The 71,574-nt window shown below is 44.8% G+C and overlaps 3 protein-coding genes across 3 annotated transcripts; 2 read left to right on the plus strand and 1 right to left on the minus strand.

Annotated features, from left to right (window-relative positions):
- Nucleotides 1–19,527: 19,527 nt before the first annotated feature.
- Nucleotides 19,528–22,065, plus strand: LOC135572489 (uncharacterized). Its single transcript, XM_065020521.1, has 8 exons — nt 19,528–19,910; nt 20,254–20,324; nt 20,412–20,588; nt 20,679–20,740; nt 20,823–20,912; nt 20,999–21,040; nt 21,109–21,281; nt 21,360–22,065. Exons 1-7 carry the CDS (start codon nt 19,753–19,755, stop codon nt 21,262–21,264), a joined length of 756 nt encoding a protein of 251 aa, XP_064876593.1. The 5' UTR covers nt 19,528–19,752; the 3' UTR covers nt 21,265–21,281; nt 21,360–22,065.
- Nucleotides 22,066–24,263: 2,198 nt separating this feature from the next.
- Nucleotides 24,264–26,755, plus strand: LOC135572490 (uncharacterized). Its single transcript, XM_065020522.1, has 8 exons — nt 24,264–24,645; nt 24,938–25,008; nt 25,096–25,272; nt 25,363–25,424; nt 25,507–25,596; nt 25,684–25,725; nt 25,794–25,967; nt 26,046–26,755. The coding sequence occupies exons 1-8, from the start codon at nt 24,488–24,490 to the stop codon at nt 26,079–26,081; spliced, it is 810 nt and encodes a 269-aa protein (XP_064876594.1). The 5' UTR covers nt 24,264–24,487; the 3' UTR covers nt 26,082–26,755.
- A 12,628-nt stretch (nt 26,756–39,383) lies between these two features.
- On the minus strand, nt 39,384–59,243 carry LOC115131703 (prolyl endopeptidase-like). Its single transcript, XM_029663640.2, has 15 exons — nt 59,057–59,243; nt 56,545–56,619; nt 56,310–56,443; nt 55,676–55,806; nt 55,180–55,389; nt 47,440–47,561; nt 47,092–47,197; nt 46,203–46,394; nt 43,805–44,002; nt 43,377–43,480; nt 43,151–43,287; nt 42,113–42,207; nt 41,592–41,723; nt 40,123–40,279; nt 39,384–39,992 (listed from the first exon to the last, which is right to left on the minus strand). Exons 1-15 carry the CDS (start codon nt 59,096–59,098, stop codon nt 39,698–39,700), a joined length of 2,130 nt encoding a protein of 709 aa, XP_029519500.2. The 5' UTR covers nt 59,099–59,243; the 3' UTR covers nt 39,384–39,697.
- Nucleotides 59,244–71,574: the final 12,331 nt, after the last annotated feature.

Below are 71,574 nucleotides of genomic sequence, written 5' to 3' on the forward strand. Positions count from 1 at the left end.
ATAAGTTCACAAACAAGGTAACGTATGCTGAAGCAGCACAGAGAGTTCAAAGTACAGAACCTGTGAGGATATTGGTGCAGAGGCCTCTGATGGAAGGGGGGGGGGGGAGCACAAACTAGGGTTTCCACAAAATGGGACCATCAGTGTGCAATCACAAAGTAATCGTTGGTGGTGAACAGGGTTCATGTGTAGTGTGATGAATATGAGGTGTCGGGTTAAGAAACAGTTTGCACATATAGATGTGGTGGTACGCACGGCCAAAGATTTCATGGGAATTAGAGAAGAAAGTGGAGTAATGATGCATGATATGTTGAATCAGCTAAGTGGTTGCAACATCCTGTTAAGTATGTTTTTTGCAGTCTTTCAATGGAACGCTAGAGGACTAATAGCTAACGGGTAGGAGTTTAAGAAGTTTGTATATGACATGTAATGCCAGATGTACTGTGTGTCCAAGAGACATGGCTCAAATGTCACATCCTGACCTTAGTTCCTTTTTTATGTCTTTTTTTGGTTTGGTCAGGGCGTGAGTTGGGGTGGGCATTCTATGTTTTTCATTCTGTGTGTTCTATTTCTGTGTTTGGCCTGGTATGGTTCCCAATCAGAGGCAGCTGTCAATCGTTGTCTCTGATTGAGAACTATACTTAGGTAGCCTGTTTTCCCACCTGTGTTTGTGGGTAGTTGTTTCCTGTTTTGTGTTTTTTTCACCTTACAGGACTGTTTTGTGTCGTTCACTCTCTTTGTTGTTTTTTGTCATTCAGTGTTCATTTTAGTTAATTAAATTTACTATGAACATTTACCACGCTGCATGTTGGTCCGATGATTCCTATTCCTCATCATCAGACGTTACATCAAACCTCAACTGGAGTTTGTGAATCCAGGATTCAGTTCGGTATGGTGTGAGAGTGGAGGGGCCGGGTGGGGGTTGTGCGATGTTCGTTAAAGAGGGGATGGCGTACAGAGTATTGGCGATACAGGAATAGAAATATGTAGGAATAGAGGTAACATTGTATTCGTTAACTTCTATAACCCCTGCAAACCTTGCACAGTTAGAAGGGATTGATAGGATGTGTAGGGGTAGGAGGATAATATTGTGATCTTAATGCCCATAATGAACTCTGGGGAAGTATGCATAACGACTGGGGTGATGCCTGCTGGGTGGAAACGTGGGGCGGTGTTGCCATTTGTTAAACCAGATAACAATCCCGCTAGGCCGGGCAAATCTCAGACTTTTGCAGGGGTTATGGAAGTGCTGACATCCAACATAAATTGATGGAAAAGTTGATACTGAGTAGGATAAAGTATCTCTTGGAAGTTAGGGGTTTGATGAGCGTAGCACACAGAGTGGGTTCAGGAGAGGGTGGTCTGCCATGGATGCCCTGGTGACAGTTAGTGCAGAGAGAGCCATGGCACTGACAATAAAATAAGTGATATTTTGACATTAAGAAAGCTTAATGTTGAGGGAAGGGTTGTTGATCAAGTTTTGTATATTGGGCATTGGGGGACGTCTGTATAACTGGATTATGGACATCCTGTTCGATCGCGTCATAGGGGTGAGGGTGGGTTCAGAATTGTCAACGGGGTTTGACGTGGACAATGGTACTGCTCGGGGAAGTGGGACTAGCCTGGTGTTGTTCACCCTGATGAAAGATGGCAAATTAAAGGAGGTGGGACAGGGCGTGGGGGGTGGCAGTGCAGCAATATCTAACAAGTAATCTAACAATTCCACAGCAACTACCTAATACACACACATCTAAGCAAAGGGATGGAAGAAGAATATGTACATATAAATATATGGATGGGTCATGACCGACCGGCATAGATGAGATGCAATAGATGGTATAAAATACAGTATATACTTCTAGGATGAGTAGTGCAAGATATATAAACATCATTATTAATGTGACTAGTCATCCATTTGTTAGAGTGGCCAATGATTTCAAGTCTGTATGTAGGCAGCAGTCTCCTGGTGTTAGTAATGGCTGTTTAACAGTCTGATGGCCTTGAGATAGAAGCTATTTTTCAGTCTCTCGGTCCCAGCTTTGATGTACCTGTACTGACCTCGCCTTCTGGATGGTAGCATGATAAACAGGCAGTGGCTCGGGTGGTTGTTTTGATGATCTTTTTGGCTTACCTGTGTCATCGTGTGCTATAGGTGTCCTGGAGGGCAAGTAGTTTGCCCCCGGTGATGTGTTGTGCAGACCGCACCGCCCTCTGGAGAGCCCTGTGGTTGTGGGAGGTGCAGTTGCCGTACCAGGCGGTGATACAGCCTGACAGGACGCTCTCAATTGTGAATCTGTAGAAGTTTGTGAGGGTTTTAGGTCACAAGACAAATTTCTTCAGCCTCCTGAGGTAGAAGAGGCGCTGTTGCGCCTTCTTCACCATACTGTCTGTGAGGGTGGACCATTTCAGTTTATCCATGATGTGTACACTGAGGAACTTGAAACTTTCCACCTTCTCCACTGCTGTCCCGTCGATGTGGATAGGGGGGTGTTTCCTAAAGTAAACTATCATCTCCTATGTTTTGTTGACGTTGAGTGAGATTTTGTTTTCCTGACACTGCACTCCAAGTGCCCTCACCTCCTCCCTGTAGGCTGTCTCGTTGTTGTTTGTAATCAAGCCCACTACTATTGTGTCGTCTTCAAGCTTGATGTTTGAGTTGGAGGCTCAGCGAAGTGGAGATGTTATTTCCTACCTTCAACACCTGGAGGCGGCCCGTCAGAAAGTCCAGGGACCAATCACACAGGGCGGGGTTGAGACCCAAGGCCTCAAGTTAATGATGAGCTTGGAGGGTACTATGGTGTTGAATACTAAGCTGTAGTCAATGAACAGCATTCTTATATAGGTATTCCTCTTGTCCAGATGGGATAGGGCAGTGTGCAGTGTGATGGTGATTGCATCGTCCGTGGACCTATTGGGGCGGTATGCAAATTGCAGTGGGTCTAGGGTGACAGGTAAGGTGGAGGTGATATGATCCTTGACTAGTCTCTGAAAGCACTTCATGATGACAGAAGTGGGTGCTAAGGGGCGATAGTCATTCAGTTCAGTTACCTTTGCCTTCTTGGGTACAGGAACAATGGTGACCATCTTGAAGCATGTGGGGACAGCAGACTGGGATAGGGTGAGATTGAATATGTCCATAGACACACCAGCCTGCTGGTCTGCGCATGCTCTGAGGATGCGGCTAGGGATGCCGTCTGGGCCGGCAGCCTTGTGAGGGTTAATACGATTAAAAGTCGGTCACAATGAAGGAGAGGGGGGGTCTGCAGTCCTTGGTAGCAGGCCGCGTCGGTGGCAAAAATATCCTCAAAGCGGGCAAAGAAGGTGTTTAGTTTGTCTGGAAGCAAGACGTTGGTGTCCGTGAAGTGACTGGTTTTATTTTTGTAGTCTGTGATTGTCTATAGACCCTGTCACATATGTCTCGTGTCTGAGCCGTTGAATTGCGATTCCACTTTGTCCCTACACTGACGTTTCGCTTGTTTGATTGCCTTGCGGAGGGAAAAACTAAACTGTTTGTATTCTGCCATATTCCCGGTCATCTTTCCGTGGTTTGCACTTTCAGTTTTGTGTGAATTCCGCCAGCTATCCATGGTTTCTGGTTAGGGTAGGTTTTAATAGTCTCAGTGGAAACAACATCTCCTATGCACTTCCTTATGAACTCACTCACTGAATCAGCGTATAAATCTATGTTGTTCTCTGAGGCTACCCGGACATGTCCCAGTCCGCATGATCAAAACAGTCTTGAAGCGTGGATTCCGATTGGTCAGACCAGCGTTGAATGGTCCTAGTCACGGGTATATCCTGCTTGAGTTTCTGCCGATAGGAGGGGAGAAGCAAAATGGAGTTGTGGTCGGAATTGCCCGAACGGATGGCGGGGGAGGTCCTTGTATGCATTGCGGTAGTTAGAGTAGCAGTGATCCAGTGTTTTGCCAGCCCGGGTACTACAATCGATATGCTGATAGAATTTAGGCAGTCTTGTTTTCAAATTTTCTCTGTTAAAATCCCCAGCTACAATAAATGCAGCCTCCGGATATATGGTTTCCAGTTTGCATAGAGTCCAGTGGAGTTCCTTGAGGGACGCCGTGGTGTCAGCTTGGGGATATACACTGCAGTGACAATAACCGTGAGAATTATCTTGGGAGATAATACGGACTGCATTTGATTGTGAGGTCCGGTGAACAGAAGGACTTGAGTTCCTGCTGTTACAATAACACCATGAGTCGTTAATCATGAAACATACGCCCTTCTTCTTCCCTGCGAGATGTTTATTCCTGTCTGCGCGACGCACAGACGGTGGCTGTACCCGGTGGCTGTACTGTCCCCAGAGAGCCATGTTTCCGTTAACTTGTTGGTGACAGGGGGCAGTATTTTGACTCCCGGATGAAATGCATGCCCAAATTCAACTGCCTGCTACTCATCCCCAGAAGATAAGAAATGCATAAACAGTCTGAAGTTTCTAAAACTGTTTGAATCATGTCTGTGAGTATAACAGAACTTATGTAGCAGGCAAAACCCTGAGGACAAACCATTCAGCTAAAAACAAATTGAGGTCACTCTCTTTTCAATCAAATCAAATAAAATTAAATTTATTTATATAGCCCTTCGTACATCAGCTGATATCTCAAAGTGCTGTACAGAAACCCAGCCTAAAACCCCAAACAGCAAGCAATGCAGGTGTAGAAGCACGGTGGCTAGGAAAAACTCCCTAGAAAGACCAAAACCTAGGAAGAAACCTAGAGAGGAACCAGGCTATGTGGGGTGGTCATGCCTCTTCTGGCTGTGCCGGGTGGAGATTATAACAGAACATGGCCAAGATTTTCAAATGTTCATAAATGACCAGCATGGTCGAATAATAATAAGGCAGAACAGTTGAAACTGGAGCAGCAGCACGGCCAGGTGGACTGGGGACAGCAAGGAGTCATCATGTCAGGTAGTCCTGGGGCATGGTCCTAGGGCTCAGGTCCTCCGAGAGAGAGAAAGAAAGAGAGGAGAGAATTAGAGAATGCACACTTAGATTCACACAGGACACCGAATAGGACAGGAGAAGTACTCCAGATATAACAAACTGACCCTAGCCCCCCGACACATAAACTACTGCAGCATAAATACTGGAGGCTGAGACAGGAGGGGTCAGGAGACACTGTGGCCCCATCCGAGGATGGGTTTTCATTGGGAATTCAGATTTTTAAGGGACCTTCGTGCAGTTCCTACCGCTTCCACTGGATGACACCAGTCTTTAGAAATTGGTTGAGGTTTTTCCTTTGTGTAATGAAGAAGTAGCCCTGTTCAAAACGAGGGTCACTTCAAGTGTACTGTTACACAGACCCCAAACCGGCTGCGCGCGTGCACTGTCGTGCATTATTTTGCCCCCCCACACCAAAAGCGATCACGACACGCAGGTTAAAATATCAAAACAAACTCTGAACCAATGACATTAATTTGGGGACAGGTCGAAAATCATTGAACATGTATGGCAATTTAGCTAGTTAGCTTGCGCTTGCTAGCTAACATTAATTTGTCCTATTTAGCTAGCTTGCTGTTGCTAGCTAATTTGTCCTGGGATATAAACATTGAGTTGTTATTTTACCTGAAACGCACAAGGACCTCTACTCCGACAATTAATCCACACATAAAACGGCCAACCAAATAGTTTCTAGTTATCTCTCCTCCTTCCAGGCCTTTTCATCGTTTAACTTATATAGTGATAGCATCTAAATTGTCATTGTTTTACCACAACTACCGGCAAAACAGTTCGTCTTTCAGTCACCAACGTGGGTATAACCAATGAGGAGATGGCACGTGGGTACCTGCTTCTATAAAGCAATGAGGAGATGGGAGAGGCAGGACTTTCAGCGCAATCTGCGTCAGAAATAGGCTTGAGTTCTATTTTTTGGCCTTGGTGTCGCAGACGCTCGTTGGCGCGCGCGAGCAGTGTGGGTGAATTGAATAACATGGATTTCTAAATTTAATTTGGGACGCTCGCGCATGGGACGTGTCCGGTCTGGTCAGCATGTTAGATAGAGGCGCATAACCAGAAAGGTAGCGTCAGTTTGTTTTCTTCCTGTATTGAACACAGATCATCCCGTCTTCAATTTGATCGATTATTTACTTTAAAAAATACCTAAAGTTGTATTAGAAAAGTAGTTTGAAATGTTTTGGCAAAGTTTACAGGTAACTTTGAGATATTTTGTAGTCACGTTGAGCAAGTTGGAACCGGTGTTTATCTGGATCAAACTCGCCAAATAAATGGACATTTTGGATATATATCGATGGAATTAATCAAACAAAAGGACCATTTGTGATGTTTATGGGACATATTGGAGTGCCAACAAAAGAAGCTCGTCAAAGGCATGTTTTATATTTTTATTTCTGCGTTTTGTGTCGCGCCTGCAGGGTTGAAATATGTTTTATCTCTTTGTTTACGGAGGTGCTATCCTCAGATAATAGCATCGTTTGCTTTCGCCGAAAAGCTTTTTTGAAATCTGACATGTTGGCTGGATTCACAACAAGTGTAGCTTTAATTTGATATCTTACATGTGTGATTTCATGAAAGATTTTCATAGTAATTTATTTGAATTTGGCGCTCTGCATTTTTACTGGCTTTTGGCTAGCGTCCCACATATCCCAGAGAGGTTAAACAGAGTATGTTAGAATCCCAGATGTCTCTCTGGAAAGTGTTGTGGAAAATCTTGAGTCAAATATTTGCACAGATCCCGGAACCTGTAGATTCAAGTAAGACTTTATTACAAAGTAACAGAGCTGAACAATTCCATGAAACAGCTACATTCTCATATCACAGAGCCCTGCTTTTATTGAATTCCGTCTTTGCATAAAGTATAGAGTCCCCTCCCTCTATATGAAAATAGCTTCCCTTGACCTTTCTCCACCATTATCTTTCCATCTCAGTTCTTGCTTGTTAACTCCCACATCTGACAGCTGTTTAGGTTATAATGGTAGCGGGGCCCTGGTCCTATATGTTCCATTCCTTATATAGCCATTCTGTCTCAGCTCTTCAAAGTGGACAGTCTAGATGCTGCTAATAATGGAAGTGTTATCATAGTCATGAGTTTAGCTCCCACAAAAGCAGCCACAGCCCTCCGTCTACCTTGTTATCTAGAGACTGGACATTAGCGAATAAAATACTTGGAAGTGGTGGGTGGTGTGCACGCCTCCGAAGTCTGACCAGAAGGCCGCTCCGTCTACAGTGTGTGCCCTCTGTTCCCTCTGTCTTTTTTTCGGTTATTGTTCCCATGTCCGTTGGTGGTGTGAGTACCTACGCGGTGGTGCAGCTGTAATGCTGCGTGCTTTATATATTGTGTATTACGGGTATCGCCCCGTGTCGTTCAACAAGGTTTACCCTCGCTCTTTCGTTTGGGTACAGCCCAGTGTTTTTGTATATGTGTTTGTTTTGGGTGTATTAAAAACCACTATTGTGTATTCCTGTGCCTGTCTCTAAATCCTTTATACCAGCGTGACAATTGCACTGTGATACCAAAAACGGCATCAGTGTGCTTTAGGACCATGCCGACACCTTAGAGCGGTTGGATAGGCTGTTTAGAGGTTTCAGTTGGCAGTATTTAGAACACCTCAGAGCAGGAGGACAGGCTGTGTGAAGGCATCGCTTCTGAAAGGCTGGCTGGACCAGCCTGGGAACGTTGAACAGAGGCAGCTGCTGTCAGTCTGTTGGTGTTGCGCTCTTTCTCTGAGTTGTTAAAGCAAGCAGAGCAGAAACTGTCTGTTTCATCCCCTCGTGACTGAAGGGAATGAATTAGCTAGCTAGTAGCTTCCACAGAGCCAGTTCAGCTCTAACCTGTAGCTATCTGTCAGATGATAATAATAGTAGCCATCTCATATCGCTAACAGCTGTTGTTTGTATGGAAATGTTTTGTATCCTTTTTGTCCCGTTTCAACAGAAGTAAATTTACTCCGCCTGTTGATGTACCGTTAGAGAGAGCTGGCCAAAAGACCTGAATCAAATGATGAAACCAGCGGCCCAACGTTTCTGATGTTTTTATTAGAGTCAGTATTGCAATGTAATGTTATTGATTTGTTTCCCTAGCTAATTCCCTACTTTTCACCATCAGTACACAACACTTGGATCATCATGTCGAAGCAGGGTCAGATGGTGACAGGTGTCTCAGTAGGGTCAGACAGCCAGGCAAGTCAACGGAGCTCAGGTGAATTTATCGGTATATCAGTTAAACAATCAAGTGGATTTATAAAGCCTTTTTTACATCAGCAGATGTCACATAGTGCTTATACAGAAACCCAGCCTAAAACCCCAAACAGCAAGCAATGCAGATGTTAAACTGTATCTTAACAATATCGGTGAATTAACAATATCAGTGGATGATGCAAAGTTCCATCTTGAGTTGATGGGTAGACTTACAGTAGCTAAAGGACAGCATCTTAAGCTTAAAGCTACAGTCTGGGATCTGAGAATAATGGTCATTTCAATTGTTGAACCATTGATTCTATTCTTGGATAATATAATGTATAAATGTACACCAAGGTATTTATTCTGTCATGCCTCGTCTTAGGAGGATCAGATGGTGACTGGTCTCAGCAAAGTCAGGCAGCCAGGGAGGACCAGTCTGTGACAGAGCTGAGGTGAATTTTTGCAGATACAACACTTTATTCTCTCTATGGAGCAAACACTGGGCAAGCCAGATGCTTCAAAGATTGAAACTATTTTAAGGAAGTCTGACAAACCTCCAAAGTTGATTTCCAAACTGTAACAAGGGTTGATAGAGGCTTTCCCCGATGACACAAATCATGTAAAACAAAAAAACGTGAAGAAGACCTGGTTAGAAGCTATTGATGATGATGCCCGGCCACGTTCATATAATCTCAGACATAAATTACTGCAGTTGAAGACCATCCAGAACAAACTATATGCCAGTGAAACTGAATAACATGCACTCAGAAATGTCATTCCTCTGCTGGAGCTGTAAAACACAAAAGGGGACATATTTGCATATATTATAGTTTTCACCCCCCTTAGGAAAAATGCTATTTTGTTGCCTTGCAACCTGGAATTAAAATGTAGTTTTTGGGGGTTTGTATCATTTGATTTACCCAACATGCCTACCACTTTGAAGATGCAAAATATATTTTTTATTGTGAAACAATCAAGAAATAAGACAAAAAAAAAAACTTGAGCGTGCATAACTATTCACCCCACCAAAGTCAAAACTTTGTAGAGCCACCTTTTGCAGAAATTACAGCTGCAAGTCTTCTGGGATATGTATATAAGCTTGGCACATCTAGCAACTGAGATTTGTGCCCATTCTTCAAGGCAAAACTGCTCCAGCTCCTTCAAGTTAGATGGGCTTCTGCTGGTGTACAGCAATCTTTAAGTCATACCACAGAATCTCAATTGGATTGAGGTCTGGGCTTTGACTAGGCCATTCCAAGACATTTAAATGTTCCCCTTAAACCACTCGAGTGTTGCTTTAGCAGTAGGCTTATGGTAATTGTCCTGTTGGAAGGTGAACATCTGTCCCAGTCTCAAATCTCTGGAAGACTGAAACAAGTTTCCCTCAAGAATTTCCCTCTATTTAGCGCCATCCATCATTCCTTCAATTCTGACCAGTTTCCCAGTCCCTGCCGATGAAACACATCCCCACCACATGATGCTGCCACCACCATGCTTCCCTGTGGGGATGGTATTCTCGGGGTGATGAGAGGTGTTGTGTCTGCGCCAGACATAGCGTTTGCCTTGATGGCCAAAAAGCTCAATTTTAGTCTCATCTGACCAGAGTACCTTCTTCCATATGTGTGGGGAGTCTCCCACATGCCTTTTGGCGAACACCAAACGCGCTTGCTTATTTTTTTCTTTACGCAATGGCCACTCTTCTCTTCTGGCCACTCTTCTGTAAAGCCCAGCTCTGTGGATGGCTTAAAGTGGTCCTATGGACAGATACTCCAATCTCTGCTGTGGAGCATTGCAGCTCCTTCAGGGTTATCTTTGGTCTCTTTGTTGCCTCTCTCATTAATGCCCTCCTTGCCTGGTCCGTGAGTTCTCTTGGCAGGTGTGTTGTGGTGCCATATTCTTTCCATTTTTAATAATGGATTTAATGGTGCTCTGTGGGATGTTCAAAGTTTGGGATATTTTTTTACAACCCAACCCTGATCTTTACTTCTCAACAACTTTGTCACTGACCTGTCTGGAGAGCTCCTTGGTCTTCATGGTCCCGCTTGCTAGTGGAGCCCCTTGCTTGGTGGTGTTGCAGACTCTGGGGCATTTCAGAACAGGTGCATATATACTGTGATCATGTGACAGATCATGTGACTCTTAGATTGCACACAGGTGGACTTTATTTAATTAATTATGTGACTTCTGATGGTAATTGGTTGCACAATATCTTATTTAGGGGCTTCATAGCAAAGGGGGTGAATACATATGCACGCACCACTTTTCCATTTTCCATTTTCTTTTTTAAATTTTGAAACAAGTAATTTTTTTCACTTCACTAATTTGGACTATTTTGTGTATGTCCATTACATGAAATCCAAATAAAAGTATTTTTTAAATTGCAAGTTGTAATGCAACAAAGTAGGGAAAACGCCAAGGGGGTGAACACTTTTGCAACGCACTGTATGTCTTTTATCTCAGCATGTCTACAGATTCTCCCTTTTCCCTATTTTGTTTGCTTGTGAACGTTGATACCGGAGACTGTTATCAAATGAAACTGTTTTAACCAAACATTTAAGAAATGCATTGCCATTAATTGGAAGGTTGGTTATCCTCCCACAATGTCCCATTGGATGGCAGAAATGTCGAGTTATGTATCACTAGATTTGATTTATTACAAGATTAAGGTTATACTGGGCAACTTTCATAAGGTCTGGATCCCCACTTCTAAAACCAACGTTGCACCCCTGCACTCCAGTACAGTAGGTGATGGTTGAATGGGATCCGCCAACTCAATCCCGAAGAATAACAAGAAGAAGAAGGGAACGCCATCTCTGTGAAGTGCGTGTGTGCAGTAACTTAATTCGTCCTTGCACTCCTTCTACACAACACCATTTTTGAAACTTTGGCAAAGGGTAAAGTCTACAAAATGCAGTGCAATCTGTTTGTTAGAGATTTTAGTTTTGGAAAAAGAAATCTGTATGGAGATCAAATGCTTCATCAATGAGAATATTTGCAGAATTAAGTCCAAAATCAATCTCGCTCCATCTTTTCCCACTGCCGGCCACTGGGCTTCCTCTCATCACCATATTTGGTAGTCTGTGGAAACGCCAACCGAATGCTTCACATTTACACATCCGGTGAAATATCTGGCTCATTGTTCTATCTGTGCTATAGGCCTTACTAGGTGGTGGGCCGAAGTTGAAGTTGGTCGAACCCCGCCATGGGAGATGTTTTTTTGTATATGACAGTAAATCATTCTTATGATGACTATGAAATGTGTTGGCACCTTCAATTCTTGCACTTTTTCTCATAAAAAGTATATTTCAACACAGGAAAATTTGCCAAACTGCTAAACTTGGAACCAATCAGAACTCCAGTACATAACCAACACAATGAAGGCAGGCAATAGCCTGCTTCTATCTACGATGTAAACACCTTTTTAGCCTTTTGTGAAAACCAAGCTGCGGTCTGATGAAGAGGAACAGATACTGTAGCTAGCTCTCAAAGACTGAAATAAGATAAATATCTGTTTTTGAGTGCACTTGAAATATGCAGCATGCAATACGAATTGTCTTGATCGTATGAAGTGGTAACTTTGTTGACCATTTAGCCAATTTATCGAAAGCTAGCTAATGTTACAGTTCAACTAGCCTAGCCAGCTACTGTAAATGTGTGTTAAATTAGCTATCGCTCTGTCAGTGACTAAAATATTTTTTAGCACGATTTGGCATGATTATACACAACATGACCAAAAGTATATGAACACGTGAACGCTAAAGCTATCAGCTCCTGTATAGCTAGCAACAGATCTATTAGCCAGCTAGCTGTGTTCTAAGTTGGGAGTCCTTTTACAGCTTCGCATTGATGGCATCATGTTTCTATAACTAAATCGTTAGAATACAAAAAATAAATTGATATATATATATATATATATATACTTTACCTGATCACAGTTTTTCGGATGGAGAGCTCTCTCGAGCTGAACTGGCTGTTCTTCTTTCCTGGGTTTTATGGCAGACTACAACACAAAAATGTGCATTATCGACACCACCTGGACGGGGTTGAACAAACCAAGGCAAAAATAAAACCCATACGTGATAGGAAAAATTAATTTTAAACAATTTTAAAAAACACATTGACAAAACCAAAATCCCAAAACTCCCACTACTTCCTTCAAATGTCCATATCTCCCTTCTCAGGCCCTATGAGCTGTGACGGTGGTACGGCTTGTGAAAATACTCCATGCGACTCCTCTGCCGAGAGGTCTTTCAGTCCCAGGAACCGTGCTAACATTGTAAATCCTGCGGAAAAAAATGGGTCTGCCTATGGAAAGGCCCGTCCAACTGATTGGTTCTGGCGCCGGGTCTGCCTATGGAAATCAAAGGCCCGTCCAACTCATTGGTTCTGGCTCCGGGTCTGCCTATGGAAATCAAAGGCCCGTCCAACTGATTCGTTCTGGCGCCGGGTCTGCCAAAAAGTTTAGATCCTTTTCATTCAGCGAGGTTTTAGAAAATTTGCTAAAACAGCATTTGTATTTTTTCCCCTCATTATTGTCCATGGTGACAAAAGTTGTTCCATTTCACAACGTGAATTGGACACTTCAATTTCAGATGACCTTCATCACGACATGTCGCCTACCGCACGCGCCAGCACCATGGCGAGCGCGCGAAAATATCCACCGCAGGAGGCTCTCCATCCATCACACCCCAAGGCCACACGGAGGTAGGTTTCTGTCCATTCGATGCTCATTTTGTTTTAATGTATTTATCATTTTGAAAGAAAGCCATCTCTGCCAAAACCAACAAGGTCATCTCGCATCACCCCAATTTGCCAAACCCCACTTTGGCATACGTTACCTATCAGAACATGTAGCCCCAGGCATCATTCTCGAACAAATAAAAACATTTATACAACCTAACTGGGGTCGCATTCATATCAGCAGGTTGCACACAGTGGGGTATATGATGCCACACCTGACTGAGTTGATATTCGTGTGTTTATTGGCTCTGAGTAGTATGCCTACTGTATATAGGACGGGAAATCATTTGAAGCATCATGTGTTGTTGTGTTGGATCAGGGCTATCTATTTCAATGCAATCTTGTGAATAACATGTTTATTCTTCCGCAAACCGCCCGCTGTGCACACTCACATCATGTGTGGCAGTCTTTTCTCATAAAAGAGCTGCTGGGTTTTCCTTTTAACAGGAAAACTCTGTGGTGGTCCAAAAGGAGAAACCAACGTGTTTATTTTTAATACAATGACAGCTACCAAGAGACCTACCAAGTTGCTGTTTACTTCTTTGGTAACCAGCATGTCATTTATAGCTACATTATTAAGTAATGCTGCTGCAAACTGTGACTTGACTTGTTCCAAACCTGTAAAATGAGTGTTCTGTAGAGACTAGGTTACAAGAGCAATGACTAAACTGACTGGTGAAATGTGGGTCCTTTTTCTCCAGACATGGAGCCCAATAAAGCCATGAAGCGTATATTTCTTTCTTCTATGTCAGACTATTTAATACATTCTTTATTTTTGATCTCAGAATGGATTATTCAGTGTTACATCTTCCTCTGTAATATGCATTTGCACTGACGAGAGTAGAGCATTTTGAATAAAAACAGAAGGAAGGAGAATCCTGCAGTGCGAATGACTGGATCGTTTGAAGTCTTTCTGTTGAAGGTACAGTATATATAAAGCAGTTTTTGTCTTGTTCCGAGAGGAGTAAAAGCTCTTATGGCTTTGATTACTCAGAAGATAGGGTAAGCTGCGCTATATAGAGTCTCGGGGGACTGGAGCAAGGTGAGGAGAACCATATTAAAAGGGACTTTTTAACAACCACGAAAAAGGAGTATAGGGAGACAACTGACATGGAGTTTCTTATTACATGAGTTGTGCCACTGTCGTTGTTCATATTGGGTGGCAGGGTAGCCTAGTGGTTAGAGCGTTGGCCTAGTAACCGCAAGGTTGAAAGTTCATACTCCCGAGCTGACAAGGTACAAATCTGTCGTTCTGCCCCTGAACAGGCAGTTAACCCACTGTTCCTAGGCCGTCATTGAAAATAAAAATTAGTTCTTCACCGACTTGCCTAGTAAAATAAAATTTAAAAAAGAAAATATACATTTTTTTATTTTAGGGGTGGATCAGCTTAATATTGTGGATAGATTGTTGCTTCCATCAATGTAATTGTCTGCATCGTTTCCAATCCCCCATATGTTTTTTTGGTAAATATATATATCCATGTACATACCCATACATACCCATACATATAAACATGTATACATACACATACCTATATTGATATAAATACTTTTTGTTGTTGTTGAAAATACCTTTATTATTCCCCACAAACCATACCACCCTTCCCCCAATTGGAGTAAACTAATAAACAATAACACTTAGGCTTCTACCTTCAGTTTATACATATTATACACATTTTACAGACACAATCTATTTTAAAATAGTTCTATTTTTCTTGTTTTTAGTCCATCCAGTTTGATTTCTATTAGTATCTGTACTATTTCACAGACCTCATATGTTTTACATAGGCCAGGATATTGACTCTATACAACTATATGATGAAATTGAATGCACAAATATTTACCTAAACGAAAGATAAAACAAGTTTTGTAGAGTCAAGCCTTTAGGCCCTTTTAGTAATTTGTGGTAGCACAGTTGAATGCGCCTCAAAATTACTTTTATTTATTTATTTAATTTGTGCCTTATGAGAGTTGGCATTATGACAGTGATTTATTTCATGGAGTTAAATTGTGTTTTGTAGTTGTCTAATGTTGAGCATCAAGTGTAACCACTTGCAAGGTCACTAAAATGCCGTTAGCTTCACAGTGCCATCTTACTACTTTTTTTATTTATTCCTACACTTGTGAAGGATGGGCCTCAACTCTTCCCAAACCTGCCATTCAAATCCTTGAATGCCAATATCAACCTCCCTCAAACATGACAGGACCAACTCATTGCCCCGTGACATGTGTATGAACACTGTTTTGAGTGATTGAGACACAGTCGCTCAGCACCAGGATGGAGGAGGAGGAGTGTTCTGGCCTAGAACCAAAATGGCTGCCCTTCATCTGTCAATTGGACCACTCCCCCCCTCCAGTTTCCATAGTGCAGGAGGAAAAACAACCCAGCAGATGGTGTGAGAGATTGGGTGCTCCTGGGAGCCCAGCAGGGTTGTTTGGTCGACATGAGCCTCGGTCCAGAACCCCCGACTCAAGCTGGTTAGCCGTCTGTGGCCCTTACTGTGCCCCTCCTCTGCAGCTCACGTGACCCTCGGCCACTACAGTAAGGGGTGTGCTTAACACCGCCTGGTACGTACATTGTAAGGGTTGACATGTGAGACATCAGCTGGTCTCTGTATGTTAGTTAGAGACTGAGGAAGGGGGAGGGATCAGTGGGTTCATCTGATGACATATTTGAGATCCATGTGAGTCAAGCAACTAAACCGGATATTTCACAGCATTTTTCTATATGACCTTAATAATATATGCACTCTATGTGGTACAGTAAATTCACATCTTAAGTGGTTTAGCTGACATCATCATTATAAATCAGTGCACACTGGTCTCTATCAATATCCTTCACCTTCCACTGTTACGCATATAACCTCCCAATGTCATTGACAATGTTGTCTCACTCATCGTTTCTGTGTTCAGAGAGGGTTTATCATTGTCATGTATTAGGGACACTAACTCACATTGGGAAATGCACTGGAACAATCGGGGGCGGACTGGGACAAAAATTCAGCCCTGGCATTTTAGCCACACCTCGGGAACCGCGGTCCATATTGACCCCGTTCCACAGTCCGCCAGTTGAGTATTTCCGCAGTACACTATAGCACAGCGTTCCTCAGCTTTTACTATACCAGTGGCTGGAGAAACATAGTCCTCCTCCTTTTAAACCGGCTCATGTTTAAAAAAAAATACAACATGTAAAAACTGGAGATAGAACTCACCACTAAAAATGTGCCTTGTTGCCTCCCTGTTGTGCAGTCTGTCTCTGCATCTTCTCTGCCTTCACACTGTTTCTGTCTGTCTGTTACTCCTAAGTGGCAATTGCTATTACACATAGAACTGCCAGTACATCTGTGTCTCTCTGTTTTCCTCCTACCTCCACTGCACTCACCTCTGAGCTGTCTCTGCTAAGCCTAGCATCCTTTCCTACAGCACTGGTACTAGAAGACCAGGGGACCACAGTGCCTGTGCTGGGCCCATCAACATCCTAGTTGTGAATTAATAAACATATTTATTATATAAAGAAGAACTATTACTGACTGCTACAGCAGCAGATGAGATGTCTGTGCTTCTAAACATTACTGGGACCAGAAGACCACAGAACCACATTGTCTGAACTGGGCCCAGCTACACCCTAGGGTAACAATTTATTTTAAGGGTCCACAATAAACCATTTATAAGGCATTTACAAACGGTTTACTCATAATTGATTATACATTACTCCCACATTTGTAAATGTTAGTAAGTTAGTTATTTACAGTGTACAGTATATAGTGGTAGCAGTGGCAGAATCATGTTATGGGTGTGCTTGTCACCGGCAGGGACCGGGGAGTTTGTTAGGATCAAAATAAATATGAAAGGAGCAAAGCCCAGGTAAACAGTTAGAGGAAAACCCACCTCCGTCTTCTGAAAACCTAACCCTGGGTTCTAATAAGCTATGTGCAATTGTTTTAAGAAGGTCATACCAAGGATAATTTTGCTATTTGATTTAGAATTTTAAGACCCCTTCAATTATCAAAAGAAAATATACAAACAATATTTGAAACATTTTATTTGACTTCACCGCTATTAGCCCATACAAACACATTGAATAACTGATTCACTACATGGAACAAAAGATAGTCCCCCTCAAAAAAATCTAAAGGAAATTTGTTCTGAAGTGTCTGCCCTATATCTGAGAGATATAAGGAAACATTTGTTATTTTTTTACATTATTTTTTGTACTAAACAGTCTATACAGTGGGGCCACCATTTGTGCAAGTTCTCCCACTTAAAAAGATGAGAGAGGCCTGTAATTTTCATCATAGGTACACTTCAACTATGACAGACAAAATGAGAAAAAAAATCCAGAAAATCACATTGTAGGACTTTTAATGAATTTATTTGTAAATTATGGTGGAAAATAAGTATTTGGTCAATAACAAAAGTTTATCTCAATACTTTGTTATATACCCTTTGTTGGCAATGACAGAGGTCAAACATTTTCTGTATGTCTTCACAAGGTTTTCACACACTGTTGCTGGTATTTTGGCCCATTCCTCCATGCAGATCTCCTCTAGAGCAGTGATGTTTTGGGGACTTTCAACTCCCTCCAAATATTTTCTATGGGGTTGAGATCTGGCTAGGCCATTCCAGAACCTTGAAATGCTTCTTACGAAGCCACTCCTTCGTTGCCCGGGCGGTGTGTTTGGGATCATTGTCATGCTGAAAGACCCAGCCACGTTTCATCTTCAATGCCCTTGCTGATGGAAGGAGGTTTTCACTCAAAGTCTCACGATACATGGGCCCATTCATTCTTTCCTTTACACGGATCAGTCGTCCATGCCCCAAAGCATGATGTTTCCACCCCCATGCTTCACAGTAGGTATGGTGTTCTTTGGATGCAACTCAGCATTCTTTGTTCTATTTTGTTCTATTCTATTTTATTTTGGTTTCATCTGACCATATGACATTCTCCCAATCTTCTTCTGGATCATCCAAATGCTCTCTAGCAAACTTCAGACAGGCCTGGACATGTACTGTCTTAAGCAGGGGGACACGTCTGGCACTGCAGGATTTGAGTCCCTGGCGGCGTAGTGTGTTACTGATGGTAGGCTTTGTTACTTTGGTCCCAGCTCTCTGCAGGTCATTCACTAGGTCCCCCCGTGTGGTTCTGGGATTTTTGCTCACCGTTCTTGTGATCATTTTGACCCCACGGGGTGAGATCTTGCGTGGAGCCCCAGATCGAGGGAGATTATCAGTGGTCTTGTATGTCTTCCATTTCCTAATAATTGCTCCCACAGTTGATTTCTTCAAACCAAGCTGCTTACCTATTGTAGATTCAGTCTTCCCAGCCTGGTGCAGGTCTACAATTTTGTTTCTGGTGTCCTTTGACAGCTCTTTGGTCTTGGCCATAGTGGAGTTTGGAGTGTGACTGTTTGAGGTTGTGGACAGGTATATTTTATACTGATAACAAGTTCAAACAGGTGTCATTAATACAGGTAACGAGTGGAGGACAAAGGAGCCTCTTAAAGAAGTTGTTACAGGTCTGTGAGAGACAGAAATCTTGCTTGTTTGTAGGTGACCAAATACTTATTTTCCACCATAATCTGCAAATAAATTCATTAAAAATCCTACAATGTGATTTTCTGGATTTTTTTTTTTCATTTTGTCTGTCATAGTTGAAGTGTACCTATGATGTAAATTACAGGCCTCTCTCATCTCTTTAAGTGGGAGAACTTGCACAATTGGTGGTTGACTAAATACTTTTTTGCCCCACTGTATATACTTCCATACATTTTTTCAGCTGGTACTGGGAGGACCTTCAGACGAGTCTTGTGAGGTCATTGGGCGTCCTAGATCAAAACTGACATGTACTGTATGTGTTCGTGAGAGTCACCTTTCCACAGAGAGGTCACATTAGTGTGTAGCCCAAACTTGCTCCTGTAAGTCGCTGTGGAAAAGAGCTTCTGCTAAATGACAAAAAATGCAAATGTGAATGTAAACTGTTTGGATGTTACAGACAGAAGTTGGTAGATCAGCTGTACCTACTTCAGATGAGTCCCAAGACGCTCGTGGGGGTCGTAGATCAAAACGGAGAACACCATCGTGTGTGTGAGAGTCTGGTCTTTCCAGAATCTTTTCATAATAGTTTGTAGGCCAAACAGACGATTTTGTGAGAAGGACGATTTTCAGGATGTCTCATGGTCTGACAAACACTGCTCTAGCTCTGTCACCTTTCACCGCAGATGCGGAAGTGCGACACAGGCGGATGCTGTGGATTGAGACACATCCAAAGCAACAACAAAAAATCTATCTGTAGCTAAAAGTGACAGATTTTTATGAGGATTTTATTAGAATGCCAATTAGATTTAAAGCGGGGGCGCGGACATCGACCTTCGGGGGTTAACTCAGGGAGGGGGTGTGGAGATTTATCAAATTATGATATTGAAGTTTTTATGTTTCTTAATTTGGTAAATTTTCTATATGTCACGGTCTTCCTCCTCTTCATCTGAAGAGGAGAGGTGAGAAGGATCAGAGGACCAAAATGCGGCGTGGTGTGTGTTCATAGTGAATTTTAATAAAGAGAACACTGAACACTGCAACACTATACAAAAGAGTAACAAAAACAATGACGACCGTGACGCTACAAAATGAGACCTGGGGCCTGTTGCACAAAAGTAGAATTAAGACATCCGGGATAAATGACTCAGCTGAGCTCAATGAAGCCAAAACATGTGCGTCCAGGCTTAATTGGTTGCACAAAGACCAAGCCAGGATGAGCAGACACGGATTCATTAAACCAGGTGAAACCAATCCTGGATAGGTGCGCGCTCACGGCTCACTCAAATAGACCCCGCCACAGATCACAGATTAACTGATTTACCATGGCAACTAGAGCCGCGTACTTTTCCCCGTCGGAAGCACAAATCCTCATGGAGGCATACGAGGAGGTAAAATATATAATTAAGAAGAAAGGCAACACCGCCACAGTGATAAAGCGAAGAGAAAAAGCGTGGCAAAGTATTGCAGACCGCCTGAATGCGTAAGTAGTGCACAATTACACACTCACCGCTCCGCTGAAACATCACAATTACAATTCAAATATTTAATTCACATCTCCAAAAATGCAGTTGTACTGTGATTATGAAACGGTTAAATTTTTAATTGAAATGCACTGCAGATATGAGTGAAATTGTGTAAAGTAACTCCATCACACTGTATAAAGCTATGATAAATTTTTTGATATTTTTACTGAAAACAAGACAAAAATACCAAGTAATTTTTTGCAGTGTGACTCCATTAAATGTGTGTGTGTGTGTGTGTGTGTGTGTGTGTGTGTGTGTGTGTGTGTGTGTGTGTGTGTGTGTGTGTGTGTGTGTGTGTAGATTAAACATGAACGGGCCAAAACGGACATGGCAGCAGGTCAAAATCAAATACAAGAACATTCTGCAGAATGGTATGGTCCCTGACTAATATTTAACAAAGCACAAGCATATATTGTACCCAGAAGGTGCCTGCTCACACATTGTCTGTACTGTTTTAGCAGTGAAAAAGAATACCCACAGACAAGGCACGGGTTGTGGGTCACCAAAGGCTGACCTTACCCCAGCAGAGGACATGGCCTTGGAGCTAAATAAAGGCAGGCCCGTCTTAGAGGGGATCCCTGGGGGGAAAGAGACGAGCATAGGTTCCTCCCAAGATGCCACCCGCTTCATTCAAGGTATGTCCTTCCATCTCTACATGGGATACAACCACATTCATATTGAATCAATTTGGACTGTCTGACTTTGGTTTACCTATTGCCTTGCAGTGCCTGGCAGCACTGTGTTCCTGTTAGAGCCACCAGCACAAGCACCAGACGATGCTGATCCAGTGAGTACTCCATCAAAGGCATACTGTAGGCCTGGCATGTCTTGTCTACTAGCTTCAATATGAATCCGATTAAATGTGATAGGGTGAAGGCCCCAGTGCAGCAGCAACAGCACATGATGGAGACGATGATGATGAGGAGGAGACCATCTCTCTGGATTCCAGAAGGCATGAGGTATCATGTTAAGACTGTGAAAGTACTATTTACTCTACAATGGTGAGGAGTCCTCATCAAAATCAAAAATCTAATTTCTTTTACAGGACCCAGATGCTATACAGTGGGAAAACCAGCCTGGCAACATAGTGCGTATTAATAAAAGGACACCACATCCTGCCAAATTCCAGCTGCGCTAATTGTATTGTGTTCACAGAGCTCACAAGCTATCAGAAAGTTGTATGGCAACCACCTCCGGCGCCAAATAGAACTGGCAGACATAGACATTCAGTACAAGAAGAAAAAGATGGAAAATCTTGCACTGGAGTCCGAAATAAAAAGAGGACAATTAGGAAACTGGACCTTGAAATAAAAAAACTTGAGAGGGAGGTGAGATATGCCTTCAATGTACACTGTATGCTAACTGTAACACAAATGTATTAATCATTATTTTCTTTCCTCCCCCAGCTCCAAGAAGATGACACAGCTCAAAATAAAAATTAGGTATATTCTCGTAAAGTCAAGTGAGCCATGACATATGAGCTCTTATTGTGAGCACACAGGACGGTGGCATCTTTCTAAGGTTTTTTTTTATTTTCCCAGCAATCAGTACAACCAAGTCATCGTTATAAGGCATCGCCCTCTTTTGCCCACCCCCCAGCACCAGGTGTGGCCACTAGCCTATATGAAGGCCCAAAATTGTGTGTTCCTTTCTGCTCTGACAATGGCATGCCCATTCGTGCGAGATGTGGTGGATGAAGAAGCACTTGTGCTGAGGAGAGCCTTCAGGCGAGAAAGGGTCTTCAGGGACCGGTTGGACCCACTGGCCTTCCCTGATGACCATCTATATGAAAGATACAGGTTTTCTGCAGATGGCATCAGGTATCTATGCAGACTACTGGGTCCCAGGATTAAGCACCGCACTGCACGGAGCCATGCACTGAGTGTGGAGCAAATGGTTTGTGTGGCCTTGCGCTTTTTTGCTAGTGGAGCCTTCCTGTACTCAGTGGGGGATGCAGAACAGCTGAACAAGGCCACAATTTGCCGCACAATAAGGAGTGTGTGTCTGGCTATCAAAGCATTAGCAGATGTCTTCATCTCCTTCCCTGGCCACAGAAGACTCTGTGACATCAAAGAGGAGTTCTATAGGATTGCAGGTAAGAGGATCTACAAATTACAGGACAACTTCCAATCTCCTCTGCATTAGCGTAGCCTCTTCTCTAGCCTGTCAACTATGTGTCTGTCTATCCCTGTTCTCCTCTCTGCACAGACCATATAAACGCTCCACACCGCATGGCCGCGGCCACCCTAATCTGGTGGTCCCAGCGCGCACGACCCACGTGGAGTTCCAGGTCTCCGGTAGCCTCTGGAACTGCCGATCTGCGGCCAACAAGGCAGAGTTCATCTCAGCCTATGCCTCCCTCCAGTCCCTCGACTTCTTGGCTCTGACGGAAACATGGATCACCACAGACAACACCGCTACTCTTACTGCTCTCTCTTCGTCTGCCCACGTGCTCTCGCACACCCCGAGAGCTTCTGGTCAGCGGGGTGGTGGCACCGGGATCCTCATCTCTCCCAAGTGGTCATTCTCTCTTTCTCCCCTTACCCATCTGTCTATCGCCTCCTTTGAATTCCATGCTGTCACAGTTACTAGCCCTTTCAAGCTTAACATCCTTATCATTTATCGCCCTCCAGGTTCCCTCGGAGAGTTCATCGATGAGCTTGATGCCTTGATAAGCTCCTTTCCTGAGGACGGCTCACCTCTCACAGTTCTGGGCGACTTTAACCTCCCCACGTCTACCTTTGACTCATTCCTCTCTGCCTCATTCTTTCCACTCCTCTCCTCTTTTGACCTCACCCTCTCACCTTCCCCCCCTACTCACAAGGCAGGCAATACGCTCGACCTCATCTTTACTAGATGCTGTTCCTCCACTAACCTCATTGCAACTCCCCTCCAAGTCTCCGACCACTACCTTGTATCCTTTTCCCTCTCGCTCTCATCCAACACTTCCCACACTGCCCCTACTCGGATGGTATCGCGCCGTCCCAACCTTCGCTCTCTCTCCCCCGCTACTCTCTCCTCTTCCATCCTATCATCTCTTCCCTCTGCTCAAACCTTCTCCAACCTATCTCCTGATTCTGCCTCCTCAACCCTCCTCTCCTCCCTTTCTGCATCCTTTGACTCTCTATGTCCCCTATCCTCCAGGCCGGCTCGGTCCTCCCCTCCCGCTCCGTGGCTCGACGACTCATTGCGAGCTCACAGAACAGGGCTCCGGGCAGCCGAGCGGAAATGGAGGAAAACTCGCCTCCCTGCGGACCTGGCATCCTTTCACTCCCTCCTCTCTACATTTTCCTCCTCTGTCTCTGCTGCTAAAGCCACTTTCTACCACTCTAAATTCCAAGCATCTGCCTCTAACCCTAGGAAGCTCTTTGCCACCTTCTCCTCCCTCTTGAATCCTCCTCCCCTCCCCCCTCCTCCCTCTCTGCAGATGACTTCGTCAACCATTTTGAAAAGAAGGTCGACGACATCCGATCCTCGTTTGCTAAGTCAAACGACACCGCTGGTTCTGCTCACACTGCCCTACCCTGTGCTCTGACCTCTTTCTCCCCTCTCTCTCCAGATGACATCTCGCGTCTTGTGACGGCCGGCCGCCCAACAACCTGCCCGCTTGACCCTATCCCCTCCTCTCTTCTCCAGACCATCTCCGGTGACCTTCTCCCTTACCTCACCTCGCTCATCAACTCATCCCTGACCGCTGGCTACGTCCCTCCTGTCTTCAAGAGAGCGAGAGTTGCACCCTTCTGAAAAAACCTACACTCGATCCCTCCGATGTCAACAACTACAGACCAGTATCCCTTCTTTCTTTTCTCTCCAAAACTCTTGAACGTGCCGTCCTTGGCCAGCTCTCCCGCTATCTCTCTCAGAATGACCTTCTTGATCCAAATCAGTCAGGTTTCAAGACTAGTCATTCAACTGAGACTGCTCTTCTCTGTATCACGGAGGCGCTCCGCACTGCTAAAGCTAACTCTCTCTCCTCTGCTCTCATCCTTCTAGACCTATCGGCTGCCTTCGATACTGTGAACCATCAGATCCTCCTCTCCACCCTCTCCGAGTTGGGCATCTCCGGCGCGGCCCACGCTTGGATTGCGTCCTACCTGACAGGTCGCTCCTACCAGGTGGCGTGGCGAGAATCCGTCTCCTCACCACGTGCTCTCACCACTGGTGTCCCCCAGGGCTCTGTTCTAGGCCCTCTCCTATTCTCGCTATACACCAAGTCACTTGGCTCTGTCATAACCTCACATGGTCTCTCCTATCATTGCTATGCAGACGACACACAATTAATCTTCTCCTTTCCCCCTTCTGACGACCAGGGGCCTGTTGCACAAAAGTAGAATTAAGACATCCGGGATAAATGACTCAGCTGAGCTCAATGAAGCCAAAACATGTGCGTCCAGGCTTAATTGGTTGCACAAAGACCAAGCCAGGATGAGCAGACACGGATTCATTAAACCAGGTGAAACCAATCCTGGATAGGTGCGCGCTCACGGCTCACTCAAATAGACCCCGCCACAGATCACAGATTAACTGATTTACCATGGCAACTAGAGCCGCGTACTTTTCCCCGTCGGAAGCACAAATCCTCATGGAGGCATACGAGGAGGTAAAAGATATAATTAAGAAGAAAGGCAACACCGCCACAGTGATAAAGCGAAGAGAAAAAGCGTGGCAAAGTATTGCAGACCGCCTGAATGCGTAAGTAGTGCACAATTACACACTCACCGCTCCGCTGAAACATCACAATTACAATTCAAATATTTAATTCACATCTCCAAAAATGCAGTTGTACTGTAATTATGAAACGGTTAAATTTTTTATTGAAATGCACTGCAGATATGAGTGAAATTGTGTAAAGTAACTCCATCACACTGTATAAAGCTATGATAAATTTTTTGATATTTTTACTGAAAACAAGACAAAAATACCAAGTAATTTTTGCAGTGTGACTCCATTAAATGTGTGTGTGTGTGTGTGTGTGTGTGTGTAGATTAAACATGAACGGGCCAAAACGGACATGGCAGCAGGTCAAAATCAAATACAAGAACATTCTGCAGAATGGTATGGTCCCTGACTAATATTTAACAAAGCACAAGCATATATTGTACCCAGAAGGTGCCTGCTCACACATTGTCTGTACTGTTTTAGCAGTGAAAAAGAATACCCACAGACAAGGCACGGGTTGTGGGTCACCAAAGGCTGACCTTACCCCAGCAGAGGACATGGCCTTGGAGCTAAATAAAGGCAGGCCCGTCTTAGAGGGGATCCCTGGGGGGAAAGAGACGAGCATAGGTTCCTCCCAAGATGCCACCCGCTTCATTCAAGGTATGTCCTTCCATCTCTACATGGGATACAACCACATTCATATTGAATCAATTTGGACTGTCTGACTTTGGTTTACCTATTGCCTTGCAGTGCCTGGCAGCACTGTGTTCCTGTTAGAGCCACCAGCACAAGCACCAGACGATGCTGATCCAGTGAGTACTCCATCAAAGGCATACTGTAGGCCTGGCATGTCTTGTCTACTAGCTTCAATATGAATCCGATTAAATGTGATAGGGTGAAGGCCCCAGTGCAGCAGCAACAGCACATGATGGAGACGATGATGATGAGGAGGAGACCATCTCTCTGGATTCCAGAAGGCATGAGGTATCATGTTAAGACTGTGAAAGTACTATTTACTCTACAATGGTGAGGAGTCCTCATCAAAATCAAAAAATCTAATTTCTTTTACAGGACCCAGATGCTATACAGTGGGAAAACCAGCCTGGCAACATAGTGCGTATTAATAAAAGGACACCACATCCTGCCAAATTCCAGCTGCGCTAATTGTATTGTGTTCACAGAGCTCACAAGCTATCAGAAAGTTGTATGGCAACCACCTCCGGCGCCAAATAGAACTGGCAGACATAGACATTCAGTACAAGAAGAAAAAGATGGAAAATCTTGCACTGGAGTCCGAAATAAAAAAGAGGACAATTAGGAAACTGGACCTTGAAATAAAAAAACTTGAGAGGGAGGTGAGATATGCCTTCAATGTACACTGTATGCTAACTGTAACACAAATGTATTAATCATTATTTTCTTTCCTCCCCCAGCTCCAAGAAGATGACACAGCTCAAAATAAAAATTAGGTATATTCTCGTAAAGTCAAGTGAGCCATGACATATGAGCTCTTATTGTGAGCACACAGGACGGTGGCATCTTTCTAAGGTTTTTTTTTATTTTCCCAGCAATCAGTACAACCAAGTCATCGTTATAAGGCATCGCCCTCTTTTGCCCACCCCCAGCACCAGGTGTGGCCACTAGCCTATATGAAGGCCCAAAATTGTGTGTTCCTTTCTGCTCTGACAATGGCATGCCCATTCGTGCGAGATGTGGTGGATGAAGAAGCACTTGTGCTGAGGAGAGCCTTCAGGCGAGAAAGGGTCTTCAGGGACCGGTTGGACCCACTGGCCTTCCCTGATGACCATCTATATGAAAGATACAGGTTTTCTGCAGATGGCATCAGGTATCTATGCAGACTACTGGGTCCCAGGATTAAGCACCGCACTGCACGGAGCCATGCACTGAGTGTGGAGCAAATGGTTTGTGTGGCCTTGCGCTTTTTTGCTAGTGGAGCCTTCCTGTACTCAGTGGGGGATGCAGAACAGCTGAACAAGGCCACAATTTGCCGCACAATAAGGAGTGTGTGTCTGGCTATCAAAGCATTAGCAGATGTCTTCATCTCCTTCCCTGGCCACAGAAGACTCTGTGACATCAAAGAGGAGTTCTATAGGATTGCAGGTAAGAGGATCTACAAATTACAGGACAACTTCCAATCTCCTCTGCATTAGCGTAGCCTCTTCTCTAGCCTGTCAACTATGTGTCTGTCTATCCCTGTTCTCCTCTCTGCACAGACCATATAAACGCTCCACACCGCATGGCCGCGGCCACCCTAATCTGGTGGTCCCAGCGCGCACGACCCACGTGGAGTTCCAGGTCTCCGGTAGCCTCTGGAACTGCCGATCTGCGGCCAACAAGGCAGAGTTCATCTCAGCCTATGCCTCCCTCCAGTCCCTCGACTTCTTGGCTCTGACGGAAACATGGATCACCACAGACAACACCGCTACTCTTACTGCTCTCTCTTCGTCTGCCCACGTGCTCTCGCACACCCCGAGAGCTTCTGGTCAGCGGGGTGGTGGCACCGGGATCCTCATCTCTCCCAAGTGGTCATTCTCTCTTTCTCCCCTTACCCATCTGTCTATCGCCTCCTTTGAATTCCATGCTGTCACAGTTACTAGCCCTTTCAAGCTTAACATCCTTATCATTTATCGCCCTCCAGGTTCCCTCGGAGAGTTCATCGATGAGCTTGATGCCTTGATAAGCTCCTTTCCTGAGGACGGCTCACCTCTCACAGTTCTGGGCGACTTTAACCTCCCCACGTCTACCTTTGACTCATTCCTCTCTGCCTCATTCTTTCCACTCCTCTCCTCTTTTGACCTCACCCTCTCACCTTCCCCCCCTACTCACAAGGCAGGCAATACGCTCGACCTCATCTTTACTAGATGCTGTTCCTCCACTAACCTCATTGCAACTCCCCTCCAAGTCTCCGACCACTACCTTGTATCCTTTTCCCTCTCGCTCTCATCCAACACTTCCCACACTGCCCCTACTCGGATGGTATCGCGCCGTCCCAACCTTCGCTCTCTCCCCCGCTACTCTCTCCTCTTCCATCCTATCATCTCTTCCCTCTGCTCAAACCTTCTCCAACCTATCTCCTGATTCTGCCTCCTCAACCCTCCTCTCCTCCCTTTCTGCATCCTTTGACTCTCTATGTCCCCTATCCTCCAGGCCGGCTCGGTCCTCCCCCCCGCTCCGTGGCTCGACGACTCATTGCGAGCTCACAGAACAGGGCTCCGGGCAGCCGAGCGGAAATGGAGGAAAACTCGCCTCCCTGCGGACCTGGCATCCTTTCACTCCCTCCTCTCTACATTTTCCTCCTCTGTCTCTGCTGCTAAAGCCACTTTCTACCACTCTAAATTCCAAGCATCTGCCTCTAACCCTAGGAAGCTCTTTGCCACCTTCTCCTCCCTCTTGAATCCTCCTCCCCCTCCCCCTCCTCCCTCTCTGCAGATGACTTCGTCAACCATTTTGAAAAGAAGGTCGACGACATCCGATCCTCGTTTGCTAAGTCAAACGACACCGCTGGTTCTGCTCACACTGCCCTACCCTGTGCTCTGACCTCTTTCTCCCCTCTCTCTCCAGATGACATCTCGCGTCTTGTGACGGCCGGCCGCCCAACAACCTGCCCGCTTGACCCTATCCCCTCCTCTCTTCTCCAGACCATCTCCGGTGACCTTCTCCCTTACCTCACCTCGCTCATCAACTCATCCCTGACCGCTGGCTACGTCCCTCCTGTCTTCAAGAGAGCGAGAGTTGCACCCCTTCTGAAAAAACCTACACTCGATCCCTCCGATGTCAACAACTACAGACCAGTATCCCTTCTTTCTTTTCTCTCCAAAACTCTTGAACGTGCCGTCCTTGGCCAGCTCTCCCGCTATCTCTCTCAGAATGACCTTCTTGATCCAAATCAGTCAGGTTTCAAGACTAGTCATTCAACTGAGACTGCTCTTCTCTGTATCACGGAGGCGCTCCGCACTGCTAAAGCTAACTCTCTCTCCTCTGCTCTCATCCTTCTAGACCTATCGGCTGCCTTCGATACTGTGAACCATCAGATCCTCCTCTCCACCCTCTCCGAGTTGGGCATCTCCGGCGCGCCCACGCTTGGATTGCGTCCTACCTGACAGGTCGCTCCTACCAGGTGGCGTGGCGAGAATCCGTCTCCTCACCACGTGCTCTCACCACTGGTGTCCCCCAGGGCTCTGTTCTAGGCCCTCTCCCTATTCTCGCTATACACCAAGTCACTTGGCTCTGTCATAACCTCACATGGTCTCTCCTATCATTGCTATGCAGACGACACACAATTAATCTTCTCCTTTCCCCCTTCTGACGACCAGGTGGCGAATCGCATCTCTGCATGTCTGGCAGACATATCAGTGTGGATGACGGATCATCACCTCAAGCTGAACCTCGGCAAGACGGAGCTGCTCTTCCTCCCGGGAAGGACTGCCCGTTCCATGATCTCGCCATCACGGTTGACAACTCCATTGTGTCCTCGTCCCAGAGCGCTAAGAACCTTGGCGTGATCCTGGACAACACCCTGTCGTTCTCAAATAACATCAAGGCGGTGGCCCGTTCCTGTAGGTTCATGCTCTACAACATCCGCAGAGTACGACCCTGCCTCACACAGGAAGCGGCGCAGGTCCTAATCCAGGCACTTGTCATCTCCCGTCTGGATTACTGCAACTCGCTGTTGGCTGGGCTCCCTGCCTGTGCCATTAAACCCCTACAACTCATCCAGAACGCCGCAGCCCGTCTGGTGTTCAACCTTCCCAAGTTCTCTCACGTCACCCCGCTCCTCCGCTCTCTCCACTGGCTTCCAGTTGAAGCTCGCATCCGCTACAAGACCATGGTGCTTGCCTACGGAGCTGTGAGGGGAACGGCACCTCAGTACCTCCAGGCTCTGATCAGGCCCTACACCCAAACAAGGGCACTGCGTTCATCCACCTCTGGCCTGCTCGCCTCCCTACCACTGAGGAAGTACAGTTCCCGCTCAGCCCAGTCAAAACTGTTCGCTGCTCTGGCCCCCCAATGGTGGAACAAACTCCCTCACGACGCCAGGACAGCGGAGTCAATCACCACCTTCCGGAGACACCTGAAACCCCACCTCTTTAAGGAATACCTAGGATAGGATAAAGTAATCCTTCTCCCCCCCCCCCTAAAAGACCTAGATGCACTATTGTAAAGTGGCTGTTCCACTGGATGTCATAAGGTGAAAGCACCAATTTGTAAGTCGCTCTGGATAAGAGCGTCTGCTAAATGACTTAAATGTAATGTAAATGTAACTGTTAACACATAGTAGGATACTCATTACTTTGTGTGACAGGTTTCCCCAATGTCATTGGTGCAGTGGACTGCACACACATAAGGATAAAAGCCCCCTCAGGTGCCCATGAGGCCGATTTTGTGAATAGGAAATCCTTTCACAGCATTAATGTTCAGGTGAACATAACTTTTTGATATTGTCCATTGACGAACACTCTGCATTGCCAGTGATGTGCATTGATTGGTGTAATATTCCTCATCTTATGATTTCAGATGGTCTGCAATGCTGACTGTGTGATCAGCAATGTTGTGGCAAAATGGCCTGGCTCAGGCCATGACTCCAGAATCTTTCGGGCCTCTGAAATCTATCAGTGCCTATCACAAGGTAAGCCACACAACCCCTATTTATAACCATCATGGCTGTGTCAAGAATATCACTGTGTTTATGAGGTAGTAATGATGAGATTTTGTGTTGACAGGTGAATTCTCTGGTGTGTTGCTGGGAGACAGGGGTATGGCTGCCAGCCTTTCTCCTGACACCTTTCACAGACCCCCAGGAAGCACAGCAGGCCTACAACCATGCCCATGCCAGGACCAGGGCCAGAGTTGAAATGACCTTTGGCCTCCTGAAGGCACGCTTTCACTGCCTTCACAAATTAAGGGTCAGCCCTGTTAGGGCATGTGATATTACTGTGGCTTGTGCTGTCCTCCACAATGTGGCCTGCCTGAGGAAGGAGAGGGCCCCCAGAGTGCCACCAGCCATGGACTGGGACAATCCGGCAATCTTCCCTGATGACGACAGTGGTCGGCTGCTGAGGGACCAATATGTGTTGAATTATTTTAGTTAGTATGTGTGCTTTCAATTTTGGTTAAATATGTCCTGCGGTGGCAGAGGAATTTGGGTTTTTTGGGTTCGTTTTTGACGAATTTGGCCTCTTATGATGTTTGTGCGGTATACTGTGTGTAATACAAGGCTGCAGGGAGGCTACTGCATCCATTCATTTGTCTGTTCAGTTGATGTGTATGGATTTGTCCTGCATTTATTTTAGTGTGCAGACATGCAGGGTGTGTTATATACAGACCTTTGAATGTGTATGTATCATTTTGTATAATATGCTTGGATTCTGTGCTTTCCATCTTGTAGAGTCACTGTGACTTCAGTTTCGAAAGGAGCTGATGGTTTACCTGCTTTGTTTTGTCCTTATTCAATAAAGGAACATAATGTTACACATTGTGTTTTTATATTCATATGGAATGTGTATTTGTTTATATGACAGAGTACTAGGGCCACACTGAAGAAAAAGGATAAAGTCATACATTTATGAGGCTGGTTCTTTCTGCAGAAAAGCTACATATTGTTTTTACAGTTTTGATACTTATGACAATGTGATACTTAATATTCTGGCACATCAGCATGTCTTTGTTTATGAAACCATACTGAAGTACAATTTCACGAAATGCCCCACATCTGTCATTTTAACAACTGTCCTCCTTTAAAACAACTGGTTACAATATTATGACTTGTGTTTTTTTCCCCTCTGTGGCCCTAATATTCTATCATTTTATATATAGCCTTATAGTCTATGGGAAACTGTAAATTATCTAATGATAGCAACATCATCTAAAATCATTTTTTATCCAAAATCATTGAAATTAATGATCACAAACGTTTAAATAATAACAGTGGGTCTAGTTATATGTGATAACAATGTATAGTGAGCAGTGAAATAACTATTGGTTTCCATTTGTGCTGACTGACATTAGGGATGAGATTAAATAGATCCTGGAATTTAGCCTGGTCTGGAGCAGGCTAGCTCCACAGAATAAATCTCCATGGTAATTTATACCATAACATATCCTCCTGCCCCCTATCCATCTTTAGTGCAACCGGATTACGGATCAATTGAGCCAGGATCACCAAGATATCCTGGCTTAATCCCTTATCCTAGTTTTGTGCAACAGGCCCCTGTGCTGACACAAGCCACTAACATAGACAATCGCCCACAAACAAACAGTGCAACCCAGGCTACCTAAGTATGATTCTCAATCAGAGACAACTAATGACACCTGCCTCTGATTGAGAACCATACTAGGCCGAAACATAGAAATCCCAAATCATAGAAAATCAAACATAGACTGCCCACCCAACTCACGCCCTGACCATACTAAATAAATACAAAACAAAGGAAATAAAGGTCAGAACGTGACACTATAACGTACATTTACTTTAACAGTGTGGAGTAGGTCGTGTAGGGAAAAAAACAGCTAATTGAATCCCTTTTTAGATACAATTTTAATGCAGCAAAATGTGATTAAAAGTTCAAGGGAGTGTAGACTTTCTATAGGCACTGTTATACCTTATAATAGCCTATCTACATATTTCAAATTAGCGCATGTCATGTGCCCCCTGCCCACTTAGCTAAGTGTTTAAATATTAGCCTACAAATAATTCAATAGAAGAAAATGGAGAGAGAGACAGTTCCTTAATATATAATGTATAATACAGCCAATATATACATTAAGGAACTGGAAGTCTCTTTCCATTTTATTCTATAGAATTCCATATAAAAACCTTCAGTGTCATAGATCGATGCCAGGAGTAGTTTATGTGGATGCTGATAGATTTCCAGCGTTGTCCTTTGTTTGACAGTGCGGTTGAGCGTACACATATCTTTCTGCCAAGAAGTGATGAGCCTTTCAGCGAATTAAATAGGCAGGACTTTCCAGCCTCCAGTGACAAAAAAAAAGCAGAGAAAACATTCTGTGACTTGGGTGACTGGAGTCTCTGACAATTTTATGGACTTTATGGACTCCTCTGACACTGCTATTATATAGGTCCTGGATGGCAGGTAGCTTGGCCCCAGTGATGTACTGGGCTGTATGCACTACCCTCTGTAGCACCTTACGGTCAGATGCCGAGCAGTTGCCATACCAGGCGGGGATGCAACCGGTCAGGATGCTCTCGATCGTGCAGCTGTAGAACTTTTTGAGGATCTGGGGACCCATGCCAAATCTTTTCAGTCTCCTGAGGGGGGAAAAGGTTTTGTCGTGACCTCTTGGACAATGATAGTTCGTTGGTGATGTGGACACCAAGGAACTTTAAACACTCGACCTGCTCCACTACAGCCACGTCGATGTTAATGGGGGCCAGTTCGGCCCGCCTTTTCCTGTAGTCCACGATCAGCTCCTTTGTCTTGTTGATATTGAGAGGTTGTTGTCCAGGCACCACACTGCCAGTTCTCTGTCCTCCTCCCTATAGACTGTCACATTGTTGTCGATGATCAGGCCTACCACTGTTGTGTCGTCTGCAAACTTAATGATGGTATTGGAGTCGTGTTTGGCCACGCAGTCGTGAGTGAACAGGGAGTACAGGAGGGGACTAAGTACACACCCCTGAGGGTCCCCAGTGTTGAGGATCAGCGTGGCAGACGTGTTATTGCCTAGCCTTTTGCAGAGGGAGGTGTTATGTCCCAGGATCCTTAGCTTAGTGATGAACTTCGTGGGCACTATGGTGTTGAACGCTGAGCTGTAGTCAATGAACAGCATTCTCACATAGGTGTTCCTTTTGTTCAGGTGGGAAAAGGCAGAGTGGAGTGCGAATGAGATTGCGTCGTCTGTGGATCTGTTGGGAATTATGCGAATTAGAGTGGGTCTAGGGTATCCGGGAGGATGCTGTTGATGTGAGCCATGACCAGCCTTTCAAAGCACTTCATGGCTACCTATGTGAGTGCTAAGGGCGGTAATCATTTAGGCAGGTTACCTTCACTTCCTTGGGCACAGGGACTATTGTGGTCTGCTTGAAACATGTAGGTATTACAGACTCGGTCAGGGAGAGGTTGAAAATATTAGTGAAGACACTTGCCAGTTGGTTCGCACATGCTTTGAGTACACGTCCTGGTAATATGTCTGGCCCTGCAGCTTTGTTAATGTTTAAAGGTCTTGCTCACATCGGCTACCGAGAGCTTTATCACACAGTCATCCAGAACAGCTGGTGCTCTCATACATGCTTCAGTGTTGCTTGCCTCAAAACGAGCATAAAAGGCATGTAACTCGTCTAGTAGGCTTGCGTCACTGGGCAGCTCGTGTCTGGGTTTCCATTTGTAGTCAGTAATAGTTTTCAAGCCCTGCCACATCCGACAAGCGTCAGAGCCGGTGTAGTAGGATTCAATATTAATCCTGTATTGATGCTTTGCTTGTTTGATAGTTCGTCTGAGGGCATAGCGGGATTTCTTATAAGCGTCCGAATATATAGCCAATGTACCACAGCTAAGGGCTGTTCTTATGCACGACGCAACACTGAGTGCCTGGACACAGCCCTTAGCCTTGGTATATTGGCCATTTATCACAAACCCCAGAGGTGCCTAATTGCTGTTATATACTGGTTACCAACGTAATTAGAGCAGTAAAAATACACGTTTTGTCATACCCGTGGTATACTGATATACCACGGCTGTCAACCAATCAGCATTCAGGGCTTGAACCACCCAGTTTATAAAAGCCAATATTGTCACGTTCTGACCTTTATTTCCTGTGTTTTGTAATTAGTTAGTATGGTCAGGGCGTGAGTTGGGTGGGCAGTCTATGTTTGTTTTTCTATGATTTGAGTATTTCTATGTTTTGGCCTAGTATGGTTCTCAATCAGAGGCAGGTGTCATTAGTTGTCTCTGATTGAGAATCATACTTAGGTAGCCTGGGTTTCACTGTGTGTTTGTGGGTGATTGTTCCTGTCTTTGTGTTTGCACCAGATGGGACTGTTTCAGGTTTTCTCACGTTTGTTGTTTTTGTTAGTTATCTCATGTGTAGTTTCTTTATAAATTAAAGAACATGAATAACCACCACGCTGAATTTTGGTCCGCTTCTCCTTCACCACAGGAAAACCCTTACAAATATAATGACTTGTTAGGCTATATTTCAAGTAACCTAGTGTCTAAATGTTCCCCTGAATCCCCCTAACTGGCAACAGTAGGCTACATGATCTGTGTCAGTGTGCGTGAGTTTCTCTGTTTTCTTACTACCTCAACTGCATCACTTTGCGACAGCGACTTTTAGGGTTTGCGTTTGCGGTGATGTGCACTGGTGTGGCTAAAATGCAGATTTTTTTGTCCCAGTCCGCCTCTTGACTGTTCCAGTGCATTTCCAAATGTTAGTTAGTGTCCCGAATTCATGACAGTGATAAACCCTCTCTGAGCACGTAGTTGTTTTCTGGAGGATTGGTCAGGCAGCATAGGGGTGAAGACGGATGCACTTAAAGACACTTTTCACGTCTTCTGGCTGACCAGTCGGGAACAGGGGTCTCAAGGTTGACAACTCTCTGATGCATGACAGTGAAACAGGGTTTCCGGTGGCGTTCCTTACAGCAAGGTCAGCACTTCTGTACACACAGTTCTGTTCTGGTGTTCTGCACCCACTGAGAACACAGAGACAGCCCCGCTGATGGACTGTCTGCAGCCACCTGTGTGTGTGTGTGTCGAGCTCTGTTGTTTACCACATTCTGTTCTGACCCTCTCTCTCCCATGCAGCATACAATCAACTACTATATTCAGTTGAAACCCCTAGCTAATGTATTTTTTCAGTGCAAGGGGTAAGGTTTCTTGACTAAACACAGTCAATTGTCAGATGTTATATTTTCACAACATACAGTATATTTTCCTCTGCATAATACCCACTTTGATTTAAAATCACATACAGCTAAAAGCATTGCTAAAGCATTGTAGTTCTACATCAGTTATCTGCTGAGACCCATCCACTGCAGTGGAGCCAGGAGAGACAGGTGTGTGTCAGACGATCCAAAGCACAGATAAGGTCTATAATCATCTCCCTATAGAAGGACGTTAAGAAGATATTGTCACAGCCAAGATGATAATATTTGACACTGCAGGGATAGCTTGGAGTGGCATGAAGTGTAGAAAGACAAAGGGTGCCACGGTGCCCCTTAACCACCCCACGTTCATCCTCCTTTCTTTAGTTTATATATCCAGAGATAAGAGAAAGTTAACACACACTTTAACATAGGCTATATTCATGTTTTACAGAATAGTCTACACACAAAGTACCAGTCCTTGTAGCCTACTGTCAATTCCAAGGACCTGTCGTCCAGACTCAAGACTCAAAACTCCCAATAGGCTTTCCTCATAATCCGCTTTCATGCACTGTTTCAATTGCTAATTACACTGCATATATTTCCAGAACTATAACTTCTCAGGTTACTATCCTATAGGTAATATATTGTGAACTATAACTAGTGAAAAGAAAGCAGTCCGTCTTCAATGAGACTATATGAATGTGTCCAAGCTCAACGTCTGCTTTTCAACAGACAATAACCCTGCCCCTTGTCTCCACTCTCCTAATGAATTGGTTTTTACCCTGTTTGGGAAAAATGTACCCTTCCCTCCCCTCCTAATTTTCCAATTTGCTGTGTCATTTATATGTAATTGAGGATCGTATTGGGCCATATTAGTCCCACAAATAGGATGAAATACTTTATTGAAGTGCTGCTTTATAAAGAGGCCCTCGTAAACCAAACATCAATTGTGGCCCTTGGAGGAGACTAGGGCTCTCTGGTATATTGTGGGGTTTTGTATAAGAGGCTGTAATTATTTCTCGGAGGGCAATCCTGGTTGCTACTCCACTACCATTATATGGGACACTCTTTTTTTTCTCCAATGGGTTGTAATGAAAAAGAGAGTGCTGTGTTGCTCTGCTAGTGTTTGCAACTCATATTCTTTAACCAAATAGGAAAAGCTTGTTTTCACCTGCAGAGACCTGGGCCTGCATAGGAATGTAAAGGTATTAGTATTTTTAAACATCGGAGCACCTTGCAGGAAAGTGACTTTTCTTTCTGTTTGGGGGAAGTGGAACTTTGTGCCCTTGATGCTTAACTGTTCACAGATTGTAAACAGTCAAAGCAGGACATTACACGTGTTCTGCTTTGTGCGTCAAGACAAACCCTACCCTAATATTGAAGCATATTGGGCTACATTCAAAAGCTTTAAACGTTTTAAAATTTGGAAAATTATGTGTAAAATACAATTGGCCAACAGAATCTGTTAAACTTTTGTTTTCATTGTCAACTTGTTCATGGATACCTGAGCTTGGTAGATACACTCAGCACTATATCACTTTACAAATCACTGTGAAATCACCAAAGCCTTAACCTCCCGTCTCTGGGTGGAGTATCTGGTTATTTGCAGGGTTAAATTCATGGGACTTTCTGGCAGCAGATGTTCCCCTCAGCCTGTCGCTAGGATTCCTTAGTGGCAGAGGGGCCGCCCATGAAAACGCCATTAGGCCCCACCAGTCGCCAGACGAGCGTGTGTCCAGACTGTCAAATTGGGGCCAAGCCACAGCCACCCTACCACCCTCTACCAGCACCAGAGTCTTTTGCCCTATCAACCCTTAGATGCAAAACTACATAACATGAAAAGGAAATGTTTCAATCCTTGTCATACAATACACCTTGGTAGACATAACAACAAAACACCACCTGGGCCGTGACCCTGGCCCCAGTTGAACTGAGCGAGAGGCGCAGTGGTGGCAGATGGGGAGTCTGTGAATAAATCGATTAGGGAGCCTTTGACGGATGGGCTTTGTAGGGGCGCACGACACACCAGAGAATTAATTTGGCTAGGCGAAAAAGCCATGCCAGGACCATTCATCTCGGCACAAATTTGGCAATTTCCCGGGTCTAGGGGCTCAATTAGGCAGTGTTTCCAACCGTTTTGGGGGGGAATAAGGCGCATTGAGGAATACGTAGCGCTGATGTTTCTGATGTGTGCATTAATGATGAAAGATTTAAGGAATAAGAAATGAGCAAAAGATAAGAGCGGAATAGCTGAATGTGTGTAAGCTCAGATCACACCAGGTAGATTCCACAGAGGTAAAGTTATTTGCTATACAACCAGGTTAAATTTAGCAACCTCGTTTAGCCATAGTCAATCCCTTTCTTTCCTACATGTGCAACAGTGCCAATAGCTGAATTGCGTCCTGTATTTCTGAATCCCCTGTGTGATGAGTTCCACCCCACCCTAGTCCCCACCCTGATTCAGTGTCTTTCTAGATGATTTATGTGGCAGGGTCACTGTATGACCTCCAAACCCGCCCCATCCATTCAGCACCTGTCACCAAACCGCCTATGTGCGCTTACTGAAAACCCGGCCATGCGTGCAAAATGGCAATTTTCCATCCTCCCTAAAAATCCCTTCAGTGGGAAAGTAGGAATGTGATAAGTAAAACAGGTGTGCCACTCAATGTGCTAACGAGGGAGCTGAACTGCACGCACCATTGGCCACAACATCTGTCACGCTGCTGAATTAGATTCTACCCCTGGAAGTTTGCAGAGTGAGAGGCGTTGATGGGGAGCTTAGATTGGATACAAATTAGATGGGGGGGCACAGAACCCCATGGTCTACCTCCTGGTCCCCAGAGTGTAGAGGGCTTGTGACAAATTATAGGGTGGCATATTGGAGGGGTACAGACCGATACCTGTCAAGAGCCCAGGGCGGTACCACCTCTGACCCCTACACCCTCCCCTAAGAGATGCTAATGAGCTCGTCAACCTTAACCAGGCCTAATTGGAGGCGTTGATTGTCCCTTAAGGTCGGGCGGGTTTGAGCCAGCAGTGCGACAGCTTGCCACTTCCTGCTAGCTAGGGTCACATGGCTCACCTCTGTTCTGTGTAAACAAATTCAAGAAAAGACGGACACCTTGCATTTTAACAGACGCTCTTATCCAGATTGACTTACAGGAGCAATTAGCATAAAGTGCTTTGCTCACGGGCACATCGGCAGATTTTTCACCTAGTTGGCTCGGGGATTCAAACCAGCAACCTCTCAGTTACTGGCCGAACGGTCTTAACCACTAGGCTACCTGCCGCCCTTAAGCTTGCTATTACGGTGTGGTAGGAATGGAGTTGCATTGGCTCGGGGATTCAAACCAGCAACCTCTCAGTTACTGGCCGAACGGTCTTAACCACTAGGCTACCTGCCACCCTTAAGCTTGCTATTACGGTGTGGTAGGAATGGAGTTGCAATTTGTGGTTGTGGTTATAAAACAAGTTGAAAGACTGAATAGATTAATTGAGCACGACTGAATGAATCCCCATATAATGCAACGAATGACAGCACTGTTTTTAATTCAGCCTTGTCTTTCAATACAGAGCGAGCACTTGTATAAACACATTTACAGCTACTAAAAATGAAAGACCTTGAAATGGGTCCATTTTCAAAGAGCTAAACACGTTCAGGCTATGGTGGATGGCACAATGGAGAAAGCCACGGTATACATGTTGTGCTTATGTTTCTCTGAATAGGGTAGCTATTTGATAAGACTGTCATCGGTGAGGACTGTTAGCAGTCTGGCTGACAGCTAAGGTTGCACAGCACTGTAACATCCTGCCACCTACTGGGTATAGAGGACAAGTGCATCCTAGAGAACTAAGTGGAAGCAATCTTACCCACAAAAAAATTCCATTACAGGAAAAAGTGATAAATGATGTACAATTGGCAAAACAATTGTAGAAATAACATTTTATTTATACAAAATAAAGTGAATATATTGATAAGTTATCAAAACATCACAGCAGGGTAGGCCTACACAAAACACAGCCCTTATTTGAAGTGTTTCTAAAATGAATGGTGGAAAAACAATTGGAACCATTTCCCTGTTTGACTGTTAGATTTGATGGGTATTATGACACATCCACTGTGGGGTTTTATAGTGTACAGTATCAGTTTGTCAAACACCACCTGTTTTCCCAGTGCAAGTTACTCTTGTCTCATCCCACCTTTTCCCTCCCCTTTTCTCCTCCATGCCTCCCCTCCCTCCCTCACTCTCTCCAGCTCAGCCCCAGTGTCTGGGCGATGAAGGAGAAGATGTGAGTATCCTCCAGGATGGCCTTAGCAGTAGGCTTGCCCGCTCCGTGACCGCTGCGGGTGTCCACCCTGACCATGAGAGGCTGGCGCTGCCCGGGGCTGCTGCCCACACCGTGCTGCAGTGTGGCACAGTATTTCAGGGTGTGAAGGGGCACCACCCGGTCGTCATGGTCGGCAGTCAGTAGGAGCATGGCAGGGTAGGCAGCGCCAGTGTGAGGGTTGGGGGGGAGGTTGTGAAGAGGGGAGTACCTGAGGGTGAGAGGGGAGAATGTATTTATTGTACAAATTACGAAGTGCATGTGCAGAGACGCAGTTGTGTTTATGTTCAGTATGTGATGTTTAGTGTGTGTGTGTGTGTGATTGAGTATGCCCGACTTACTCAATGAGCCATTTGAACTGCTCAGGGTGGTCTGCGCAGCCGTAGTCAGTGGTCCAGGCGTGGCCGATGGTAAACTTGTGGAACTTGAGCATGTCCATCACCCCAACTTCAGCCACAGCACAGCCGAACAGGTCCGGACGTTGGTTCACACATGCCGCTGGGTGTGCGTGAGTGAAAGAGTTAAATCTCAGACACACCGGTGTCCGCACAGCAAAGACCTTGGAAGTCGTCAGTCACTCAGCCTTGTTAAAATACTCCAAACCAGGAAGTGGCTGCAGTGTTTGGCAATACATATCCATGTGTATTACTTATGGTCTCGATTCCAAGCTGTCTGAGCTAATGTTGTTATTTTGTAGAAAGCACTTGTTGATGCTAGCCAAATAACTACCTAGCAAGATGACAAAGAACACATTTAATTCACTCTCCATAATCCCATACTGCCAGCCCATAGCAAAATGTTTAGCATATTTGCTACTAGCACAACATTACTAAATAGCTAGCTAAGGACACTGCACTGACTCGGGCAGCTAACACAGGAAGCGGTTTCATGAAAACTAACTAACCCATTGTGTTTTAATGATAACATTAATAATAGCTACAGTGGTTCGCTAGCTTGGAGGAAGTATTTAGTGTTTTGTGCATTGCGCCTGGGCACATAGCTAGCTACCATCCCATAGCCTACGTTGCATATGAAGTGTGACTGGCTCATCCGTGGAGTCAATGCCCTCTTTTTTCCCCTTTTTTGTTGGCTTCCCCACGTGGGGGTTTGTGCTCTCTGACTGGCTCAAAGTCAAGTTGTTGTCCACTATCAAGAATTGAATTGGTAGGTGTTGCTACTGCTCTTACAAAAAAAATAAAAAAAATATGCAGTTTTAAAATGTGCAGTGAAAGTGCAGTAAATGCAATAAACTGTTATTTTGAATGAGGTATTTGCAACATACTTCAATCTTTTTTTAATAAGGGTGGGTTGGCACACAGCAGGTTCTGCTTTTGTTCTAGCAAGTAAAGGAACGGGCTTCCACTGTGATAAGTACATATCGGCAGTGAAATTCTCGGTGTGTTGTGAGAGAGAGAGACCTGTCTTACACTTGTTACACGCATAATTATACTTCTTAAAACATACACCAACTCACTCTTTGACCCTTGCACACACTACAACAACATCCAATCTCGCCTAAATGGCCAATTAAAATAGGGAAGAACACTTTAGTTGGGTTTGTACAATGCCATATGGTTGGCAGTCTTTCTAAATCATGTAGCTTACTACTGTTTAATGTGCTGCGTAATCACTGTATTCATTTAAGCTAAGTAGCTAACTACTATTGGATGGATTTTAAATTAACAATCATACTGAAGATATTAAAAAAATGAAAATAGATAATACAGTAATGAGTGATCGAACTAGGAGACCATTTAGAAAGATGGTCTTAAAACACACACACACACTCTTCCCCATCCCCTCTCCATACCCACGAGCAGTCCCCCATTGGAGGCTCCGTTGATGGCTATGCGGCTGGCTGTGGTGTAGTTCTCTTGGATCAGATACTCTGCTGCACACTGGAAGTCATCAAAGCAATTCATCTTGTTCCCCAGGGTACCACCTAGACAGAGACAGGAATTAAACTCAACAGGATACAGCCATAGTCTATAGATATTATTATATTAATAATATATGCCATTTAGCAGACATTTTTAACCATACATTTTACGTGCAGGTGGACCCGGGAATCGAACCCACTATCCTGGCGTTGCAACTGCCAAAGCAGCACCATGCTCTATCAACTGGGCTACAGAGATAGACTGGGGCTGGATCTCAATAGTCATAACTACAGTAGTTTCCTGCTCATCTTATTTGCTCCACCCAAGGGTGAAAGGTGAAGACAAAATGGTGAAAAGCTGTGCTCGTAAAATAGACTAGCGAATCACAGCCCATAGTTTTAGGTTAAATCAAGCTATTTCTGTGTGTCTTTATGTGGTGAAGATACAATACCTTTGTGCCAGGTCTGTCCGTACTCCCCTCCTCCTCTGATGTTGGCTACAGCCAGGATTCCCCCCAGGTGTCTGACAAACAGCAGGTACGGAACACTGACACACACAGAGAGAGAGGCACAGAGAGAGAGACAGAGAGAGAGGCACAGAGAGAGAGAGGCACAGAGAGAGAGAGGCACAGAGAGAGAGAGGCACACAGAGAGAGAGGCACACAGAGAGAGAGGCACACAGAGAGAGAGGCACACAGAGAGAGAGAGGCACAGAGGCACAGAGAGAGAGGCACAGAGGCACAGAGAGAGAGGCACAGAGGCACAGATAGAGAGGCACAGAGGCACAGATAGAGAGGCACAGACAGATAGAGAGGCACAGAGGCACAGATAGAGAGGCACAGAGGCACAGAGAGAGAGGCACAGAGGCACAGAGAGAGAGGCACAGAGGCACAGATAGAGAGGCACAGATAGAGAGGCACACAGAGAGAGAGGCACAGAGGCACAGAGAGAGAGAGAGAGAGAGGCACAGAGAGAGAGAGAGAGAGGCACAGAGAGAGAGAGAGAGAGAGAGAGAGGCACAGAGAGAGAGAGAGACAGAGAGAGAGAGAGAGAGAGGCACAGAGAGAGAGAGAGAGAGAGAGGCACAGAGAGAGAGAGAGAGAGAGAGCACAGAGAGAGAGAGAGAGAGAGAGGCACAGAGAGAGAGAGAGAGGCACAGAGAGAGAGGCACAGAGAGAGAGAGACACAGAGAGAGAGAGAGACACAGAGAGAGAGAGAGAGGCACAGAGAGAGAGAGAGAGAGAGAGAGAGACAGAGGCACAGAGAGAGAGAGACACAGAGAGAGACACACAGAGAGACACACAGAGAGACACACAGAGAGAGAGAGAGAAACACAGAGAGACACACAGAGAGAGAGAGAGCGTGTCACAGGTGTCACTCAAATCCCACCGACACAGAATACAGGTCATTTGGATGAATTATACTTGTGAATTCCTGGAGGGGAAAGATACATAACGTTCCACTTGAGACTCATGCATTGTGATACTAACTTGTAGTATGGTTGGATGGAGTTCTCAAAACCTCCGTATCCGTACAGGAAGACAGGATGTGATCCGTCCTTCTTTAGACCACGGGCGTGTACCAGGAACATGGGGATTTTAGTTCCATCCTTACTGGGGTAAAACACCTGAAACCCACAACAATGTCATCATACTGAGATTGTCCAGATACTATAAGTCGTTACTGTGCTTGGTTTGCAATCTGCTGTTGTCATACCTGATTGGTCTCATAGTCCTCCTGTTGAATACCCTTCACCTCCACCTGTCTGAACACGGTGGGTTCTGGAGACGCCTGGCTCAGGTCACAGTGGTAGATCACACCTGGGAGGGACACGGACACACAGGGGTTTGAGGTCATGAGGAGGTCAAAGGTTAGAGATGAAGAGAAAGTTGGCAGAGAGGGTACCCAACAGTAGTATTCAAAGTGAGTCTTCTTTGTGTTGAATGATAGCCGTCACTCCATAGTGAGGATATTAACCCTAATGAATCATAATTAGGTGAAAGCACAAAAAAGGAGGCATAAACACTTCAGGTTATGCCAATGAACATCAGCCTCGTCCATAGGTTAGTCCCAATAAATGACATATCCTTTTCATATATCTAACGCTGAATAAGTTGAGTATCCCCTGCGAGGCAGTACAGTACCTGGCGTGGTGAAGGAGGTGAACTTGTAGAAGAAGTCAGAGTGTTTCTTCTTACAGCTGAGACCCACCACAGTGCCCACGTCCAGAGGCAGATCTCTGACCAGACCACCAGTTGACAGCTCATACAACTGCAGGATGTCCTTCACGTCATGGACATAGTTGACCAGCAGGTGGTGCTGGTTCACACAGGCCACAGAGCCTATAGGAACGCAGAGAAAATGCTCACAATGTAGGCTAATTGGTTTCTTTATGAGCATATCAGCAGGTCATTTATTTCTGTTTAAAAACTTGAAGCATTACAACAAAAGCATAATGCACCAACAACCTGGCATATACACTGAGTGTACAAAACATTAGGAACACCTTCCTAATATTGAGTTGCACCCCCCTTTGTCCTCAGAACAGCCTCGATTCGTCGGGGCATGGACTCTACAAGGCGTCGAAAGCGTTCCACAGGGACGCTGGCCCATGTTGTTTCCAATGCTTCCTACAGTTGTGTCAAGTTGGCTGAGAGTGGACCTCTACTCTGAATAGTTCGCTCCATCTCATCCCACAGATGCTCAATTGGATTGAGATCTGGTGACTGGGCAGGCCACTGCAGTAAGCTGAATTTACTGTAATGTTCTTGGAACCATTCCTGGATAATCCTAGCCTTGTGGCATGGGGCATTATCCTGCAGATGGATACACTGCTGCCATGAAGGGATGCACCTGATTGGTAATGATGTTCAGATATCCTGTGGCATGCAAACGTTGCTCCACTTTTATCAAGGGAACCGAGGTGTGCCATGAAATCACACCCCGCACCATCACCACCACCAGCCTGCAATGTTGACACGCAGCATGATGGACGCATGTACTCGTGGTTTCCTCCATACCCAAGTCCTCCCATCAGCGTGAAACAGCAGGAACCGGGATTCATCAGACCAAGCAATGTTTTTCCCATTTTCCAGTGTCCAGTGTTTTTGTTCCTTAGCACCACAGCAGCTGCAGTTTCTTGTTTTTTTTGCTGAAAGAAGTGGAACTCTGTAAGGTCATCGGCTGCCATACTCCATTCGTGTTAATGCACGAGTTGTGCATTCTTTTATGGGTCTTTGGACACCAATGCTGTACTGGACTGTCACTTGACTAACTGTAGTCCATCTGTTACGCTGCTCAATTAGTTTATCATGTATACTCATTTTTCAACGTTACAGTACACTGCTGTTTTTCTATTGTCCAACAGATGGCAGTCTGCCTCTGTACAACATGGAACACAAACTCTGACTCCTTTCACCTCAAGTGGACTTTGTCTAAGATACAGTAACTACACTGGACATTCTAGTAGAGGTCGACCGATTAATCGTCATGGCCGATTAATTAGGGCCGATTTCAAGTTTTCATAACAATCGTTAGTCGGCCTTTTTGGACACCGATTATGGACGATTACATTGCAATCCACGAGGAGACTGTGTGGCAGGCTGAACACCTGTTACGCGAGGGCAGCTAGGAGCCAAGGTAAGTTGCTAGCTAGCATTAAACTTATCTTATAAAAAACAAACAATCTTCACATAATCACTAGTTAACTACACATGGTTGATGATATAAATAGTTTAACTAACTTGTCCTGCGTTGCATATAATCAACGCTGTGCCTGTTTCAACTTCGCCAAAAGGGTGATGATTTAACAAAAGCGCATTCGGGGAAAAAAGCATATTCGTTGCACAAATGTACCCAACCATAAACATCAATGCCTTTCTTAAAATCAATACACACAAGTATATTTCTTTAAATCTACTAGGGAAATTGTGTCACTTCTCTTGCGTTTCAGTGCAAATAGAGTCAGGGTATATGCAACAGTTTGGGCCGCCTGGCTCATTGCGAACTCTGTCCTAACAAAGACCGTAATGAATTTGCCATAATCTTACATAATTATGACATAACATTGAAGGTTGTGCAATGTAACAGCAATATTTAGTCTTAGGGTTCCCACCCATTTGACAAAATACGGAATGGTTCCGTATTTCACTGAAAGAATAAACGTTTTGTTTTAAAAATTATAGTTTCCGGATTTGACTATATTAATGACCTAAGGCTCATATTCTTTGTGTTTATTATAATTAAGTCTATGATTTGATATTGCAGTCTGTCTGAGCGGTGGTAGGCAGCAGCAGGCTCGTAAGCATGAATTCAAACAGCACTTTACTGCGTTTGCGAGCAGCTCTTAGCAATGCTTGAAGCACAGTGCTGTTTATGACTTCAAGCCTATCAACTCCCGAGATCTGGCTGGCAATAGTAAAGTGCCTATAAGAACATCTAATAGTCAAAGGAATATGAAATACAAATGGAACAAAATCCTGCACACCCTGTAGCTCTTCAGAACGGAGGGAGGGTTTGAGACCACTGCTCAAGTTCTCTTACCCAGGACGTCCTTGTCATGCTGGGGTAGGAGGGTCCTCCAGTGGTCCTTGTCTGGTTTCTCCAGGTCAATGTTGATCAGGCAGTAACGAGGGGCGTCCAGGTTGGTGCGGAAGGTGAACACACTGCCCTCGTTGGTGATGTAGGAGTACTGCGCCTCAAAGTTAGCCACCAGCTTCACCCAGGGCAGCAGGCCTATAGGTACAGGTGCAGTCAAATACTGAACAAAAATATCATAAACGCAACAGGTTAATTGTTGGTCCCATGTTTCATGAGCTGAAATAAGAGCCCAGAAATGCTCCATACGGACAAAAAGCTTATTTCTCTCAAATTTTGGGCACAAATGAGTTTCCATCCCTGTTAGTGAGCATTTTATTGGGGGTGGGGTAGTGCTGAGTATTTCTGTCTGCAATAAAGCCCTTTTGTGGGGAAAAACTCATTCTGATTGGCTGGGCATGGCTCCCCTGTGGGTAGGCCTGGCTCCCAAGTGGTGGACCTATGCCTTCCCATGGCTAATCCATAGATTAGGGCCTAGTATTTCAATTGACTGATTTCCTGTAACTGAAATTGTTGCATGTTGCGTTTATATTTTTGTTCAGTATATATTGGCACACTTGCAATATACAATGGAGCAGAATGTGGTTAGAGAGAAATCACCAGTAAACTAGAATCACATTAATTTACATTTTGAATCATTTCGTCCAGGCCATTTGAAAAACCAAAATGTCCGCTTCTCTTCTCTCTCTTGCAGTCGTAAACCCATATACCAAAAGTTGTTTTAATTTCAACACATTTTAGAAGAAAAAGTGAATCATGCAAGGGAGCGAAAATATTGGACCGCATCTGTACAGGACAATAAGAACATTGTCTGATTAAGACGATAGGGACAGACCTGTGATGCCATTGGGCAGCTTCTGCAGGTCACAGTACCACAGCTGGTTGACTGGCTCACAGCCCTCTGTGATGTCCAGCACTGCATACCTGCCGTCATCTGACACCTAGAGAGAGAGAGAGAGAGAGCGAGTGAGTGAGAGAGAGCAAAGCGAGTCTTTACTTACAAACTGAGATCAAATGATAGAAAGAGAAGACGGATCCGGGATTGAGAAAGAGAGGCAAACAAGGTGGAGGAGGGAGACAAAAGTGAGGGAAATGAGAGTGATAGCAGTAGATTTACATGGAGAATGTGGTGTACAACAGGTAGGAAATGGAATGAAAAAAGCATTTGCTCTTCTAAGCCCACCGTTACTCCACTGTGCCATTTTGGATTGTCAGGGAACTCAGCCACCAGGATGTCCTCTGATTGGTTGGTGCCAATCACATGGTAGTAGAGTTTCTGGTTGAGGTTGGATGTAGTCTCTGTGCCTGTGTGGAGAAATGCAGAAAGCTGATTGGGTAACAGCACCTTTAGTGGAGTTGCATCAACTGAATGCATGCGGTTTTCAGGGATACAGCCAATTCAACCTAGCTTCCTTTTCCGCTGAAAACTGGATGTGGGAACTAGGGCTGTGGTAGTCATGTAATTTTGTCAGCCGGTGATTGACCGTTAATTAGCATAAACACAGGGCCTCCCGGGTGGCGCAGTGGTCTAAGCCACTGCATCGCAGCCTGGGTTTGAGCCCAGGCTCTGTCGCAGCCGGCTGCGGCTGGGAGGCCCATGGGGCGGCGCACAATTGGCCCAGTGTCGTCCGGGTTAGGCTGGCAGGGATATCTTTGTCTCATCGCGACTCCTGTGTCAGGCCGGGCCCAGTGCACGCTGATCAGGTCGCCAGGTGTACGGTGTTTTCTCCGACACGTTGGTGCGGCTGGCTTCCCGGGTTGGATGTGCATTGTGTCAAGAAGCAGTGTGGCTAGGTTGGGTTGTGTTTCGGAGGACGCATGGCTCTCGACCTTCGCCTCTCCAGAGTCCGTACCGGAGTTGCAGTGATGAGAGAAGACTGTAACTACTCCCAATTGGATACCATGAAATTGGGGAGAAAAAAGGGGTAAAAAAAGTATAAATAATAATAATTAGCATAAACACGTTTAGCATCTCCGTGCTTCCTAACATAACCTACAAGCCACTAATGCAGATCTTTGGAACATCTACATTTAAAAAAAGTCTAATAAATAAATGTAATACAGCCAGTGGTTCTCAAACTTTTTATAGTCCCGTACCCCTTCAAACATTCAACTTCCAGTGGCGTATGCCCTCTAGCATCACTCTATACGATACATTTAATAAACATAAGAATGAGTGTGAGTTTTTGTCACAACCTGGCTCCTGGGAAGTGACAAAGAGCTCTTACAGGACCAGGGCACAAATAATAAAATAATGAGCAATCATTTTGCTCTTCATTTAACCATCTTACATATAAAACCTAATTTGTTCATCGAAAATTGTGAATAACTCGCCACAGGTTAATGAGACGGGTGTGCTTGAAAAGATGCACATAACTCTGCAACGTTGGGTTGTATTGGAGAGAGTCTCAGTCTTAAATTATTTCCCACACACAGTCTGTGCCTGTATTTAGTTTTCATGCTAGTGAGGGCCGAGAATCCACTCTCACATAGGTACGTGGTTGCAAAGGGCATCAGTGTCTTAACAGCGCGATTTGCCAAGGCAGGATACTCTGAGCGCAGCCCAATCCAGACATCTGGCAGTGGCTTCTGATTAAATAACATTTTCACAGAACCGCTAGTTGCAATTTGGATGAGGCTCTCTTGCTCAGATATCGGTAAGTGGACTGGAGGCAGGGCATGGAAGGGATAACGAAACCAGTTGTTTGTGTCATCCGTTTCGGAAAAGTACCTGCGTAATTGTGCACCCAACTCATTGAGGTGCTTCGCTATATCACATTTGACATTGTCCGTAAGCTTGAGTTTATTTGCACACAAATAAGAAATCATACAATGATGGAAAAACCTGTGTGTTGTTAATACAGACAGAGAAGAGCTCCAACTTCTTTATCATAGCCTCAATTCTGTCCCGCACATTGAATATAGTTGCGGAGAGTCCCTGTAATCCTAGATTCAGATCATTCAGGCAAGAAAAAAAACATCACCCAGATAGGCCAGTCGTGTGAGAAACTCGTCATCATGCAAGAGGTCAGACAAGTGAAAATGGTCAAAAAAACTAAGCTCTCAATTAAAAATACTTTGCCACTTGATAACCAGCGCAATTCTGAATGTTGTAAAAGCGTTACATGGTCGCTGCCCATATTGTTGCATAGTGCAGAAAATACACGAGAGTTCAGGGGCAAAGCTAACCATTTTCACTGTAGTATCCAAAATGTCTTTCAAGCTGTCAGGCATTCCCTTGGCAGCAAGAGCCTCTCGGTGGATGCTGCAGTGTAACCAAGTGGCGTTGGGAGCAACTGCTTGCACGTGCGTTACCACTCCACTATGTCTCCCTGTCATGGCTTTAGCGCCATCAGTACAGATACCAACACATCTTGACCACCAAAGTCCATTTGATGTCACAAAGCTGTCCAATACTTTAAAAATATCCTCTCCTGTTGTCCTGGTTTCCAGTGGCTTGCAGAAGAGGATGTATTTCTTAATTGACCCCCCATAAACATAAAGGATATGTACCAGGAGCTGTGCCAGGTCCGCCCTGTCTGTTGACTCATCCAGCTGTAACGCATAGAATTCACTGGCTTGTATGCGAAGCAGTAATTGTTTCAAAACATCTCCTGCCATGTCACTGATGTGTTGTGAAACAGTGTTGTTTGATGAAGTCATTGTCTGTATAGTTTTTTGGGGCCTTTTCCCCCAGCATTGTCCGAGCCATATCCGCGGCAGCAGTAAGAATTAAGTCCTCCACAATACTATGGAGCTTGCCTGTCCAAGCCACTTGGTATCTCACCATATAAGACGCTTCTAGACCCTTCTTATTAATAGTATCTGTTGCTTTTATACATGTCTTACTACTCGAAAGTCATCTTAATTCTCGCTCAAAAAACTCCTGTGGCTTATTTTTCAAATTGTCATGTTTAGTTTTTAAATGTCTGCACAAGAGTGAAGGTTTCACTGAGTTGTGAGATAGTACTTTTACACATAAAACACACTGTGGCTGAGGAAAGGCACTACCGGTACTCCCAATATAAATAAACCCCAAATAATTGTAGTTCTCATCATATTTGCGCCTCTTCGATGGTCCAACGTCCCTGCCTGTTGTTCGGTGCTTTTCAGGGGTAAAGGGGCAGTAGCTCTTCGACTGCATCAGACACAACTGTCTATGCTAGCTGTGCTAACAACAAATGTAGAGTTACTGATGCTAGCATTGGATGTGCTCGTGGAAGCAGAACAACTTGTGTCGTCGACAGGTGCGGGTACAGGTGTAGGACTGCTGGTATCTCTACATCTCTACCAGTAGAGCTGGTATGTGTCTCTATGGACACGGGCCTAACTTTTTTTTAAAAACCATTTATCCATTTTTGAGCAAACGGAATGAGCAGCAACGTTTGGCTACATACGGACCGTTAGTGGAATTCCCGTGAGAGAGTAACGGTTAATGTGATTGGATGTTAATTATATGATATGAAGAAAATGTAGTCTATTTCAGAAGAACAGAATAGCATACTCTAAGTTGTCCTTATGTTAGGTCCTGATATGGCTTATGCCATATGGCTGTGGGCTACACTAGTTCATTTAGCAGACAAGATTTGCTTCAAATTCCATGGCATTATTTTTATTATTTTATAGTATGAAGAATACAATTGAATATAGATGAATAAAATAGACAGGATATTTTCCCCAAATGATTTCAAAGGAAGTGCGCACATGCTGCTATTCCGTGTTGAGCGGTTAAGAACGAAACTGGTCCTCCTATATGCTTGATTTAGAGTTATTTATGTAACTTTCGTTGTGGTACAAACATTGGGATATGTGTTTATGTTTAATATATTCTAAGGCTGCATGATGGGACTCTAATAATGATTTGAAAAAAGTCGCAAGCTGCACACACTTTATCAGTCTCTCATTCACACTTTGACAAGCACTTGATAATATTCTCACCAGGCCTCTAATTTCCCAGCGGCATCCCTCTTGTGTGACCATAATGCCCCCTAAAAAATCCATACCTTTTGTGGACAAAGTAGCCGTTGTGCCCTTGGGCTGAATATAATAGGCTAATTATAATTTCCTTCTCCTGGCTGCCGTGCTCTGGCTGCCGCACCTCTCACTCACATGGCTCTGTCAGATGTAGATCCCAAATTAACACAACCACTCGCATCAACAACAAAAAACTTTTAAAAGCAATGAGGTTGATCGTTTAGCTTAAAATGTTGATAAACTATTAGGTCATTCTTTCACATTATAAGCGCAGCAAGCAAAAATGTTCCAAAATGGAATCAATTAGAGGGAAAACACTTTTCTCGAAAGTGACGGCAAAATGCGATTATGCATGTAATGGTGCATTTCTATGGTGAAAATGATCTTCCTCAAACTTCAAACTCTTGCACAGCCTATGTATACCAGTTAGGCTCTACATCGGTTATAAATAGGATTAATGTGCTTCATTTTAAGAAGTTACTTGGCCACTTTAGTTGTGATACAAACCTTATCAAAACCTATAGGCGAGGATACATAAGGTGTGCGACTATGATTTGAAAAAGTTGAGCTGTTTCATGCCTTATTAATGCACAATGCCTTAATGCACAAGCTGTGCATCATTCACAAGTGACAGGCTGATATTGTCACCCATCAGACTATTCTTCATTTAATGTTATCTTTACATATACTAAATAATATATGTGTGATATTACTTGATTTAGAATGGACCATTATCATGCCCCTGTCAGGGGCATGGAAAAAATAATAATGGTTAATGGTTCATTTTCATGCCAGCCATGTTGCGTAACATGAGCTCATGAAATGTTCAATTACATTTGCATTGATGTCAGAGAGATAAGAACAGGCCTGGGCAACTCCAGTCCTCGGGGCCAGATTGGTGTCACGCTTTTGCCTCAGCTAACACACCTGACTCCAATAATCAACTAACCATGATCTTCAGTTTAAATCAGCTGTGTTTGCTAGGGATGATGGGGGAACAGTGTGACACCAACAGGCCCCAGAGGACTGGAGTTGCACAGGCCTGGATTAGAGCTACAATAGAGTGCTGAGTACCGGGCAGTTAGCAAGTTTGGTAGGCTACTAATGACCATCGGTAGCATCAGAGCTTGGAGAAGCCTAATTACCATGGCTAAACGGCCACGTGGCATTTAACTGCCGTCATGACTCATGACCGCCGGTGTGGCGGTAATATGGTCACTTTAACAGCCCTAGTGGGAACTCCGCTCAGGCATTTATTTTACGCCTGCTACATCGGGTTAAGGTAACACTGATCAGGGGTGATTGATGATTGGTGGAAACACACTGAGAGAGATATTTGGTAACAGCGTTATTTTACGTTCTAGGCATGGGGGAGAAAATGTGTTACGAGACATTATCATTTAGAAGATTGTCTACACTTCCTCTTTCTCGTTTTCTATTCTCCCAGTCGGTATTAAATACAACGTTTTGGCTCCGCCCGCCTGTGGGGAAACCCCAATGGCTCAGAGCAAAAACTTGACAGTCAATTACAAAACTACATTTAAGAAAAGTACAACCTGTCTAAAGATGACATTTTCAACATTGCCTGCTCCCAAGCGTTCTCACCTTAGAAAAACATACTATTGTACGGCTTCCCTCATGCCCCTTTTCGTGATGGCACTAACTAACGTTAGCCACGTCAGTGAGTGAGTGAGTGGTTAAAAAAGTGAGTGGAGTTAAAAAACACTATACTAAACTATACTAAACCAATAACTGTAAATTTCGTATCTGTGATTAAAGGTTTTCCACACACATGCAGTGCCTTCAGAAAGTATTCAGACCCCTTGACTTTTCCATATTTTGTTACGTTACAGCCTTATTCTAAAATTCATTACATCGTTTTTTCTCTCTGTCTACACACAATACCTCATAATGAAAAAGATAAACATTTGTTTTTATCCATTTATATATATATATATATATATATTTTATATATTTATATAATATTACATTTGCATAAGTATTCAGACCCTTTACTCAGTACTTTGTTGAAGCACCTTTGGCAACGATTACAGCCTCCTGTCTTCCAGTGTATGACGATACAAGCTTGGCACACCTGTATTTGGGGAGTTTCTTCCATTCTCCTCTGCAGATCCTCTCAAGTTCTGTCAGGTTGTATGGGGAGCGTCACTGCACAGCTATTTCCAGGTCTCTCCAGAGATGTTTGATCTGGTTCAAGTCCAAACACTGGCTGGACCACTCAAGGACATTCAGAGACTTGTCCCGAAGCCACTCCTGCGTTGTCTTGGCTGTGTGCTTAGGGTTGTTGTCCTGATGGAAGGTGAACCTTTGCCCCAGTCTGAAATCCTGAGGGCCTCTGGAGCAGGAGCGGCATCATTTTAGGATCTCACTGTACATTGCTCTGTTGATCTTTGCCTCGATCCTGACTAGTCTCCCAGTTGCTGAAAAACATCCCACAGCATGATGCTACCACCACCATGCTTGATGGTGCCAGGTTTCCTACAGACGTGCCTTTTGGCAAACTCATAGCGGGCTGTCATGTGCATTTTACTGAGGAGTGACTTCCGTCTGGTCACTCTACCATAACGGCCTAATCCCATCTCCACAGAGAAACTCCAGAGCTCTGTCAGAGTGACCATCCATCGGGTTCTTGGTCACCTCCCTGACCATGGCCCTTCTCCCCCGATTGCTCAGTTTGGCTGGGGCGGCCAGCTCAAGGAATAGTTTTAGTGGTTTCAAACTTATATCATTTTAAGAATGATGGAGGACACTGTGTTCTTGGGGACCTTCAATGCTGCAGAAATGTTTTGGTACCCTTCCCCAGATCTGTGCCTAGACACAATCCTGTCTCACAATTCATTCGACCTCATGGCTTGGTTTTTGCTCTGACAGGCACTGTTAACTGTGGGACCTTATATAGACAGGTGTGTGCCTTTCCAAATAATTTCCAATCAATTTAATTTACCAGAGGTGAATTCCAATCAAGTTGTAGAAAAGTCTCAAGGGGCGGCAGGTAGCCTAGTGGTTAGAGCATTGGGCCAGTAACCAAAAGGTTGCTAGATCGAATCCCTGAGCTGACAAGGTAAAAATCTGTCGTTCTGCCCCCCAAAGCAGTTAACACACTGTTCCTAGGCTGTCATTGTAAATAAGAATTTGTTCTTAACTGACTTGCCTAGTTAAATAAAGGTGAAATAAAAAATTAATGTAAAAAAAGGTTGATCAATGGAAACAGGATACACCTCAGCTCAATTTCAAGTCCCATAGCAAAGATTTGGAATAAATAAGTTATTTCTGTTTTTTTTGTTTTTAATACATTTGCAAAAATGTCCAAAAACCTGTTTTTGCTTTGTCATTATGATTGATGAGAGATGTTTTATTTATTTAATCCATTTTTAGAATAAGGCTGTAATCTAACAAAATGCGGAAAAGGTCAAGCGGTCTGAATACTTTCCAAAGGCCCTGTACATTAGCTACATGTACCCTACTTGGACACTGAGTCACCACAATTTCCCACTCTCCCATAGCGAATAGTCTGAAGCCACAGGGCTCTTCTCACAGGCTCTATTTCCCTATGTAGAAGTATTGACCTGGTTACATGTACATTGAACAACACGGCAGCTTTTCGGCATGTTTTGATATTTCTAGATATCTCAACATCAACTACAAAAAAAAATGTTTTTTTTTACAATGATGGGAAAGAATGTTTGTTTTTCCCAATTTGTGAGAGTGGTTGAGGGGAATTCCTTCTTATTATGACATGAATACCGAGTATTTCTGCCCTCCACCCACATGCACTGTGCATGTATCTTCGCTTGTGTACGTACGTACTTTTACAATAGGTGTGTGTGTTTCAATGTATCTGTGCAGTTGAACACTATTTTGTGCTGTATACAGTAGATAACATATACATGTGTTTGTGTATGTTTGTGTGCCTGTGTGTGTGTCTCACCATCAGCCTTGCCGTCCTGCCGGGGGTAGCAGTTATAAAACACTCCGCGGGCATCGTGGGTCCAGGCCAGGCAGCTGAACTTCACCCTGTCCAGGACATCAGGCAGCTTCGTGAGGTCATCAGCCTTCAGGAAGTGCACCGTCACCCAGTCGGAGCCGCTGGAGCTCAGGCCGTACGCAAAGTACTCGCACTCCTCCGATAGGCGCCCCACTAGAAGGGGAGAGGAAGGGGAAGATGAGAGAGGCAAGGATAGAAGAAGAATAGACATGACATTATGTGTGATATTCAAGTGTATAATGTAGTCCTATCATTGATGTTTTTGTGTTTTAGCAATGTACTCCCCCTTTGTCACAGCAATCAAATCTAATAACAAAGGAAGAATGTACATGGCTTGACAAGAGAGGGGTGGGGGGGGGGGGGGGGAGTTGTGAGGGCTCAGGTTGAGACAGACAAAGTTACGGTGTGTTTGTGTGTATTACAGTAACCAGGAGCTCACTCTTCAAGGCTACAGTCCCATCCTCAGACAGTGTGTTTGGGTCAAAGAAGACTGTGGCTGGTCCATCCAGAGAGTCCTGCACATAGAGTGCATCCTGGTTCTGCAGGCCCTGGTTATGGAAGTAGAAATACCTACAGAGGAAACACACAGTAACACCGGTTACGTCATGGAGAGCATCAAACACACATATGTACTCTTTATACAGTGTATAACAACCCAACCAGTGGAATAACCTGTATGTGACATATAATAATGGCAGTATGTACCTGTAGTTACCTCTTTTGCCCTCAATTTTGTGAATTTTCTTGGGAAACAGAAACAACAGTAATCAGGCTTTTGCTCCAGCCCAGCACTGAATCTGTTGATTCAGCTCATCAACTGATTCCTAACCTGTTCTTGTAAGGGCAGCTGCATTTTAGTTAACATGTTTCCTCTCTTGTAGGGGCAGCTGTAATTTAGTTCCTACCTGTTTCCTCGCTAAAAGGGGCAACTGTATTTTAGTTCCTACTTGTTTCCTTGCTAAAAGAGGCAACTGTATTTTAGTTCCTACCTGTTTCCTCGCTTATAGGGGCAGCTGTAATTTAGTTCCTACCTGTTTCCTCGCTTTTAGGGGCAGCTGCATTTTAGTTCCTACCTGTTTCCTCTCTTGTAGGGGCAGCTGTATTTGGGGTAGTCATAGAGCTCAGTTAGCCGCTGGTGAAACTGAGGCCTGACCGCACACTGCTCCAGGAATGGCATGGTCAGCTTATTCTGCTCCTCCACAAAGGCCTGGGCAAACACATGCACACACACGTCAGAGTTCAGGAACAGGTTAGAACTATAATGTTGCAATTCATCCCTCGTTATTGTGTATTTTCCATCACAATCACCTTTGTTTCGTCACTGTCAGGATCTTCCAACCAGGCATAAGGGTCATATATCTTAACCCCATTGTAGTCATCTACCTACAGGATTAAAAACAACACTTAAGTATTGCAATACACACTAAAAAACACACTTACGTTGCACACAATGTTTGAAAAGGATGAATCACTACCGCACCTGTCCAGCAGAGTTGCATAGAATGAATGTCAGTAAATCATCTTATGTTACATTTAATGGGGTATGGTGTGGCAATTTCCAATTAAAAAAAGATAACGTAAGAACAACACAACTGACTGATTTATGGCCTATAGCATAGTGTACATCCCTCTGGCTAAAGACTAAATTAATGCAACAGTTCCTCAGAACTACAGGCCTTCGGTAGAGCCCGCAGCAGGAACAGTATCTCACTGGTTATTTTATTACCTTGAAGCTAGAATCTTTAGTTACTACATTAAAAAAAAATATATATATATATATATATATATATATATACACTGCTCAAAAAATAAAGGGAACACTAAAATAACACATCCTAGATCTGAATGAATGAAATATTCTTATGATATACTTTTTTCTTTACATAGTTGAATATGCTGACAACAAAATCATACAAAAATTATCAATGGAAATCAAATTTATCAACCCATGGAGGTCAAAATGAGGCTCAGTAGTGTGTGTGGCCTCCACGTGCCTGTATGACCTCCCTACAACGCCTGGACATGCTCCTGATGAGGTGGCGGATGGTCTCCTGAGGGATCTCCTCCCAGACCTGGACTAAAGCATCCTCCAACTCCTGGACAGTCTGTGGTGCAACGTCGCGTTGGTGGATGGAGCGAGACATGATGTCCCAGATGTGCTCAATTGGATTCAGGTCTGGGGAACGGGCGGGCCAGTCCATAGCATCAATGCCTTCCTCTTGCAGGAACTGCTGACACACTCCAGCCACATGAGGTCTAGCATTGTCTTGCATTAGGAGGAACCCAGGGCCAACCACAACAGCATATGGTCTCACAAGGGGTGATCTCATCTCGGTACCTAATGGCAGTCAGGCTACCTCTGGCGAGCACATGGAGGGCTGTGCGACCGCCCAAAGAAATGCCACACCACACCATGACTGACCCACCGCCAAACCGGTCATGCTGGAGGATGTTGCAAGCAGCAGAACGTTTTCCACGGCGTCTCCAGACTGTCACGTCTGTCACGTGCTCAGTGTGAACCTGCTTTCATCTGTGAAGAGCACAGGGCGCCAGTGGCGAATTTGCCAATCTTGGTGTTCTCTGGCAAATGCCTAACGTCCTGCACGGTGTTGGGCTGTAAGCACAACCCCCACCTGTGGATGTCGGGCCCTCATACCACCCTCATGGAGTCTGTTTCTGACCTTTTGAGCAGACACATGCACATTTGTGGCCTGCTGGAGATCATTTTGCAGGGCTCTGGCAGTGCTCCTCCTGCTCCTCCTTGCACAAAGGCGGAGGTAGCGGTCCTGCTGCTGGGTTGTTGCCCTCCTACGGCCTCCTCCACGTCTCCTGATGTACTGGCCTGTCTCCTGGTAGCGCCTCCATGCTCTGGACACTACACTGACAGACACAGCAAACCTTCTTGCCACAGCTCGCATTGATGTGCCATCCTGGATGAGCTGTACTACCTGAGCCACTTGTGTGGGTTATAGACTCCGTCTCATGCTACCACTAGAGTGAAAGCACCGCCAGCATTCAAAAGTGACTAAAACATCAGCCAGGAAGCATAGGAACTGAGAAGTGGTCTGTGGTCCCCACCTGCAGAACCACTCCTTTATTGGGGGTGTCTTGCTAAATGCCTATAATTTCCACCTGTTGTCTATTCCATTTGCACAACAGCATGTGAAATGTATTGTCAATCAGTGTTGCTTCCTAAGTGGACAGTTTGATTTCACAGAAGTGTGATTGACTTAAGAGTTACATTGTGTTGTTTAAGTGTTCCCTTTATTTTTTTGAGCAGTATATGTATACCCATTGATTCTTGAAGAATATAACTTATAAATGCCTCATGAGCTTAGTTCAACTGTGGTACCCCATCAAAACCCAAATACAAGATCATTTTACTCCAATGTTAGTAAACAATGCACATTAAAACAAACACTGTATAGCCTCAAAACATAGTTGAAACAATATTTGTTTTGTGATGGATGGTCAGTCTGCATCCATACCGGTCTATGAATTATTGTGGTTACATTTCTCCAGGCCCATCCCTCCGCTTTTTACCAAAACACAGGCTTTGTTATTGTTCCAAATAATGATTCTAGCTTTAATCTCATGACATTTCCCCTGTATAAAAGCAGTATAAAGATAAACGCCATAATTCGACATTTTTTTCAGGGTTACTCAGCTCAGCCACACTGGTTTTGCACGCAGTGAGGGCCTGCTCTTTTTTGCTCTCTCATCCTGCAATCTCTTCCTTCTTGTGCGCGGCGCCTACCACTTTAAGAATGGGCGAGAAGAGGTTGAAAGTTTGAAAGCGCTGTTGGAATTTGACACCGACCTTACTCTCATCTCTCCGAGCTGCCGGGTACTTAAATGCCATGGCGCAGTGTTTAAATGTGTTCTTATGTCTCTTCAAAGCCGTCCGTCTGTTTTACTTTCTTTGTCTGTCCGCCTGTCTGTCCGTACCACTACTCCACACGCTGCGTGACTCAGTGACAGGATGCCCGAAGTGAAAGTGAAAGCATGTTCCCCTCTATTGTTATGACGGTTCACTAGTTACCACAGCCACAAGGTCAACATGGTCTCTTATCGTTAAAAAAAAATCATGAAAACAGACACTTGATTTTTTTTGGTCCTAATTTAAGTATAGGCATAAGGTTAGCACTGCGGTTTGGATCAGGATTAGGTTTAAAATGGGATGTTATGAAGATCATTTGCAGAAATAGGCGGGGTTTATGACGTTGTGGCTGTGTTAACTAGTGACTATAGGGTTCACAAACTGACATGGGCAAAGATTTGTTATAACTAATGCCGCGTTCAAGTGCTAGTCGGAACTAGGAAACTCAGAAATATCCTACTTGTAAAATCGGTTGAGCGCTGCACGTGTATAACTACAACCATTTAGCAAATTTCTGAGTTTCCTAGTTCCAAACGCAGCATAAGTCATTGTTTATCTGTGACAGGTCTGTCTCGCTGAGGTCTGGCCTGCTCCCAACAGGATGTGATGTCATCACGATTCAGGCAGGTCAGGGCAAGGCACTGTCAATGATTACGGTGCTCTTATTTTTTTTTAAAGTTGTTGCTATGTTTTGGGGAGATGCCATCACCTTTTCTTTTTTTTGGACTACATGACTTTACACAGATGAGCACACCATTTCATAGAAGTCTTTTAGTTGCGCAGCCCTGGCATATCAATTGTACAGGAAATCTACGTCATAGTCTCATTTTCTCTCTGTATTTGTTTATTTATTTGTCTGAAGTTTGGGGGTATTTTAAGCGCAGAAAAAACGACACCCTGTTTTGAGTAGTAACGTTGAAAGGCAGATAAATGGAAGAGGAAAAACAAGGGAAGATTTGAGATGGGCGTCTTGTGTCTGTCTGAGTGTATGAACAGCAGGTTGACGTTTATTGTCATGAGTCTTGTCCTGGAGGCAGAACTCAGCTCTAAAGTCAACATTGGCTATATTGTAATTTAAGGTTAGGGTTAGGCATTAGGTTTAGCAGTATGGTTGGGGTTAAAGGTTAGAGTTAGGTTTAAAATCAAATGTTATGCCTTGTGGCTGCAAGTGACCACTACAGAGCTGCCTCCAGAACAATATTAATGACAAAAAACGCTGAACAAAGGAGGTTTTGTTTGGTGTTAGTGGATGACTGTAATATACAGTACAGTTGAAGTCGGAAGTTTACATACACCTCAGCCAAATACATTTAGACTCTGTTTTTCACAATTCCTGACATTTAATCCTAGTAAAAATTCCCTGTCTTGGGTCAGTTAGGATCACTACTTTATTTTAAGAATGTGAAATGTCAGAATAATAGTAGAGAGAATGATTTATTTCAGCTTTTATTTCTTTCATCACATTCCAAGTGGGATAGAAGTTTACATGCACTCACTTAGTATTTGGTAGCATTGCCTTTAAAAATGGTTTAACGTGGGTCAAACGTTTTGGGTAGCCTTCCACAAGCTTCCCACAATAAGTTGGGTGAATTTTGGCTCATTCCTCCTGACAGAGCTGGTGTAACTGAGTCAGGTTTGTAGCCCTCCTTGCTCGCACATGCTTTTTCAGGTCTGCCCAGAAATGTTCTATAGTATTGAGGTCAGGGCTTTGTGATGGCCACTCCAATACCTTGACTTTGTTGTCCTTAAGCCATTTTGCCACAACTTTGGAAGTATGCTTGGGGTCATTGTCCATTTGGAAGACCCATTTGTGACCAAGCTTTAACTTCCTGACGTCTTGAGATGTTGCTTCAATATATCCACATAATTGTCCTCCCTCATGATGCCATCTATTTTAGGAAGTGCACCATTCCCACTTGCAGCAAAGCACCCCCCACAACATGATGCTGCCACCCCTGTGCTTCATGGTTGGGATGGTGTTCTTCGGCTTGCAAGCCTCCCCCTTTTTCCTCGAAACATAATGGTGGTCATTATAGCCAAGCAGTCCTATTTTGTTTCATCAGACCAGAGGACAATTCTCCAAAAAGCACGATCTTTGTCCCCATGTGCAGTTGCAAACCATAGTCTGGCATTTTTATGGCTGTTTTGGAGCAGTGGCTTCTTCCTTGCTGAGTGGCCTTTTAGGTTATGTCGATATAGGACTAATTTTACTGTGGATATAGATACTTTTGTACCTGTTTCCTCCAGCATTTTCACAAGGTCCTTTGCTGTTGTTCTGGGATTGATTTACACTTTTTGCACCAAAGTACATTAATCTCTAGGACACAGAACGCATTTCCTTCCTGAGCGGTATGACGGCTGCGTGGTCCCATGGTGTTTATACTTGCGTACTATTGTTTGTACAGATGAACGTGGTACATTCAGGCGTTTGGGAAATGCTCCCAAGGATGAACCAGACTTGTGGAGGTCTACAATTTATTTTCTGAGGTCTTGGCTGATTTCTTTTGATTTTCCCATGATGTCAAGCAAAGAGGCAATGAGTTTGAAGGTAGGCCTTGAAATACATCCACATCCATCTATCAGAAGCTTCTAAAGCTATGACATAATTTTCTGAAATGTTCCAAGCTGTTTCAAGGCACAGTGTAAACTTCTGACCCACTGGAATTGTGATACAGTGAATTATCAGTGAAATAATCTGTCTGTAAACAATTGTTGGAAAAATGACTTGTGTCATGCACAAAACAGATGTCCTAACCGACTTGCCAAAACTATAGTTTGTTAACAATACATTTGTGGAGTGGATGTAAAACTAGTTTTAATGACTCCGACCTAAGTGTATGTAAACTTCCGACTTCAACTGTATTTGTTGGATTGCTTACTACATGTTGGAGAGATAAAGGAGTATTTGTGTGTGTCGTTTTGTGGCATACACGTGTGTTGCAGGAGTGTGACAGGGACCAGGTCTCAAAGTCCTTACGTGCTTACTCATGTCTGGTCTGTGGCACTGAGTGTTTGATGTGGCTCACAAGAGATGCCACTCTTTGAATGTCAACTGCACTTGCTCACAAACATAACCCAACAACAACAAAAACGCCTGCACACACCATTGAGGTAGTTCAATTGAACTCCAGCTGGTGGAGTTGACCTGTACATTTCCAGGATTTCAGCAGATGTTTGTATTGCGCAAACAGAAATGTCAAGAAACAACAAAGACATTAAGGGAAGGCAGGCAATCAATCTCTCTCTCTCTCTCTCTCTCTCTCTCTCTCTCTCTCTCTCTCTCTCTCTCTCTCTCTCTCTCTCTCTCTCTCTCTCTCTCTCTCTCTCTCTCTCTCTCTCTCTCTCTCTCTCTCTCTCTCTCTCTCTCTCTCTCTCTCTCTCTCTCTCTCTCTCTCAACACAGTAGAGGTGGTGTGGACAGATCTGCGTTAGCCACACTACCTGCTTCCTGTGGTGTGTCTCATCCAGTGTCCTGACAGTTTCACTCACATGTCTGTGTCCTTAGGGTTTGGCTATCCGCCCTCACCTCAAGCCTAAACACACAGAGCCATCATGCTCGGCGGTCTCTCCACCCTGTCTGTCTCCTACCTTTCAGGAACTACAGCATTTTGCATTGTATTATGCATTGTATTATTTTTTTTCAATTGAATTGAACCTTTATTTAACGAGGCAAGTGATACATGGTTAGGATATTTGGCCGGGTATGGTTCTCAATCAGGGACAGCTGTCTATCGTTGTCTCTGATTGGGAATCATACTTAGGTAGCCCTTTTCCCTCCTTTCAGTGTGGGTAGTTGTCTTTGTTAGTGTCACTAATGCCCTGTTAAGCTTAACAGTTGTTTTTCGTTTGTTGTTTTGTTGGCGACATTTTAAAAATAAAGGAAAATGTACGCTCACCACACTGCGCTTTGGTCCACTTCTTTCGACGGCCGTGACAGAACTACCCACCACCAAAGGACCAAGCCGAGTGGGAAAAAGGAGGACTGGACATGGGAGGAGATCCTGACCGGAAAGGATCGCCTGCGGTGGGAGGAGGTGGAAGCAGAGAGGAAGGTGGAGGCAGTGAGAAAGAGGGCCCAGGATTACACAGGGTCACGGCTGGCACTAAAGACCGGGAGGCCACTCCAAAAATATTTTTTGGGGGGGCACACGGGGAGTTTGGCTGAGTCAGGTTGGAGTCCTGAGCCAACTCCCCGTGCTTACCGTGGCGAGTGTGGTACTGGTCAGGCACCGTGTTATGCAGTGGAGAGCACGGTGTCTCCAGTGCGCGTTCACAGCCCGGTGCGCTACCGTCCAGCTCCCTGGCAAGAAGCCTCCAGTGATGATCCATGGCAAGAAGCCTCCAGTGTTAGTCAGGTTAAGCAACCGTTTTTTTGTTGGCAGTTTTAAAAATAAAGGAGTACGCTCACGGTGATCAATGGCAAGAAGCCTCCAGTGATGATCCATGGCACGAAGCCTCCAGTGATGATCCATGGCACGAAGCCTCCAGTGATGATCCATGGCACGAGGCCTCCAGTGATGATCCATGGCACAAAGCCTCCAGTGAGGAGTCATGACACAAAGCCTCCAGTGAGGAGTCATGGCACGAAGCCTCCAACGACGGCCTCCAGTCCGGAGCCTCCAGCAGTCCGGAGCCTCCAAACCCTTTCCACAGAGGGTTCTACATGCAACCCAAATGGGTTCTACCTGGGACCAAAAGGGATTGTCTTATGGGGACACCCAAAGAACACTTTTGGGAAAAAAATTCTAAGGGGGTGCCATTTGGGATGCACAGCCCAAGACAAATGTAGCTTGAAACAGTGGAACATACATGTTTTGTATCAGTAATGCCCATTTATAAATGTAGATGACAAGGATTTACAGAAAATACAGTACATTTAAAGTACACTTATCTTTGCCAAACAAGCAAACAAAGTTTGACCCCAAACTTTGATGTGCGCCGACGACGATGATGATGAGTATGAACTGTTGAAGGCAATTGTAGATTGCTGATATGATACATCAGTGGAGATGAAGACGAGCGCAATGAATCAGAGTATTGACGATGATGACAATGAAAACAACAGGGATAATGAACGACAATGACAGGAAGACTTAGCACGTAGGACAGCAACATCTCCCTATACATTACCTCACCACCATACTGTAACTCTGTTAGCAAACTGATTGATCGATCAGTCAGCATGCATGAAGCCCTAACTGGCCTGCTGTAACTAAGGTGTGGGGAGGAAAGTGGACCCGGTCACAGACAGTTGCGTGGTTATGAAAGCAGCCAGAGCCAGACAGGCCGCTGAGACAGTGGTCCTCCCTCCCATCTGTGTTAGTCCATTAGCATATGGGCTAATGGGCTAACACATACAGTCAGGTAGCCTGCCAATTTGTACCGGGATTAGCCAGTCAGATTATAGAGAAGCCACGAGACAGCCTGAGAGGGAGAGGATGTAGTGGCTCCTGAAACAGGACTGGCTCTCGGTTCACCGCCAAGTTAAGGGATGATGTTAAGGCACTGAAAAAGACACAAATAGATAACGAGAGAGGGAAAGAAAGAGCTCAGAGCATATATGCTGCGTCCACTCGTTACACTGTCAGTGAATTGCAAAACTCAAACACACACACACAGACACACACTGTGAAGGGAGCATTGTGATCAGTCATACTCTACTCTCAGTGTAGAGTATGGGGGACTGATAATATGTGATTACATATTATATTGACTATTTTGATTATCATTGTGGTCATAAATTCAACATGAGATTTGACATTTTTCAATTGGACCTTTATTTAACCAGGCAGCTATACAGCACTCCTATCTGCAGAGTCATCGTCTAGTCTACATTTGTAAGACCACGCACCGGTGCTGGCATTGCCTGATGACATTACAAGCAATACAAGTAATACAACAATGGTCTGCGATAGTATTGGTCTTGGGATCTAAGTATCATTCATCTTGGCAATCTATAGCTAAATGCTATCCATGTGGTAGCACAGCTAAAATCTTTGTCGGAGCTCGGTTACAGTAGTTGGAGACAGCATGGCACAAGTTAATCCACTGACACTTTTACAATAGACCTCTATCTCTAACATTGCGATGGTGTGGCTTTAGGCTAAATTCAGGCTAAACTAGGCTAAACAGCACATAATTAATATCTGCTGTTTAGATCCAGGAACTTCTACCAGCACACTGTACGTAGTATCACACTAGTGGCTGCCTTGTGGGACACTTCTAAGAGTGGTGTAAACTGGCTTTTAAGGAGGGGGCTGTCTTCAAAGAGACTGAGCTAAAGGTTATGATTGTAGGCTATGAATGTATCAGAGATGTACATTCTCTCAACTTTCTAACCATTTCTCAGTACAGAGGAAGTAGTGGCAGGAGGTGTTGCATGGTGTCTGTGCTCTCAGACTGCTAGCTCATGCTGGCTAATGTAACTGTTTTTGTTAACTGGCTAGTTTACACTACTGACACAAGTTAGCTAACTTCCAGAATTCAAAACCATTCCATTTTTTTGGTAGCTTAGGCAAGCACACAGTAACTAGCTATCTAACTTTACTTTTATGTGCACCATTCAATTTTAGTTTACTGGAATTAGCATGTTCAGTCTAGCCAACTTTCATTGTTTTTACTATGTTTATTCTGTTTTGTTAGCTGGAGCATGCGCATGCTAATACTAGCTCCTTAACCTTTTACTGCTATCACATTTCAGGGAAGACCCAGAAGCAGTGTCGAAGTAACAAAAGTTTATTATTAGAACAGTGGCAGGCAAAACGACAGGTCAAGGGCAGGCATAGGTCAGTAATCTAGATCAGAGTCAAAAGGTACAGAACGGCGGGCAGACTCAGGGCAGGCTGAGGTCAATAATCCAAGACGGTGTGACAAGGTACAGAACGGCAGGTAGGCAGAATGGTCAAAACCAGGAAAACTAGGAAACGGGGTAATGGGGAAGATGGGCGACACCTGGAGGGGGGTGGAGACAAGCACAAAGACAGGTGAAACAGATCAGGATGTGACAACCGCAGTGGGACAAATCACGGCCACACAGAGTGATTCTTGATAGTCTTAAAAACAAAAGTATACACCGCACAGACATGGTTAGGGGCTTACAAGAAAGAAGACACCTGTACCATGTCAGATATAGAGTTGACATTTATTAAATTAAGAGTTTGCATCCCAATATTACACTTTATATGAATCACAGAAGTGTGAAATGTAGCAAAACGTTTTGACATACAAACACCAGATTTTCATTGTAATTTTTTTTTTTTTACGTTATTAATTATGAAATCATAAAAAATATTAAGAACGTTTCACGCATGAGGCCAAAGAGGGCGCTTTTGGTCATTGACTGCAGGAAATGGCTAGCTGGCTGTTTTTTTTTCTATGTGACAAAACTATTTGATTTGTGTTAGCTTGAGACAGCACATGCTAGCTCATGCTAGCTACTGTCTTTATATGTCAAAACCATTTTTTAGAAGTTGGGACATGCTGTCTGGTTTATTTTACTATAGGTCCCCATTATTTGATTTTTGGTAAGACTTGTCACCATGACAGTTGTAGCGTATGGGTGGTATAAGCACAAACCCAAACCCTGCACTAATTGGAAAACACAGGCTTTATCCACATGCCACCCACGTGCGGCCCAACTCCAAAACATCCCAGAGGGGTGTTCCACTGTCTGCATGGGCTAGGGGTTAACATGTGGGCTCGTCTACTGGGGTGACCACCAAAGACCCTCAGAACAACTTTACCACAGATCCGTCTGTTAGACAGGGAGGATTTGAGCCCAAATCCCATGGATCAATAAAAGTGTCTGCTAATTAGGCTGGTGGAGAAATTGAAAAAAATAACGTGAGGAGGAAAAGAGGAGGACAAACAAATAGAACACCCTGTGCTGATTCAGTCGTGTCTGGGCAGAGGACAAGCCCCAGACAGACACGCTCAGGGAGCAAACCAGGTGAACTACAGGTGATGAGGTTTCCTGACTTCACACATCATTAAGTAACACAACATCTCTCTTAGTCCCTCCTCTCTCTTTCTCTCTCTCTCCGTCACCACTTATTTCTTGGCATTCTCCAGTCCAGTGTTAACGCAATTGGTTTCTCTGACCCCAATCCTCCCCACCTCCTCCTTCTCCTCCCTCCTTCTTCTAGCCATCATCATCACTTTGACCTAATTCTCGATATTTAATCTGCTTCTTCTCCTCTTTCGGACAGCAAATCATCCCCCTAATTGTCTTAATCCTGCTCGTCTTTAACTGCCCCTCTGGGCCCTACACGTGCTCTGCCGTGGGGATGGAAAACAAAACATGATAACTCCTCATCCTGTCAATTACAACTGATTCATAATACATGACAATTGGACTGGCGTACTTTAGATCAAATGAGTAGCATATAAACACATTTTACTGGTGTTTCGATTGATTTAGTCATTTGAAAGGAATAGAAATTGGTAATAATATGGGAATATTTTTTATGTGGTGATAACATTTTAGGAATTATTTCAGCGGTGTATTTCATTTAATAATGAGTGAGATGACGTGAGAAAAGGAGGTAGGAGGAGGAGACATACCATTCAAATCATGCTCTTGGTACTAAAAACTAAAAAATGGATTTTGAGCAGAAAAACTGATTGAAGAGAAAAACAGAAATACCATACCAGCAAGGTGTGGAATAATACCTTCTGTCGCAATAATAAGGGACCTCTAATGTATGTCATGTGTCTGTCTGTCAATCTCCCTGAAAAGCAACGATAGACCTAACCAGATATAAACACATTCAATACTCCCATGGCTGACTTGATGTGATCTCTAAAGGCAACACATCTGCACATTGTCCATTTCTACATGAGGATTTTATCGAGTACCACTCTGAGTTGTATTACGGCTTCAAATCTAGCGTTTCTGAGCCAAAGATATTAGCATTGACTACTAAGCAGATGATCACCAATGGAAATGTTCATGAGGGCTCCCGAGTGGCGCAGCGGGCTAAGGCACCGCATCTCAGTGCTAGAGGTGTCACTACAGACCCTGGTTTGATTCCAGGCTGTATCCCAACCGGCTATGATTGGGAGTCCCATTGGGCGGTGCACAATTTGTTAGGGTTTGGCCGGGGTAGGCAGTCATTGTAAATAAGAATTTGTTCTTATTTGACTTGCCTAGTTAAATAAAATAACAATAAATAAAAAAGTTATTTGTGAAGCTACACATCTCCCTCCTTCCTCTTTGATAGCGTGTTACCTAGAGGTGTGAAGTTTACGGCTAGTTATTTTTGGCTGACACTGGGCTTATGTCATCACTCCTAAGGAAGACTGAGTGAGCTCTCGCTTTTTCTTCCTTAAATGGTCAATGACTTGGTGTATGACTTTTCAATCATAGAGCGGCATCTTTCAATCAGAGCGGCATGTCTCAAATGCTCGGCTATGAATACCCACCTGACATTTACTCCTGAGGTGTTGAACTGTTGTACACTCTATATCCAGAACAGGGCTCCGGGCAGCCGAGCGGAAATGGAGGAAAACTCGCCTCCCTGCGGACCTGGCATCCTTTCACTCCCTCCTCTCTACATTTTCCTCTTCTGTCGCTGCTGCTAAAGCCACTTTCTACCACTCTAAAGTCCAAGCATCTGCCTCTAACCCTAGGAAGCTCTTTGCCACCTTCTCCTCCCTCCTGAATCCTCCTCCCCCTCCCCCCCCTCCTCCCTCTCTGCAGATGACTTCGTCAACCATTTTGAAAAGAAGGTCGACGACATCCGATCCTCGTTTGCTAAGTCAAACGACACCGCTGGTTCTGCTCACACTGCCCTACCCTGTGCTCTGACCTCTTTCTCCCCTCTCTCTCAGATGAAATCTCGCGTCTTGTGACGGCCGGCCGCCCAACAACCTGCCCGCTTGACCCTATTCCCTCCTCTCTTCTCCAGACCATTTCCGGAGACCTTCTCCCTTACCTCACCTCGCTCATCAACTCATCCCTGACCGCTGGCTACGTCCCTTCTGTCTTCAAGAGAGCGAGAGTTGCACCCCTTCTGAAAAAACCTACACTCGATCCCTCCGATGTCAACAACTACAGACCAGTATCCCTTCTTTCTTTTCTCTCCAAAACTCTTGAACGTGCCGTCCTTGGCCAGCTCTCCCGCTATCTCTCTCAGAATGACCTTCTTGATCCAAATCAGTCAGGTTTCAAGACTAGTCATTCAACTGAGACTGCTCTTCTCTGTATCACGGAGGCCCTCCGCACTGCTAAAGCTAACTCTCTCTCCTCTGCTCTCATCCTTCTAGACCTATCGGCTGCCTTCGATACTGTGAACCATCAGATCCTCCTCTCCACCCTCTCCGAGTTGGGCATCTCCGGCGCGGCCCACGCTGATTGCGTCCTACCTGACAGGTCGCTCCTACCAGGTGGCGTGGCGAGAATCTGTCTCTCCTCACCACGCGCTCTCACCACTGGCGTCCCCCAGGGCTCTGTTCTAGGCCCTCTCCTATTCTCGCTATACACCAAGTCACTTGGCTCTGTCATAACCTCACATGGTCTCTCCTATCATTGCTATGCAGACGACACACAATTAATCTTCTCCTTTCCCCCTTCTGATGACCAGGTGGCGAATCGCATCTCTGCATGTCTGGCAGACATATCAGTGTGGATGACGGATCACCACCTCAAGCTGAACCTCGGCAAGACGGAGCTGCTCTTCCTCCCGGGGAAGGACTGCCCGTTCCATGATCTCGCCATCACGGTTGACAACTCCATTGTGTCCTCCTCCCAGAGCGCTAAGAACCTTGGCGTGATCCTGGACAACACCCTGTCGTTCTCAACTAACATCAAGGCGGTGGCCCGTTCTTGTAGGTTCATGCTCTACAACATCCGCAGAGTACGACCATGCCTCACACAGGAAGCAGCGCAGGTCCTAATCCAGGCACTTGTCATCTCCCGTCTGGATTACTGCAACTCGCTGTTGGCTGGGCTCCCTGCCTGTGCCATTAAACCCCTACAACTCATCCAGAACGCCGCAGCCCGTCTGGTGTTCAACCTTCCCAAGTTCTCTCACGTCACCCCGCTCCTCCGCTCTCTCCACTGGCTTCCAGTTGAAGCTCGCATCCGCTACAAGACCATGGTGCTTGCCTACGGAGCTGTGAGGGGAACGGCACCTCACTACCTCCAGGCTCTGATCAGGCCCTACACCCAAACAAGGGCACTGCGTTCATCCACCTCTGGCCTGCTCGCCTCCCTACCACTGAGGAAGTACAGTTCCCGCGCAGCCCAGTCAAAACTGTTCGCTGCTCTGGCCCCCAATGGTGGAACAAACTCCCTCACGACGCCAGGACAGCGGAGTCAATCACCACCTTCCGGAGACACCTGAAACCCCACCTCTTTCAGGAATACCTAGGATAGGATAAAGTAATCCTTCTCACCCCCTTAAAAGATTTAGATGCACTATTGTAAAGTGGCTGTTCCACTGGATGTCTTAAGGTGAACGCACCAATTTGTAAGTCGCTCTGGATAAGAGCGTCTGCTAAATGACTTAAATGTAAATGTAATCCACTGTGGTTCCCTTTCAGTCGGTCACTCAGTAGAACATCAACGACCAATCATATTCACCTGAGGAAAACTGAAATCACGCCCAACAGGCCACTGGATGTTGACCCTGCCCTCGGGAGCCCCGACCTCCTGGCTATATAACCAAGGCTCACATTAATTTCCTTCACTTTTCACTTTTCAGCTCACCTGAAGGAAGAACTTTTCAAGGACATTAAGACTACGAGATTGAGCTCTGAATTAGCTGTCTGTTAGTGGGGAGAGAGTACTCGTCCCCCTAGATGTTGCGAGTTTTGGGTCTAGGCACCTGTTTTGGTGTTTTTGTGTCTAAAAAAAACACGACTTTCTGCTCTGCTTGTGAAGTCAGTGGATGGCCAGTGGCAAGAGTCAGTTCAAAAAAGGCTAACGAGCTGAGTTTGAACCCCCGACCGTGCCCTAGAGCACATGGTTTCAAATTGAAGGATACTCACTAGTGCCGTCCTGTTTGCCTGGGGTAGAAACACGCTTAGGAGGCTTTCTGCTCAGACCAGTTCGTGTGACCATTGTCTTCTACTTCCATTTGGCGTCGGGCTGACTTTGTGAGTAAGATTGGGGCTGCTGGCGAAGGGTCTTTGGATGAAACTACCTCAAATGGGTTTGTCAGAGGTCGGAAGAGGGCATCAGCGGTGGTCGGAGTTGATATGGGAGTCATCCCAGCCGAGTGAGGCTCATTCCGGTTTCTCTGTTCAGAGTCCGGATTCCCTGGTTGACTCTGGAGGGTTTTCAGTGTGAATCGGATGACATCAGTCCGGGGCAGCCTAATGTCCCGGCCATGGATTTGATGGGGGAGAGTGAATCATTGGTGGTCAATGCACATTGGAGCTTTGTCGTAGGGTGGCATATCACCTGAGGGTGGATTGGCTGTCTTCTCCCCTGTATCATCCCAGATCGCTCAATGT

This window comes from Oncorhynchus nerka, linkage group LG7 (assembly GCF_034236695.1).
Source record: "Oncorhynchus nerka isolate Pitt River linkage group LG7, Oner_Uvic_2.0, whole genome shotgun sequence".
Taxonomy (NCBI): Eukaryota; Metazoa; Chordata; class Actinopteri; order Salmoniformes; family Salmonidae; genus Oncorhynchus; species Oncorhynchus nerka.

Bases quoted from the DNA above. Each gene is read 5' to 3' on its own strand.
- LOC115131703 (XM_029663640.2), bottom strand. From the start codon at position 59,098: ATGGCATTTAAGTACCCGGCAGCTCGGAGAGATGAGAGTAAG. The intron at 56,444-56,544 runs GTGATTGTGATG...GTGTTTGCCCAG, and splicing joins CTGACAGTGACGAAACAAAG to GCCTTTGTGGAGGAGCAGAA. The intron at 47,198-47,439 runs GTGGGCTTAGAA...CTCTCTCTCTAG, and splicing joins AATGGCACAGTGGAGTAACG to GTGTCAGATGACGGCAGGTA.
- LOC135572490 (XM_065020522.1), top strand. From the start codon at position 24,488: ATGGCAACTAGAGCCGCGTACTTTTCCCCGTCGGAAGCACAAATCCTC. The intron at 25,009-25,095 runs GTATGGTCCCTG...GTACTGTTTTAG, and splicing joins CAAGAACATTCTGCAGAATG to CAGTGAAAAAGAATACCCAC. The intron at 25,597-25,683 runs GTATCATGTTAA...TTTCTTTTACAG, and splicing joins TGGATTCCAGAAGGCATGAG to GACCCAGATGCTATACAGTG.
- LOC135572489 (XM_065020521.1), top strand. From the start codon at position 19,753: ATGGCAACTAGAGCCGCGTACTTTTCCCCGTCGGAAGCACAAATCCTC. The intron at 20,741-20,822 runs GTGAGTACTCCA...TAAATGTGATAG, and splicing joins CACCAGACGATGCTGATCCA to GGTGAAGGCCCCAGTGCAGC. The intron at 20,913-20,998 runs GTATCATGTTAA...TTTCTTTTACAG, and splicing joins TGGATTCCAGAAGGCATGAG to GACCCAGATGCTATACAGTG.